General features: G+C 32.6%; 3 protein-coding genes across 5 annotated transcripts; 1 reads left to right on the plus strand and 2 right to left on the minus strand.

Moving 5' to 3' along the window:
- The first annotated feature begins 10720 nt into the window (after positions 1-10720).
- On the plus strand, positions 10721-15623 carry LOC107873548 (CBL-interacting protein kinase 2). Of its 3 annotated transcripts, none has more exons than XM_016720432.2 (2): positions 10721-10860; positions 13151-15623. In XM_016720432.2, exon 2 carries the CDS (start codon positions 13495-13497, stop codon positions 14929-14931), a length of 1437 nt encoding a protein of 478 aa, XP_016575918.2. In that variant the 5' UTR covers positions 10721-10860; positions 13151-13494; the 3' UTR covers positions 14932-15623. The 3 variants fall into 3 exon arrangements, with proteins under 3 accessions (XP_016575918.2, XP_016575919.2, XP_016575920.2); XM_016720433.2 differs by lacking the exon at positions 10721-10860 and adding an exon at positions 10864-12915; XM_016720434.2 differs by lacking the exon at positions 10721-10860 and adding an exon at positions 10864-12598.
- Positions 15624-19176: 3553 nt separating this feature from the next.
- On the minus strand, positions 19177-21962 carry LOC107873549 (CBL-interacting serine/threonine-protein kinase 11). The gene is made up of 2 exons (XM_016720437.2): positions 21108-21962; positions 19177-20165 (listed from the first exon to the last, which is right to left on the minus strand). Exons 1-2 carry the CDS (start codon positions 21690-21692, stop codon positions 19419-19421), a joined length of 1332 nt encoding a protein of 443 aa, XP_016575923.2. The 5' UTR covers positions 21693-21962; the 3' UTR covers positions 19177-19418.
- Positions 21963-35461: 13499 nt separating this feature from the next.
- On the minus strand, positions 35462-40491 carry LOC124899240 (uncharacterized mitochondrial protein AtMg00820-like). The gene is made up of 2 exons (XM_047413481.1): positions 40149-40491; positions 35462-37307 (listed from the first exon to the last, which is right to left on the minus strand). The coding sequence occupies exons 1-2, from the start codon at positions 40246-40248 to the stop codon at positions 37132-37134; spliced, it is 276 nt and encodes a 91-aa protein (XP_047269437.1). The 5' UTR covers positions 40249-40491; the 3' UTR covers positions 35462-37131.
- Between the last annotated feature and the right edge of the window lie 31598 nt (positions 40492-72089).

Genomic DNA, 72089 nt, shown 5'->3' on the forward strand with positions numbered 1-72089 from the left:
AGCCTAGTGGTTCCATACAAGAGTTCAGAATTCTCACCTGGAAATAGGAAGATGTAAACATGGACTTTGTGATGGTTTTTCCTCATACTCATCACCAGCATGATTAAGTTTGGGTCATCATAGACAGGATGACCAAATCAGCTTATTTTCTACCAGTCTATACCTCTTATTCAGCTGAGGATTATGCTAAAATCTATAGTAGAGAGTTGGTCAGATTGCACGGTGTTTCGTTCTCCATTATCTCAGATAGAGGTATCTATTTCACCTCTCATTTCTAGAAGGCATTCTAAAAGGGTCTTGGTACTCGAGTTTACCTCAGTACAGCCTTTCACCCATAAATAGATGGTCAAGTAGAAAAGACCATTCAGACTTTAAAAGATATGATGTGAGCAAGTGTGATAGACTTTAAAGGTAGTTGGGATGACAACTTGCCTTTGATTGAATTGCATATAACAACAGCTATCATTCTAGCATTCATATGGCTCCGTTTGAGGTATTTTATAGGAGGAGGTGTAGATCTCCCATTGGTTGGTTTGAAGTGGGTGAGTCCGTAGTCATAGGGCCTAACTTGGTATTTGATACCTTAGAAAAAGTTTAGTTGATCAGGGAAAGGCTTAAGACAGCTCAGAGCTGATAAAAATCATACGCAGATGTATGCAGAAATTATCTTGAGTTAGAGATTGGTGATTTTATGTCTTTGAAAATCTCTCCTATGAAAGGAGTGAAGAGGTTTTTCAAGAAGGGAGAACTCAGTCCCTGATATGTCAGTCCTTACCAAATTCTCAGTCGTTTCAAAAAGGTAGCTTAAGAGCTTGAGTTACCTTCGGACTTAGCTTCAGTGCATCCAGTGTTCCATGTCTCCTTGCTAAAGAAATGCATAGGTGACCCAGCAGTCACAGTCCCTATAGAGGACATAGATATTCAGAACAACCTCTTTTATAAGGAGATCCTAGTCGAAATCCTTGATTATCAGATTCGCAGACTGAGGAACAAATAAGTCCCCCTAGTCAAAGTTTTTTGGCGAAATCAGTCCATTGAGGGAGCTAGTTGGGAAGCAGAGATAGACATGCGGACCAAGTATCCTCACCTCTTTTCCGTAAATTTAGACTCAGCTCAAAGTAACAGTTTTTCTTTGAATTTACTCAGTCTTATGTTTAGATATATCTACCAACTTGGTATCAATTAACTTTGCATACTCAGCCATGTATTCACGAATCAGTTCAGTCATGTACTCATGCATCAGGCATGCATATTCAGTATATAAACTCATCTTACCAGTAATCCCAATCATGCATTCATGAATTATGTTCAACTATACACTCACGCATTAGATATGCATGTTCAGTATGATAATTCAATATATTAGTAATTTCAGTCATGAAATCATGCTTCAATTGTATATGTCCTGTGTATAAATCCAGTCTATCAGTAATCTCAGTTTCATCAGTCTCATTCGAGGATGAATATTCCCAAGAGGGAGATATTTTAAGACCTCGCAAAATCCTAAGCTCAACTCAGTCTTTTAAGCTTGCTAAGGGATCCCAGGCTAAGAAAATTCTAGCTAAGTATTCAGACTTAATGTTATTTTGGCCTTCGTAAGTTGGCAACTCCATTTCACGACTTTTATGACCTTAAAATGTCAATTTTTAGGTTAATTCATGATCAGAAATGTCAGTAGGTGTTCCCGAATGAGTTTTATATTTTTCGAACCTCAATTGAACCATGTTTGGGAATCTAAATAGTGTATCGACGCGATCTCAACGCGGAGCGACGACCATCGCATCGATCAGTATTTTCCTTAGCTCCTAGTGGCAATTTCTAATAAACCGACGCATTGGCTATCGCATCAATGCCAATGATGCAGCATTTCGGTCTGCGCACCGACAGTTCAATTTTCAATCATTGAAAAGCTACATCCTCAAGGATAATAGGGTCTTTTCCCACGTTTATCGACCCTCAAAACACTATATTAAGCCCCTTTAGAGGCTAAATTCATTCATTTTTCTCAAATTTCTCAAGAAAAGAAACCCTAGCGGGTCAATTTCAAATCAAGAACTCAAGAAACCACCACCAATCTTTCAGAATTCAGCACTAAGGTATGACAAGTGTTCATACAAGGGTTCCTTCCACCCTTGGAGTCCAAGAAACTCTTTTAAACTTTAAGTAGATTGATTTCATGCTTTCCATGATTTGGATTCAAGTGTATTCATGATTATAATGTTGATTGGATTTCTATTTCATGATTAAGTTCAAGATTTATGTAAAAACAACTATTACATATGTAGTATCATGTGAATTCATGTTAGGGCCTTGAAATTGTGATGTTCATGTGTTGATTAGTATTATGTGCATATACAATGCCTTCCAAGTGTTAGATGAGTTGTTCATGAGAATTGAATAATAAAATTATATCATGTTAGCATGTATTTAAGTTCATGTCATGCAAGTGTTTGCTAGAATGTCCCAATGAATGAATGATGATTAAGTAGTTATTTATCATGCTTCAAGATTATGCCATGTCTTATAATTTATTCTATCGAGTCCTGGAGGTATTTAATACCCGACAATTTAGCTGATTACCTAGAGCCATGGTCAATCTTAGATAGTATCAGTCATGTCATGATCAGTAGTACTTTTAGTCAATTACAGAACTCAGGAAAAACTCAGTAGACTCAGTATCAGCCAGTCAAGTTCAGTATTTAGTTTAGAACTTAGTAAATACAGTCATTTAACAGAATTCATTAGTATTCTGTCAGTCAACGGAACTCAGTAAACTCAGTTCAGTTAAGCAGTATAATCAATAATAGTTCAGTCCAGCTTAGAACAGTTTAGAAATTAGTCTAGGGTCTATTTAGTTGGGAGTAGGATTCAGCACTGAGTGAACCCAAGGATGGGGACTCACCTGCCAGTAGAGGGTGTGATCCTTAGAAGCAGTCCTTGTGATCCAGAACTACGTAGCCAGCATTGGTTGAGACATCAACCTTCCAGTTGAGGGTTAATAAGGTGATATACCTTCTAGTTGAGGGTACCACCATTCTCATTCAAAGTACCTGCTAGATGAGGGTAACTCAGCTTGGCTTTACCCATGGCACGGTATGGATACCCTTCCAACTGGGGTTACAGGTTGGACCCTAATTAGTTCATAGAGGGGCATATCGATTAAATAATTACTTTCTACAGTTTTAGCTTTAATTTTAATCTCAGTATAGAACTTTTTTCAATTCTACAGATTCAGGACTATTAGATACAGTCACTCAGCTGAGTACGAACTCAGCACAGTTCCATATTCAGGACTGTCATACACAATCACTCAGTTATCAGTATTCAGTATTAGTAGACTCAATATCAGTTAATTAGTGTTCAGACTCAGTATTTAGTGCTTTCACGATCTCAGTTACAGTTTACGTATTCATACATGTACTCTTATTCAGTTACATTCATGTTATTTAGCCAGTATTGCTCATATATATGAACCCATATATTTCAGTCTACCTCACTTTGCATGCCAGTACGTTCAAAGTATTGATGCATACCTTTCTTTCCACTATAATATTTTATATCATAAATTCTGACATACGGGCTCCCGATCATCCCTAGCAGTTATAGATTTTCAACAGTCAAAGTTAGTGGTGAGTCTTCACAGTTCGAGGACATGATATTTACTTTAGTATTTCAGTTATTTGAGTAGTTCAAAGTTAGTTGGGAACTTGTCCCATCAACTCTATATTTCAGACAGTAGAGGTTTTTTAGACTATAGTATTTTCAGACAGATGTTGTAGTTTTGGTATTGTTATACCGTATTAAGTTTTATTACAGTATTGAATCTTATGGCATGTTGTCTTCCTAATTTCTGCATATTTATAGCATTATTATTCAGTTAGTTCAGCAAATACCAATTATGGGTTAGCTTGTGGTCCTTCGGGATATGAGCACCGTGTAGCGTTTGGGGTACAGACTCAGAGCTTTACATAAAGAGTATGCCATGCAAATTCATCAGTTGTCTTGATATGCTCCGGAGTTAGTAACTAGCATGAGGGCTAAGATAATGAAGTTTGCTTTGGGTTTTCTCGAGACCTGGTACTAGAATGTAAGGGTGCGAAATTGAATAATGGCATTGGCATCTCTACGTTGGTGGTGTATATGAAATAAGTTGAGGATGTGAAGAATAATCAAGCCAAAATAGGGAAAGATGGAGTAAGAAGTTAAAATATTCTGAGCAGGGTAGAGTTCAGCAAAATAGTTAAAGAGATAGAAAGAATTGGGGGAGTTCTGGTTCTTATTCTACGGATAGTGATTCTTATCCTAATTCATCTGGTGATCATCTCTTTCAAATTGACAGTGGTTTTAAGGCACAAGGTACCAATCTCAGGCCAGTAGAGCTCAATCGTCCCCATTCTATCCTCTCTACAGATTTTATGGTTAGGGGCACTGTGGTTTCTATGATGTAGAGAGGAATAAGTATTTTAGATATGGCCAGAGAAACTATCCTTCAGTCAATGTTGCTACTAGAGCTAATAAGGTTTCGATTTCTACTCCTTCAGCTCCTGTGCCAGAGGATGCTACTTCTAGTACTGGCACTGGTCGGAACCATCTAAATGCTCTTGCCACCCATCAAGAATATGAGGCATCTCCTGATGTTGTCACTGGTACGTTATAGTTTTTCTCTCGTGATCTATATTGTCTGTCTGATATGGGTCTACCCTTTCTTATGTGACCCCTTATGTGGATGTTTATTTTGGTTTTGACCTCGAGAGCATTTCCAATTTCTTTTTTATATATATACCCCGATGGGTGATTCTAATATGGCTACAAGGGTCCATAGGAGTTGTGTGCTATCTATCGATGATCGGGAGACATTAGTGGATCTGATAGAGTTGGATATATTGGAGTTTAATGAGATCTTAGGTATGGATTGGCTCCATTCATGCTATGCTTCACTAGATTGTCGAACCCATAAGGCTCGTTTTTTATTCCCAAAGTGCAAAGGGAGTTCTCTAGAACCTAAGAAAAGATTTATTTCTTATCTTAGAGCCCGAAAGCTGATTTATAAAGGGTGTCTATACTATCTAGTTTGGGTTAAAATTTTTAGTTCCGAGGTTCCCTTTTTACAATCTGTCCCTTTGGAACGAATTTCATGAAGTGTTTTGTGATGATCTTCCTAGTATTCCTCCCGATAGGGAAATAGACTTTGGGATTGATCTTCTACCAAATACCCATCCTATCTCTATTCCTCCTTAAAGAATGGCTTTGACTGAATTAAAAGATATTAAGGAGTAGTTAAAGGATATTCTGGATAAGGGTTTCATCTATCCTAGTGTCTTTTCATGGGGTGCTCCTGCGTTTTTCATGCATAAGAATGATGGTTCCCTTTAGATGTGTATAGATTATCACTATTTGAATAAGGTTACAGTGAAGAATAAATATCCTCTTTCCAGGATAAATGATCTCTTTAACCAACTTTAGGGTGCTAGTACTTTTCTAAGACTGATCTTCGTTCGGGTTACTATTAGTTGAAGATTAGGGAGATGGATGTTCCTAAGACTACCTTCTAAACCCGATATTGTCATTATGAGTTTATGGGGAAGTCATTCGAGTTGACTAATTCTCTGTCTGCATTTATGGACTTGATAAATCATGTATTTAGATAGTGCTTGGATTTATTTGTAATCATGCTGATTGATGACATCTTGGTATATTCTAAGACTGTGAAGGACCATGCAGATCACCTCCGAGTAGTGTTGCAGACTCTTAAGGATCAGCGATTGTATGCTATGCTTTCAAAGTGTGACTTTTGATTGAATGTCGTGACCTTTTTGACAGAAAGGTGAGGAGGTTAAGAAGTGATCTAGACCCACGACTCCAACTGATATTCAAAGCTTCTTGGGTTTTGGTAGATATTATAAAGGATAGATTCTTGATACTGGTGCAACCAGCCATATGATTTCTCGTTTAGATATGTTGACTAAATATCCTATATCATAACTTGATGTTTCTAAGGATATATAAATCTTCCAAATATTGATACTACTCAAGTGACACGTGTTGGTTCTTGTTCTTTATCAACTAGGATTATAATTACCAATATCTTTCACATACCTCAATTCAAGTATAACCTGATGTCTGTAAGCAAAGTCAAAAAGAAATTTGGTTTCTCAGTCACCTTCTTTCCTCATTTCTATGTTTTCCAGGAGCTTTACAGTGAAAAGGTGAATGAAATTAGTAAAGAAGGAGGTATGTGTCTACTAATGAAATAGTTGATTTAAATAAATGATGGAGTTTACCTTTGCTATTGAGAAGTTGACTTAAAAGGAATGATGGAGTCAACCTTTGTTTTTGAGAAGGTACATTCAGGCATCAAGGAATCAGATATGGAGTTGTGGCAATGTGTCGCCTGTAGTCCTTACTAGGATATTTGCTATGAATAAGCAAAGTATGTGTAAATAGTCAAACTGTTCATTTGCCCTTATGCTAAACAGACAAGACTAGTATTTCCTTCAAGTAGTATCAGAAAATGTGACTGCTTTTATTTGATTCATGTTGATCTGGGTTCATACAGTACACCTACTTTTGATGGTAACAAGTATTTCATTATAGTAGTTGATGATTACTCCCTAATGACTTAGTTGTTTTTGCTTAAGAATAAATTAGATATTTTTGCGTCTCTTCGTGTATTTCTACGGTATGTTAAGAACCGATTTGGAAAAATTGTTATAATTTTGAGATCTGATAATGGCACAAAATTTGTTAATTTAGTATGTCATGATTTGTGTAAAAAATTAGGGATAGTTCATCAAAGGTCTTATCCTTGTATCTCTCAACAAAATGGTGTTGATGAGAGGAAGCATAGGCATAACTTGAGGTGAGAAGAGCATTGAGATTTCAAGCCAAAATACCTTTGACATATTAGGGTCATTGTGTTGTACATGCAGTATACCTTACAAATAGGTTGGCTTAGTGTGATTAATAATCAAACTTCTTATAAAAGGTTGTATGGTAGCAAACCAATTTTAACTCACTTAAGAACACTTGGTTGAATGTTCTTTGCTAAGAATCTAACTGAACATGAAAAAATGATGACAAGATCAAAGTCAGCAGTTCACATGGGCTACTCAAAGACACAAAATGGTACATATTGTTTGATCTGATCAATAAGACATTTTTTATCAATAGGGATGCAATTTTTAGAGAAGATTTATTTTATTCTGAACAAGAGAATAAATCTGCAAAGCGGAAGGTATTTGTAGATACTCTATAAGAATCAGAAGAGATGTTTTAAGATCTTAATCAGCAATCCCATATGCCTATCATGCGTATACACTATCCATGTGCAGAAGAGACTGATGAACATAATAAGTAGAAGCTCTTCAAGAAGCTCTAGAAAATGTCACAACATCATAAGTTGAGCGTTATGATCAGGAGTAGCTCCTGATGAGAAAGTTATACCTGAGAAGGCCAAGCTCTTCAAGAAAACATTGTACATATTGATACTAGAAGGTCTACTAGACACAAATATGCTCCTACATGGATGAAAGATTTTATGTTAAACAAGAATGTCCAGTATCCAATGTGAAATTATATGTGTTATACTCATTTGTCTCCTGCCTATCAGTGTTATTATTGCTTTCTCAACAATCAAAGAACCTGATACGTACTCAGGGGCTGTTAAGGGCAAAAGATGAATGGATGCTATGTAGGCTAAAATTCAGGCTTTGGAAAGTAATAAGACTTGGGAGATCACTGACTTACAACAAGGGAAGAAATCTATAGGTTGTAGGTGGATATAGAAGATCAAATACAAATCCACAGGAGAAATAGAGAGGTTCAAGGCAATATTGGTTGCCAATAGATACAGCCAGCAAGAAAGAATAGACTATACTTAAGATGGTTACTGTAGGAACCATACTATCTCTTGCAGCTTCAAAGCATTGGCATAAACATCAGATAGAAGTATTTAAACTGATTGAAGCTATACTTAGTCTTAGGTTCAAATGGAGTCAACATGATTACTCTTTATTCATCAGAAAAACAGAAGAAGGAATCACTATTTTTCTGGTGTATGTAAATGATATTTTGATAACTGATAGTAGTTTGAAGTTGATAGAAGAAACAAATGAGGCATTGCAGCAAGCATTAAAGATAAAGGACTTAGGTGAACTAACATACTTTCTAGGTATTGAGCTCACTAGGTCTAAAGCTGGTATACTAATACATCAAAGGAAATATACTCTTGAACTCATATCTGAAGTTGGTATGTCAGTAGTTAAGCCTGCAGTAACACCTATTGACATCAATGTCAAACTAACTCAAAATAGTATGATGAGCATGTGAACAAAGAACAAGAAAACTCTAAAGATTCTTTGGTAGATCAGATAATGTATCAAAAGTTGGTACGAAACCTGATTTACCTCAATATGACAAGACCAGATATATCCTTTAGTACTAAAACATTGACTCAGTTCTTGCATAAACCAAAGAAGTCAAACCTGGATGCTGCAATGGGAGTGGTCAGATATCTAAAGGGCAACCTGGACAAGGCTTATTAATGTCTAGTAGCTCAGATGGTTTGGTTACTGCTTTTTGTAATGATGATTAAGCATCTTGTTCACTTATGAGGACATTTGTCACAGGCTACATGATTAAAGTTGGTAATTCTTTGGTCTCATGAAAAGCAAAGAAGAAAACTACATTTTTAAGTAGTTCAGCTTAAGCTGAATACAGAAGCCTTGCTTGTACTGTGTCAGAGTTAGTATGGTTACTTAGAATACTAAAAGAAGTAGATGCTGAAGTTCAGTTACCAGTTCAAGTTTATAGTGACAACAAGGTTGTTATTCAAATTGCAGTCAATCCAGTGTTATCATGAAAGGAACAAACCATATTGAAATTGATTGTCATTTCACAAGAGAAAAATTGCAACAAGGCATGATCAAAGTTAACTATCATTCTACTCAAGAACAACCAGTTGATGTGTTGACAAAAGGCTTATCTAGACTAAAACACGAACATCTTTTATCCAAGCTAGGAATTTTAAATATTCTTGCACCACCTAACCTGCAGGGGAGTGTTGAGATATGATGATGTGAAGAAATCATCAAGTTGTCAGTTAAGAGTAGCAGGGATAGTGTAGACATTTTATATTAGTTGTTATAACTAATTTATCCATGTTTTAGTTAGGAGGTTAGTTACTATTATCGATGAAGAAGTTGTATATATAACATTACTTCTCTTTGTATGAGTCAGTTTTTCAATTCACAATAATGAAAATACATTCTTCTTAGTTCACTTCCTCTCATCTTTTCAGTTTCTCATTTATGAACAGAGTAGATTATTAATAGGTATTTGCATGTTGTTTAAGTTTTTCCTACCTTTATCATCTTTAGCATGATTCTTTCATTATTATATTTTGGAAAATGCTCTCAAATATATCTTAATATTTATTTGCACTAAATTTTTTTTAAAATTTTTATTTTTAAAATTTTTTCATTGACTTATAAATATCACTAAAATACACTAATAAATAGTTCGGGGGAGGGAGGGTCATAGGACCCCTGCAATCATGTGTGTTACAATAAATGTCACTAAAGTTTTGGTATATATTGAACATTTTTTCCTTATATCTTCTTTCTAAAGTTTGATATATTTTACTGATGTAAAGGTCTATCGAGAACAATCTTTTCAAATTCATATCACAAGGTAGGAATAAGGTGGTGTAGACACCACACACCTCCTTGACTCACCTGCAAGATTTCACTAGGCTTGTTATTATAATTATTATTTTATTTAATAAATATTAAAATCTTTTGACTTTTTGTATATCTTTTTTTATATGTATTTTATTTTATTAATAAAACTTCTGGTTATATAATTGTACCAAGAGCTTTTCTCTCTCTCTCTTCTATTTATGTTTTTCCTGTCCTTTGGTCATGGATTAAGCGTGAAAAGGAGTAAACGTGTAAATAGCAAATGGTAAGTCAAAAAAGAAATCATAACTACACGCTATGAAAGGAAAAAATATCCATACTCCTTTTATGTCACCCTTTCTTGTTTAGGGAATTTCAAATAGAATATCACTTTATATTAGAAAAAGAAAATTGAATTTTTTTATACGTTTAAAAATAACTTAAAATCACAAATTTTTTTAAAATTGTATCAATTAAATAATGCTACATAAAATGCGATGACTGAAATATCATGTCAACTTGTGCCAAATGATTAGAATATCAAATAGAATATCACCTTATATTAAAAATAAATAAATTAAAAAAAAAAACATTCTTCATGCGCACACAAAACAGCTAAAGCTGCCTTAAAATCACAAGTTTTAGAAGAATCTTTTTAAATCCTATTTGTTAAATAATATCATATAAAATAAAACGGACAAAGTCTATATTAACACGTGGCAAATAACTAGCATTTTCTCGTACCTTCTGAGTCACAAAAGTATCGATGAGTTGTTGTGACGTTAACATGGACCCTCTCACCCTGAATATTCCTCCGTTTCGTTTTAGTCAGACACATTTTATTTTATATAATAATTAAAAAATTATAAATTAAATAATAAATGTTATCAAGTTATTTTTTATTCATATTAATAATATTATCGGATATACAAATAGCAATAAATTATAATTATTTATATTTAATGTATGTTATTAATAACAGGGATAAAATAAGAAAAAAAATTAATTAGTACATTAGTATCTCTCTTTTTCCTACCGTATTAACAGCCTCCTAAAACAGACATACAACGTTTGCCACTTGGGTGTTTTCCTCTGTATTGTGAAATATTAGGAAAGTCCAAAAAAAATTATACAACTACAAGGGGCTTCTCTCTCCTTTTTTTTTTTTGAAATCTATTATAAGGTAAAGATTTCAACTTTTTATTTTAATATATATATATTTTTGCATAAAGATTATGAATTTGTATTGTTTTCTAGATTCTTGATCTTGGGTATTTTTTTGTTTTGCTGTTTTTTTTGTTTGATTTGTTGATATAATATGATTCAAGATTGGCCCTTTATGACATTTGATATGATCTCGTAGAACCCTTGTGTTGAATTGTTGATCAACAGAAGTGTTGATCTGTACCCCTTCTGTTGTTAGTAGCTCAAATGGTTGGTTACGTGAATGGTGTATGTTGTTGGTGAGGAGGGTTCAATTCTCCACCTTGTGATTCCCCGACTTATTTCCCCCTCCCTTGCCCAACAACACACAACATACTTAGTATAGTTTCACAAGTGGAGTTTGGGGAGGATAGAGTACTTAGACCTTACCTAAACGGTCTTATCTTGTTGGTAAAGAGGGTTCAATTCTCCACCTTGTAATCCCCCCGCTCATTTCTACCTTCCCCTACCCAACAACAACAACAACATACTTAGTATAGTCTCACAAGTGCAGTCAGTTTGGGGAGGGTAGAGTACGTAGACCTTACCTAAATGGTCTATCTTGTTGGTAAAGATGTTTGAACGTAGACCTTACCTAAACGGTCTATCTTGTTGGTAAAGAGGGTTCGATTCTCTATGTTGTAATCCCCTCGCTCATTTCTCCTTCCCCTACCCCAACAACAACAACAACGTGCTCAGTACAGTCTCACAAGTGCGGTTTCGGGAGGGTAGAGTATGTAAACCTAAACGGTCTGTCTTGTTGGTAAAGAGGGTTTGATTCTCTATGTTGTAGTCCCCTCGCTCATTTCTCCTTCTACCTCAACAACAACAACAACATACTTAGTATAGTCTCACAAATGCGGTCTGGGGAGGGTAGAGTACGTAGGCCTCACCTCTACCTCAGAAGTAAGAGAGGGTTGTTTTTGATAGACGCTCAGCCCAAAGAAAGCAAAATCACAATATTTTATGAATACATAAGCAAATAGCAGGACAGTAATAAAGTAGAGGCGTTCCCTTCCCCTACCCCCAATTTTATTAAAGAAATGTTTTTTTAAATTGATATCTATTGTAGTTTAAATCAACAACAACGACATACTCAGTATAGTCTCATAAGTGCGGTCTGAGGAAGGGTAGAGTACTCTGACCTTAAATGTTGTTTTCAATAGACCCCCAGCTCAATGAAAGCAAAAAACTATTTATGAATATATAAGCAATAGCAGGATGGTAAAAAAGTAGAGGTCCTTCCCCTACCCCCAATTTTTAAAAGAAAATGATTATTTTTTCTTTGTTGCTGTTGATATCTATTGTAGTTTAAGTCAATGCCCCATTGCAGGATTTCTTTTTTGTTTTTGCATGGTGGGATATTGCTGAAGGAACTTTACAGCTATTTTTTCAGACAAAAAAAGGGCTTTACAGCTATTGTTGATGGAAAGATAATTTATTTTAGCGTCAATTTGACTTTTATATTAATTTCAATCAGATTTGAGTGTACTAGATGTGGCTCTTAGTTTGAATAACAGCTAAAATGTCTAATATAACAAACACTAACTATATCTTTGATGGTCTACAATCAGAATATGTTCTTCTTGATGTATCTACCATCTTAGCCAAATTTGAAGTAGGAACTATCACTTGTTTTATGTTTGTCCTTTTCCATACTGCTCGAATATGCGATACTTAAGCCGGTCTTTCAGAAACATTCTCTCTAATTCTACGAGGTAGGGTAAGGTATACGTACACTCCACTTTCCCCAGACCCCACTGATGTAGGATTTCGCTGAATCTGTTGTTGTTGTTGTTGAACAATCACTTGTTTCCTTGGAATTAGTAAGTTCAAGTAAGCGTCATTATGATTCTCGATTCTTCATTGGAATTTGTGCATTTATTAAGTGTCATTATGATTCTCGAGTCTTCTTCGAAATTTGTGTGTATCTAGGTGCACAAAGCATCTCATTGTTGCAGATTGGAGCGGGATTATATTGGGGTTGTTGTATGCAATCTTACTTTACATTTTGCGAGAGGTTGCAAAATGTATGGTATGGCACCTTGCTATATAGGTCTCTTGCAGTAGAATTTCTCAGTTAATAATTGTTTGAATACAAACACATATACTATATTCGTGGTAAATACACTGCTAATATATGATCAATCAATAACTACTTCCAATTTTGCTCAAGATGCATTTCTTTACCTTTCAAATTTTATTTCTATTGTTGGAAGCATAATCTGTCTAGCTACTGAAATCTTTTCCTCTGATTTCACCTTTTCCAGGGGGTCAGTGGAAGTTCATTTAGTTGTTTGACTACACACTTTTTCGGGGAGTCCTAGGAATGCTGAAAGATGTGTTTGTGTGTGTGGAGTTCTAGAAGTGATCGTCTTGAGGCTTTGGGCTTAATAGAGTTGCCAGAGATTGAGCCCAGGTGCTGCGACCATTGCATCATTGTCTGCGCCAAGATGCAAATTGCGCGGAGTAGCCGTACTTTTGCATTAATAAATGATAATTTCTGCTCGGATGGTTGAGCGGTGTTAATTTATAAGATTTTGCATCTAAGTTCTGCTAGAAGGAGAGATATAGCTTTGCTTAGCTAGTAGTACTAGGTTTGGTAGATTTTTTTATGGCCAATAAAGGAGGTATACTGATGGAGCGCTATGAATTGGGCAGATTATTAGGTCAAGGCACATTTGCGAAGGTCTACTATGCTAGGAATATCAAAACTGGGCAAAGTGTTGCCATCAAAGTTGTAGACAAGGAAAAAATTCTCAGGGTCGGGCTCATGGATCAGATCAAAAGAGAAATATCTGTTATGAAGTTAGTCAGACATCCAAATATCGTGCATCTTTACGAGGTCATGGCGACAAAAACCAAGATTTATTTTGTCATGGAATATTGTAAAGGAGGTGAGCTCTTTAACAAGGTGGCTATGGGAAGGCTAAAAGAGGATGTCGCACGGAAGTATTTCCAACAGTTGATAAATGCTGTAGATTTCTGCCATAGCAGGGGGGTCTATCACCGGGATTTGAAACCTGAAAACCTGCTGTTAGACGACAATGAAAACTTAAAAATTTCAGATTTTGGTTTAAGTGCTCTAGTTGAGTCAAAGCGCCAAGATGGACTCCTCCATACGACGTGTGGAACTCCAGCTTATGTTGCTCCAGAGGTGATCAACAGAAAAGGCTATGATGGGGCTAAGGCTGATATTTGGTCGTGTGGGGTTGTCCTATTCGTTTTGTTGGCTGGTTATCTTCCATTTCAAAACTCAAATTTGATGGAGATGTATAGGAAGATCGGCAGAGCTGAATTCAAATGTCCAAGTTGGTTTCCACCGGAAGCCCGGCGGCTACTTTCGAGAATGTTGGATCCTAATCCAATTACAAGAATTTCTCTTGCAAAAATTAGAGGAAGTACCTGGTTCAGGAAGGGAATTTCTACTTCCTCTAAATCTACAGCAGTAGACGAAGTAAGCACGGATCTAGCTTCAACAAATACAGATGACAAGCAAGAGGCGGCTCAGATGCCGAAGTTGAATGCATTTGATATCATTACCCTTTATGCTAAGTTTGATTTATCCAAATTATTTGAGGAACCTTGTTTAAAGAAAGAAGCTAAATTCACATCCCGGAAACCTGCATCAATGATCATATCCAAGCTGGAAAACATTGCTAAACATCTTAAGATGAAAGCTAGCAAAAAGGATGCAGGATTACTGAGATTCGAAGGAACAAAAGAAGGAAAAAAGGGAACTTTGAGCATTGACGTGGAGATCTTTGAGGTTGTTGAAGATTTTCATTTGGTGGAAGTCAAAAAATCAAATGGCGATACATTAGAATATCAGCAGATATTGAATGAATGCCTAAGACCGGGTCTTCAAGACATCGTTTGGACTTGGCAAGATGATCAGCAGCAGCCTCAGCAGTCAGACGACCAGTTTGATGAGCAGCAGCGAAATAATCAACTTCAGCAGGAACAGCATTTAGATAACCAGCAACAACCTCTGGAGCAGCAGCAACTGCTACTCCAAAACCATCTGATTCAGCAAGAGCAGTTACCTTGATTACCCTACACTTCCGTCTTCACATTTTGTCCTATATACAGGGCCTGAGCTAGGTGGATGCCAGGGGTTTCAATGAATCCCCTTCGTCAGAAAAATCATACTGTGCAAATAGGGTAGGCATATTACATACATAAACACCTTAACTTGGCCTCACAACCTCAACTTGTCCCCCGCCATGTCTCCTAAGCACCTGACGCTAACGTGGCACATAAATTTTGGAGGTGTTTAGATCATTTTGTAAGTTCGTAGTGTTCAACTGGCACAATGGAGTGCATCCTCTAAGTTGTTGTATTCAGTTGCCAGTTGTCTCCCAAGTTGAGGCGTATATCTATGCAACTGTTGAATCCTCTTGACATAAGGAGCGAAGTCAGGTTAAAAAGTTGCTTTAACTAGCATGTTCAGATATCAGATGTAGCATTCGGCATTTTTTTTGTTTCGAATTCTGGTGTTAGAATTTCTGGTTTGTTCAATGCCTAGCCTAGACGTACATTTAGTAGTTGAGGCTTCCCAACTCATGGTTTTGTTTGTACAATACACATCTCTCCAAGTGTAAGTGCTTTCTGTTGTCATGGATAGTGCACTCTGTGTCCTCATAAATGTCTCTGAATGCTTGTATCATTGTTGCAATTTTCTTATTCCTTATCTGGTTGCAACAGTTTGATGATTGAATGGCACATCTTGCTTCTGATTTATCTCTAATCTGCTGGTGTTTCATGAGGAGAAAATCTTCTTAAGGAGCGCTTCCATGTTTAATTGAAACTATGCAGCGCAAATCCTTCTGTCCTGAGCCAGGGGTCTATCGGAAACTTCTTGTTGTATGCAGTGCAAATCGTTCTGTCTTGAGTCGGGGGTCTGTCGGAAACAACCTCTCGACTTTATCTAAGGTAGTGGTACACTTTACCCCCTCCTCGGACCTCACTTTGTAGGAATACACTCGGTATGTTATTGTTGTTGCAGTTGTATGTAGTGCAAATCCTTTTTAGTCGAGCAAATGGATTTTGGATATCGGATCCCCGAAAGGGCAAGTCTGGTGTATAAAGCATTCCTGGCTTCATGCATGGTACCCGAAAGGGTTGCATGTCAAGAGGTGTGAAGACAGCTTATCGTGTTAAAATTTATATAGTTTGACTCGAGAGAAGTGAAATGTGATAAGTATTTTTTATACCAACCAGTGCTTTCTCCATTCCCTTTCACTTTTCTTTTTACTTTATAGTTTTTCACTTGTTGTTCGATATTCATGTTGAAGTGCGATTAAATCAAAACCACACATTACATGGCCGATAGTGGGTAATGGGGATAATGTTTTCAACAGGTTTTTCTCAGTTCTCAGAATTTGAAATTCAAAGACCTCTGGTTAAAAATCAAGAAACTCGGACTATTCCACCACAATCCATGTCGGTTCTTTACTTGCTAATTTATATTTTTCAACATATTTAAAAGTGCAAATGATATAAATTTCGACAGTTTAAATTTAATTACAAAAAGTTTTGATATTTTACATAATTACTGAAAGTTTCAATTTTGGATCTGTCGAGATACATAATTAGCTCCTGATACATTCAACATATCGTTCAATTAAGATACATTTTTTCCTTTGTACAGATACAATTAGTGCTCAATACATTTTTTTCGATTTTGGATCTGTTGAGATAAATAATACATCCTACGGAGATATATTGTTTCCTTGTAAAGATACATAATTAGCTCTTGATACATTTTTTTTTTCTATTTTGGATCTATCAAGATACATAATTAGCTCCCGATACATTTTTTTGATTTTGGATCTATCAAGATACATAATTAGCTTCACGATACATCTAACAAAGATACATATTTAGTTGAGATTTTTGTAATGATTTATAAGGATGAAAATTTGTATCAATATGATATGTTAATGTATATATTTATGTTAATTTTTCCTATTTAAAGTAACAAGTGAATCCGTTTTGAGGATAACATTATGAAATTTGCTATAAACAATTCAGGATATCTCAAATGTGGCAATTCGTGTTTCAGTGCAATTATTATTAGTACAAAAATGAAAAGATATGGTTTTAATGATTTGGCAGAATATTTTGTTTTAATTATGCGGAATCATACTTTTAATATTGTACAACATATGTTATGATATTATGCAAGATATGGTGTTAAAATCATGCTTGTAATTATAGATCTCTGTATTAAAGTCTTTAGTTATTAATCGTAAATCAGAAAATACAGAATATGTTGTTCTCAAGAACTACAATTTATTTCTATTTGATTTCTGTCATCGAATTATCTTTTATCTACCTAATAAAGTCATATTCTTATGATTTTTGATCTACTAAATTTGATGAAAAATTCTATTCAATGTGAAAATTTCATTTCCAAATCTTTATTCAAAGGAAAAAACTTGTTTGGAATCTTGGATGAATCATTCTTATATTTAACAAATAATTGAAAGGTAGAGAGAGAGAAAAGAAAAAGAAACTTAAGTATTTTGATTTGAAATAATTGTGAAAATTCATAAATTTAAATTTTAGATTTACCTTCGTCCTAATCATATATGTAAATCGATTTTGGAGTTCATATGTTTAGTTAAACGCGATATTACGACACGTTTATCAAATATTAGATCTTAAATTCCGTAGAAGAATTTATGCATACTTACAAGCTATATTGTGCGGAATCTTTGATTTTATCGTCAAAACTGTCTCGATGCAATGTTGACGCAGATGCAGGTGTTTCTTGCATTTCAAATTCGATCAAACGAATTTGAATATTTTGAACAAAATTAAGAACGTATTTGATAGGAAGAATTGAGATTCAATTTCTTACACTTTTACTTTTTCCAAAATAACATAACTTCTAATAGTTCTCCTAATGAGAAAGTAAAACTAATTGCAAAAGTAGATAAAAAAAAAAAAAAGGTAAAATAACGTAAGAGCTAAACTTAGAATATCTTTAGAACTTCATTTTTATATTATTTTTAAATTTTCTTAGTCGAATTTTCATACCCGTATTCATATTTAGATATGCATTCCCAAATTTTAAAATTCAAATTCTAACGAATTCGATTCTCGAATTTTCATCTGTTTCGAATACTTATATCTAAGTCCGAGCAACTTAATATACAAGCCAAAATATCTAGGTACATAAAATCGATGATAAAATAAAAGATCTTAGATATAACAGAAAATATAAAATAAAAAAGAAAGCGAGAGCAAAGCAAATTTTAGTGGTGAATTGTCTGTGCGGTCCCATTTCATCGAGTGGGCGGCTGATTAATTTAATACTTTATATTAGTATTAAAAATTACATGCCAAAATCATTTATAAAATTTTTAGTGGAACTTTATTGACTATGATAAACTTTATTTTTGGCTGGCTGCCCCTCATCCTAATTTCTTTAATTAATCAATTTGCACAATTGTCTTAACCATCCTAATTCCAAGAGGCAACACGATTATCATTTGATATTTAAAAATTATTATTTGAATCAATTTAAATTTATATCATGTAGGATTTATTGAAAAAAATGTTATTTTTTATCAAAAATTATGCTATTTTTAAATAAAGATGAAGATATCCTATTCAATTCAGCACAATTTCTGATTATAACACTACGTCAATCATTCAACTACGCTCTCCCTTTCTATTTTTTTCAAAGGAAAAAGTATAAATTTAAGTAGATTTAAGTTATATATGCAACATTGTTTAAGAGTTTTTTCATAGTACTAAGTTAATATATGCTAGAGAAACATTATCATTTTTGTCAGGTTGTCAATTAATGTTTATTATAAAGATTTATTTAAAATTATTTTAAATGTGATATGACAATAACAACATACTCAATATATGAAATCTGGATTAAATATGATAATAATGTAAATATTTTAACTGCAAAAGATTACGTTCAAAGAGTGATTAGGTTGTCAATTAGTAGTTGTAAAGACTTATCAGAAATTATCTTAAATGTGACATTATAGAAAAGATTTAAGCTCAAAAATATATATACAACATGAGCTCACTTTACATCGACGATAAAACAATGATTTGAGGGCTCGTTTGGTTGGGAAGAAAACTACACCAGCCTCCAGGATTGAGTATTTCAAAATTAGTTATTTTGAGACTGTTATCACTTGATTTTATCCCAACTAAATATAAAATAGATTCATCGCAAAATTACTCTTGAGATAAGTTAATTGCTTACCCCTCGTACCAAATGAACCGTAAATGTATAAATCTTTGGTACATCTATAGTAAGTAGACTTGAAAAATATGCACACACAATAGTAGTGCAGTTTTATTCCTCAACAAAATTTTCAACCCACATACAAAAAAAATTATTAACAGTATATATGGGTAAGGGAGAATAACTTCCCTTTTATCCATTTTTTTCTATATATATATAATATATACTTTTGATACACTCTCTTTCTCATCTACAAATCACTTATACTTGTGACCAAAAGGCAAATATGCATCTATTGACTCTAGATTATGAATTTATAAATTCACCTCTTTGGAAATTAGTACTTCCATCGACTGTTGGCCAAGAATTACTGGCTTCATATTATTCTTCAATAGTTCTTTGTACATATCGATATCACCAACTTTTCGACGAACCTCAACAACTACTAAATCATCTATCACTTTGTATATTTCTATGTTCATAATCAATTTACCTTTCTTCAACTCCATTCCCGATTCTTTTTTCTTCTTCAACTTTATATTCACCTTCTTTGCCACCTCTTCTATTCTTTCCATTATTATCTCCAATGATCCTTTAACAATTAATCTTTCAAAATCCTCCAATGGGTTAAATCCATCATTCAACATTCCTGAGAGGTCTAAGCCCATTGAGAATGAAATTATATCGAAAGCATTCAAATAAGAATTCTTGTTCTTGTCTTCTATATCGGCGCTAGGGTCATTAGACGCTTTTGATGCATCTGTCGAATCTAAATTCTGAATCGGTTTCTGAGGCTTACCGTCTTCCTCACAGAATTTAACGCGTTTCAACCCCTTCTTAAACCAAGGATCATTCATGATTTCTTCAATGGTTATTCTTGTCATAGGATTTATATCAAGAAGTCTACGTATAAATCTTTTTAACTCACATGACATCCATTTTGGACACTTGAATTCTCCATTGCAAATTTTGTTGTACATTCCCATAAGATTTGAATCATGGAATGGTAAATATCCAGCATTTAACACATATAAGATGATTCCACATGTCCATATGTCTGCCTATTAGAAAATCAAACCATAGAAAGTTAGAAAAAAAAAAAATTCAAGATGTGACAACAAACTTTCTAAAAGAATAAAATTCCAGTAAATTAAATTTGCCCTTTCTCACAAAAAGGATGAATTTATTGAATTGAAAGACGATTACCCAGATCCAATTTAGTATGTAGCCCTTTACAAAATTGTTTTAACCTTATCATTTTTATACATAACGATCTGAAAAGTTCATTTTCATCTATTCAATTAGTAAGAGATCATAAGAAATATTACTTATATACAGACAAATCCTAAAAAATCCTAAATTGACTTTGCCACTTCTCATAAAAAGGATGAATTATCGAATTGAAAGACGATTTTTCAAATCCAAATTAGGTTTTGTAACCCTTTACAAAACTGTTTCTAACCTTATAATTTCTACACAACGATCTGAAAAATTCATTTTCATCTATTCAATCTGTAACATATATAAGAAATATTGCTCATATACACAGAAATCCCTTCACGACACAATAGAATCTTAAATTGGCTATGCCACTTTATTATTCTCGTAAAAAAGATAAAATTATCGAATTGAAAGAAGAGTAATTATCCAACCCTTTATTTACTATTCTTTATCTTGAGCCGGGGGTCTATTCGAAACATCCTCTCTACTTCTTCTGAGGTAGAAGTATGAACTGCGTACATCTTACCCTCCCCAGATTTCACTTTGTGGGAATACACTAAATTTATTGTTGTTGTTGTTGAAAAACGAGTAATTATTCAAATCCAAATTTGATTTTATACCCCTATACAGAATTATTTGTAACTTTGTCATTTTTACACGACCATCTGAAAAAGTTCATTTTCAATCTATTCAATCTTATAACAGATCACAAGACATCATTTCTTCATGACAATTCAACTTTCTACTATATCAAAATTACAAATTACTGAACTTTTACATACCTTAGCTCCATCATATCCTTTTTTTGTTAGAACATCTGGTGCCACGTAGGATGGGGTCCCACAAAGTGTATGTAACAACCCATCTTGTTGTACTTGTTCTGTTAATGCACTTAACCCAAAATCAGACACCTTCAAATCACCATTCTCATCGATAAGTAAATTCTCCGGTTTTAAATCGCGGTGATATACACCACGATAATGGCAGTAACGTACTGCAGAAATTAGTTGTTGGAAAATTTTCCGACTCTGATCTTCAGAAAATTTTCCAGCCTTTGCGATTTTCGCGAATAATTCACCGCCCTTAACAAATTCCATGACAAAGTATATCTTCGTCTTGGTAGCCAACACTTCGTCAAGTTTGACAATGTGTGGATGTCGTAATCGACGCATGATTGATATTTCACGTTTGATATTCGACATCAAAATCACATTATTAATCCTCGATTTGTTGATTATTTTTATCGCCACGCTACGACCATCTCTGATGTCCCTAGCGTGGTACACTTTGCCAAATGCACCACATCCTAGGAGTTTTCCTAGCTCGTACTTATTGAATATCGTGGCTTCTGATGAGGTTGTGGCCATAATAGTCGACGTGTATGCGCCGACTAGAGGCCAATGAAAAACGTTCTATCTTGATAATCAAGATGGAACTAGCTGATGAGAAAGAAGAAAAATTGGTAGAATGATAGAAAATTTTTTGGAGTTGTTGAAAAGGGGCTTATAGAAAATGAATCCCCCCCAATGGCTATTACTTTTTCGCCTTTCTAGACAATATATATATATACTGCAATTTTTTTATTTTTTATTTTTTTTCCACATTAACATACTTAAAAAAAAGTAGTAATATTTTAATTGGTGGGTGTGAAATGTCTATCCCTACACGTCATTATATCATCATTTCTACAACTCCATCCGTCCAAATTTACGTGTTAGCTTTTAGATAAGAGTCCACTAATCTATGTCGAGACACCACATTTTATTTTATTTTTAAAAAAACGTTTCTTCTAATTTATTATATGACAAATAATATAAATTTCAACTGCTTGAAATTAATTAGAGAAAATTATGATATTTCTACATAATTATTGAAAATTTTGATGTTGAATTTGTCGGAATATATAATTAGATCCTGATACATCTAATAAAGATACATTTTTTTATAAAGATATAAAATTAGCACCATGATGTATTTTTTCGATTTTTTGAATCTATCGAGATACATAATATATCTAATGAAGATATATTTTTTCCTTGTAATATAAATAATTAGCTCTCCAGAGTATTTAAGAAATATACATAATTAATTTAGATCTTTGTAATTATTTTACATAAATACATAATTAATTGAAATTTTTATAATTATTTTATAAGGATAAGAATTTGTGTAAATATAATAAGTTAAAAGATGTATATTTAGTTTTTTTTTTTTATCAAAAAACAACAAAGTTGTGTGTTTCAATTTTGTAAGTCAACAAATGGGGACATATTGGACAGTTGGATTTTATTGTTTTTTAGCGTGTCTAGTTCCTACCACTTGGTATGTTTATGTTTATTTTTTTACTTTTTTGTGTCAAAAATCATTTTTAAATTTATTTATTTATTTTGAAGGGATAAGTAATTGTGGATCCAACTAGTAAAGTGGATTTTCAAATAATTAATTATAGTGTTAAAATTCACACCTCCTTCCTTTTGAAATAGTGGTTATTTTATATTTAAAAAAATAATGTTTCACATAAATAAGAAGAAATTAATGATTGCTTTAACTTTGCCTATATTAAATAAAGAAAAAATTTGTAATCAAGAAATTATTAAAGAGCTAAATCCTTTTCAGGATATTTATTAAAGAGCTAAAAAAATTTCAAGATATTTATCAAGGGTAGGTTAATAAAAGTATATCTTTTGATTTTGCTTATATTAAATGAAGAAATTTTTTTATTATCAAAAAATTATTAAAGAGCTATATTATTTATATTATTTTTTTCAAGATATTTATTAAAGATAAGTTAGTAAAAATATATCTTACTTTATGAAAATAAATGATCTTTTTAAGGGATATGTTCAAATAAAAAGCATCATTTATTTAAAAATTAAAAACACTTAAAAAATAATTCAATTTAAACACCCTCTAAAGCTACTTTTATGATTAAACAAAACTTTTTGGTGGGACTAGAACTTCATACAACCTTTTGATTATTGACATAACTCCTACTTTCTCTAGTACTGATATGGCCAATTATCATTTTATCAACTTATTGAAATTAAATTATAATTTGTTCTACTCCCATTAGAGTATAAGTACTCTATTATATCAACAATTTCTTTTGATTCGAATTTATCCAATTAGCTATAAGGTAATTATTACATTAAATCTCTATGAACATTAAAGTAAGGGAAAATTATTCGGATTAGCCATTATTGGATTTTTATTATCACTTAAAGCCTAATTTTTAATTAATTACAATTCATAGTCTCCTTTTGCCTATTAATTATCGTTAATTGCAATTCATAATCTCTCTCACGTATTTTCTTTTTTCTCTATTTTCAATGACTCTCCCTTTTTTGTCCTTTTTCAATTTTTTTCTTCTTTTTTTTTTTTTTTTTTCTTTCTTTTATTCACTTTTTTCTTTTTTGATTTGTATTAAAGCTAAAACTTTCCTTTGTTTATTTAAGAAAATTAACATCGAGTCTTTAACTAAATCGAGACAACAATTTATTTCCTTAATTATTGATATTTCCTTCGTTTTAAAATATTTGCTATAATTTTTTGTAGTGTCAAATAATATGAATTTTGTTTTTGATCAATATATAAAATGTATTTTTCAATCATATATATTAATATAAGAAAAATTGTAACTTATAATACTTTATGAATGCTTTTGAATATCCAAATTCTAATTTTAAAATATCATACTAATTTAATTTAATTTAATTCTAACAGTTACATAAATTGACTATTAAAAAGCAAAACATGATAATTATGTGAAATAGAGTAAGTATTATGTAGTTAAACGTGGGTGTGGGCTAGTCATGATCGATCAAGTTCTATGAACGTAATCACTAATAAGAAATAGCCTGCGGAATCAAGTAGTAGTAACTGGATTTTTTTTAATGGAAAATTATATTATTTATATATGATAAAAAAAAATTATGTATACTCATTCATTGCAATGGTTGGTTATATATTGCATCAGATAAAATACCTAGTGCAACAGATTAACGATTTATTTTTATTATTTCCAATGGTTTACTCATCATTTATAATAGGTCGATTATATGTTGCAACAGATAACATACCTGGTGTAATAGATGTGTGGTCTGTTGGAATTGTTATTTTACCGTTGTACATTTTAGATTTACTGTTATCTTTTTTAATGATGCATTAATCAATTATAATCTATTTTATGTTTCTGTTAATTTAAGATAATATGGATCCTAAAAAAAAATTGAATCAAGTCCAAGTAAAGGAACAAGAGCAGCAGCTCGGCTACATCCACTACTCTATGATCTTGCTTTACAAGCATTATCTCAATCAGGAGCATAAGATAATGAACATGGGGAAGGGGAATGTTTCAAAAGAGATGATCCCAATGCTAATAGCCCTTCCGCTGAAGAGTTGGTCAAAACTTCAGCATTGATCGTTATCCTGTGAGAATGCAGTGCGATGGTGCCACAGAATTAGCGAGTGATTTCGTGGTTAAGTCAGCGATGGAAAAATCTTTCGACGCCTTCAGAAAAATACTTCGAGAATAAAAATTGGATACTTATTTCAGGAAAAGTTGTTTTGGGCAATATCTTGATTTGCCAGAGGACAACAATGTTTGTTTCCAGATGAAAATGGTATACAATCTTCTCAAGCGTAGGTTTATATATGAAAACAAAGATAAGATGGACGAGGTGTGGATAAATTATTGTGGCATGCCTGTTTGTTTTGGTTGGAAGAAGTTTGTCATAGTTACCGGACTAAAATGTTATCCTCTTTTTTCTTCTCAAGTTATACCTACTCTGACCTAAAAAAAAGGCACCCCGCACACCTAAAAAGGGCAAAAGCTAGTTGATTGATCATTAGGACCTGGTGTCCATTGTTAGTCCAAGCTTCAAAAATAAAAATTTAATAGAAGCGTTGAAAGGTTAAGGACTCTCAAAAAAGAACAAGAAATCATTGTGCTTCGTTTGGTTTGTACATAATATTCTTTTGGTAAGAGACGTTAACAACAACATAAGCCTCAGTTTAATAAATCTCTCGAAGGATCTTGAGGCGTTTAACAGCTATCCTTGGAGTTATGAAAGCTTCAAACTGACTGTCAAATAGTTGTTGAATCCGTTAATGCCAAAGTCAGTCAACTTATATGGCTTTTCATGAACCTAATGGTAAATATTTCTTTTATCATGATATAATTTATTTTTTTATTTAATAATTCTTTTGATTTATTGGCATTATGTTATAGGCTTAGGCATTTGAAGCCTTTCCTTATTTGAAACAACAAGTGAACTAATAGGAAGAAGTTTTATGTCTAAGAATTCTGAGTTGGTTGTCGGTCAAAACTGATAAAAATACAAATTTTCTTGATCTTTTCAATCCCCCGAAGGAAGTAGTAAGTCCAATTCTAATCATTTTTTGTTTTAATTAATGATTATTTTAAATGATTTCATCATCATTCTAATATATGTACTAATTTATTTTAGATTGTCTATTCGTGGCTTGTTCCGACCAATCGAGAGTTGAAAATACCATTTTTTCTTACTTTACGGTCTGTGCAAACTTTATCAGACCCTAAGGTCGTTGATGGAATAAAAATGGAATTTTTTGGAGCAACAACCATCACAAGAAAAATAATTTTGAAGGGTGGGCTTGTTGTTGTTGATGATGGTAGTGATAGTGGTAGAGATAGTGGTGCTGCTATTGGGGCTAATGATGCTCCTCTTACAGTTTTTGAAAGAACAAGCCATTATGATTATGATCATACTGGTTGTATAGATTTTTCTCCAGATTTTTCCACATCTAGCGAATGTTCTACATGCAAATATCAAGACAGCAAGGTGAAATATGATGGAGTGATTAATGCTATTAATGCACTAACTATTTCTTTAAAGAAAATGACATCTAAGAGGGGTGTCATTCCATCAAAGAGGATTTCATATCCATACACTCCACTAAAGATCAAGGTGGATAAGAGGAGAAGGAAAAATATTTCCAATGCATCATCAAGCATCGAAAAAAATAAAATTGCAATGCCTCTGTCTTTATCTTACACTGTTGTTCAGTGTGCAAGGGCCACAGGAGAGAAGCATGAGCTGAAGAAGGTGAATGTATATCATCTGTTTCAATAAACATACAGGCACATATCTATTTTAACAGATGATACATCTGCTGAAAATTATCAAAAAGATATATACATCTGTTGCAACTGTTGTCTAACATGTTGTATCAGATACATTATCTATTACAACAGACTAGTCTTATGTTACAACAGATGGGTCATCTGTTCGAAATTATCGTACTACTTTGATTTAGTTGTTCGAATTTATCCCAACAGATGATCCATCTATTGCAACATAAGACTCATCTATTGCACCAGATGGATAATCTATTGTATATCTGTATTAGCATTGACAATTTCTGGATTTCCAGATAGATGTCACAGTAGAAGCTACTGCTGAAGAGCATAATATCACAGTTGATAATCCATCAACTGCTTCTAAAGAAGAAGAAAAAGTGAAGCCTGTCAGTTCGGGATAACAGAAGAATGACCCATTTCAAGGGTTCAATATCTCGAACGAGGCTCCAAAAAAATTAACACAGTTGATCAATGACTATTCTGAATGGATGGCCGATGGGCTATTAAAGCATCATGTCGGCAGGTACATAAATCAATTTTAAAGATATTAGTTTATACAATTCTTATCGTAAGTATATGACATTAACACATATAAATCATCATGTGGAAAATAAAATGATGAACACTACAAAGTGAACAAATTGAGTCTTGGTTTTGATATATTAGACTTTGTTGTTGCACATCCCAAAATGAAGAATTGGTTCTATTTGATGTCACAACCCCAAACTTGCTGGAATGATAAGGTTTAAATGTCATACATATTACTATTAATTAATGCTTTATTTAATTGCATATGCGAATTAATTTTTTTGTCACGTAATCCAAAATATTTGATAATATGTGCAGCACATCGATGTCATTTTTTACTACCTCCAAAAGAGGGCCAAGTTGCAAACACAAGAACAATACAAATACACGACAGGCAATTGTTGGTACAAAGTTACATCAATAATGCTTATGATAGGTATTGTCAACAACAACTGGAAGTTTCCCGAAATGAGAAATGCTTAATCAACATCATCAAAGATTTTAGCATTTCAGCTGGCTTACCTTGGCATTTGGTCGACGAAGAGTACATCCCAATCAATTGTGATGATGAACTCCATTGGGTGTTGGTTGTCATCGTTCTAAAAGAAAGGCGAATCCAAGTTTATGACTTGATGTGGTGAAGGAGACGTTTCGGGCCATCGTTTGAGATACAAAAGCTGGCCAAAATATTGCCTACTTACCTTGATATAAGTGGATTTTTGGACCAAAATATTCGTACTGATTGGTCGATGATTGAAGCATACTGGGATAAAATCGATAATCCATTTGATGTACAATATGTTGAAGGAAATGCTCAACGAACCATTGGTAGCATGTAAGTTTAAGTGTCATGATTTAGTTTCATTTCATAAATTTCACAACCCTTGCATGAACTGCAAGATATGGATTATCTATTTCTTTAAAAGGCAGGGATTGCGGTCTTTTTGTTTCCACGTATGCGTTGTATTTGAGCGATGGATTACAAGTACCAAATGATGGACTTGATGCCGGATTACTCCACAAAAGATATGCTGCTCTTTTATGAAAATACGGAGAAGCGAAAGCTCAGAAGCCGTACACAAGTGACCTTAAAGATCCACGACGACCAAAGCCAAATTTTGCAGCATCGGATGAAGAACAACTTGTCCATATTGGGTAGATCTTTATAGCTTGAATCCGTCAATGTAATAACCTATCCTCCTTGGTTTAACTTGTTGATTTATTTGTAGAGTAGATCATTTGTACCCATAATAATTTTTTTATATTTTATTTATTTGTTGAGTTATTTCATGTAATTTTCGAAGGCTTTAATTTATTTTATGTTGTCTATGAATATAATTTAATCTTTAGTTTTGAACATGTTAATTGAAATGGAATACTAGATTTAAATATCACAACAGATAATACATCTGCTGCAACAGACGACATATCTTATCAAATAGGTTTAAACATATGTTGCAACATGAGATGCAACACGCAGGTTATCTGCTGAAAATTATATAACAGGTCTTTCTATTCTTTATTTTTTCCAACAGATTACCAATCGATTACAACAGATAAATAATATGTTGTAATAGATTGGATATCTATTGCGACAGACAGACTAGGAAATATCTGCATAATGCAATAGATGACCAATCTATTCCAACAGATAATCAATCTGTCACAACAAGTACTATATCCGTTGCAATAGATATACTATTTGTTGCATATAAAAATTCAACTTTCACCAGACATAAAAATTATTGCCACTACATGTAAAGTGAGGTGGCTTGAAATAAAAAATTGTTATCGTGTTCGTCTCCGTCTTTGTACATATGCTTCTTTATACGCGATCTCCAACTATTTAGTTAGTACCTAATAAGCCCATACCCATCGCATCTTTCCCACAATGGTGTAGCAAATACCGCTCATTTCTTTGCCGGTCAGAGAACACTCGATGTATGCAAGCGAGTACGGCCCGCATGCTGCATCGGTTCTATTTCTTTGAAGCAGGATGTTCTTATTTCGACCTTTAAAAGCCCATGATTCCTTCCTCAACACTTCCGCCAGCAAATGATCCATCAACTTACTCTGCGTCAATAACTTGGGAAATAACTTCAAGAGTGGCTGCATGTGGGTTAAAAACGTGTCCTTGATGAATATAGGTAAGTTTCAGTCATATACATTAATCTCTCCCTCATAGAGTAGTATCTCAACAGCAAGAAAATATTTGACTTCCACGTTTATGACTGTAAGGATTTTCTTTGCCTTGGTCCAGCTCTTACTGTGCGGATATAGCCTCTTTCCTCTAACATAGTTAATCACTTTTTCATCCCATTGGAAAGTAGAAACTAACTTATCGAATCCCTAGACACCAGTACCATCTAGCTGAGAGAGATCATCGTACCTATCCTTGAAATTATTATACAAATTGAGGTTAATTATCCTATCAACAGTATCATAAGCATCCGGGTATGCTAATTGTCTAGCCCTCAAGAGGAAGAGAATTTTATCAGCATACTGTGGTATAAGAAGATAATTTTTGAATAGGTTAGTAATTATAAAGAATAAAAACACAGTGGAAAAAAATCTGTTGCAGAGGGTTCTCTGAATCAGTTCACAGATTACTCAGCTAACGCAACTTATCAACAAATGTGTATTATGTTGCAACAGAATACCAAGCTGTTGCAACAGATTACTCATCTGTTGCATAGATTCTTCTTCATGGAGTAAAATAGAAGGCTAGGTTAGCAAATGTAAACTTACATTGTCCTCGTACCACTCACGCATATTTATCATATTCGTGAAGTCTTTGGCAGCATATGAATGCATGGTGTATTCTTTTTTAACCTTTGCCTTGCCATTTGTGATTTCTTCCAATTCCTTCTTCTTCTCCTTGACAAGTGCCGCGAATATGTCCACCTTCTTCAGCGGCCACTGAACTTCAACAACTCTTGGAATGGGAGAAGTTGCAGTTTTTTCTATTTTTAGAATGGAGAGAATTTGTCTAATTTTTCTTCTCTTCCTCCTAACCACCACTGTAGGAGTGCATGGCTCTCTCACCTTGTTGGATGGTATGACACCCCTCCTAGAATTCAACTTCTCGGCAGGTTCAACAATAGCCTCTAACTTTTTAAGGAGTTTACCCTCTCTGTCCTTGCACACTTTACATTTACAATGAGAACATGAGGGTAAAGAGAGGGCAAGAAGGACCACTGTAAGGGTGGGAGCGACCGGTGTAGGGTTGAGAGGGACCTGTGCACGGAGTATTTTCAAACGTATTTATTTTTTGCTGAGCACGAACATGCTCATAATCACGACTGGCAGTAGCAGCAGCATCATGATAGCTACCACCATCATCAACAACTCCACAGCAACACCCCAGAAGAAGCAATCGGATCTGTTACAATTTGAGGTTGGTCGTGATGAGTGTCATCATTAGGCTGACCTTGCCTAACTGCTCTTCTTATGGATGTTGCTCTAGCCAATTCCTTCTTTATTAACTCAATTGTTGGGTCTTCTTTTATATCATCAAGAACTAAAGTAAGAAAAGAAGTCATCCCCAACTCATCAACGGTTGGCACGATCCAAAGATGCACAACCTTAAAAAAGATAGGAGGTATTTAAATCATATAATAATAATTTAAAGTCAGTTGGGTTACATGCTAACACAGCCAACTTATGCAATAGACGGATCTAGTTGTTGTAATAGCTGATCTGTATGTCGTAATAGATTGACAATATATTGCATCAAATTACCTATCTGTTTCATAGTTTACAGTAGATGGGTAATTTGTTGAGACGGGTTTAGAGAACTAGAGCAACATATTGTTAATCTTTTGCAAAATATGGATCATCTGTCGTAACAAATTACCCATCTGTTGCACCAAATGCAGTTGACGGGTAATTTGTTGCAATAGACGATCCATCTGTCGAACAAATAAAACATCTATTTTAATATCTTTCTTTGACGAAAATTATTTTAGTTGAAACAAGACGTCCTGCATCATTCGGGGGGTTAAATAGATTAGCCTCCCACTTCTTAATATTTTTTTTGCTACCCTTTGCAGCCGCCAACCACTAAAGGATCTTTGGATGAGAAACCTTATCTGGGTAATCCTTGAACTACTTTGGAGGGGAGGAATGACTTCACATGCCCAAGCCTAAAAAATGTAAACAAGAAACAAGCTAAAAAAATTCATAATAATTATAACTATATTCAATATAAATTAATGGATGAGTAAAAAGAGTGATCAATTTTACTATAAAAGCCCAAGGAAAGCCATATAATGTGATCATCCTTGTGGATAACTTTGTCAGTAAATATTCGACAGTCAAGTAGTAGCTGTCATATCCCCAAGGATAATCGTTAAATTTGTCAAAGTAACCAGCAAGCTCCAACAAATCATCTTCTATGACTTTTCTGACGTCTCTTTAATTACCAACGATGTCATGTAAGAAATTTACCATAATGTCATCACACGTGGCCTTGCATATTTCCACACGTGTGGACCCTCTATCTTTCATTTTTTTTTATTTATCTTGTTTTTATGTATAAAATTGTTTCAAATATATTATATTTAAGTAAATTGATTAGTAAGATGATAATTTATTTTAAAAATTAATTATTGACACAATTAAATAAATTTGATTCTTTATTTAATTTCATATCAAACATATAGTTTACTTTCTTTCTTATTTGTTACTACAATTTCACCTAATTTAATTTTTTTTCCTAATATATAGAAGAAAAAATTTTGATGTGTCTGTTTATGTTGTCTGTTCGAACTGCTTCAATCGTGAATTTATTATATTTCTCCTAATTAATTATTATAATTCATTTACATACTGAAAAATAATAATATTTAATTTAAAAAAATAGTCATTTATGACATGTCTATTTCAGTTGCTTCAATCGTAATTTGAATTTTTATTATATTATTTTTAATTAATTATTATAAATTATTTATATATTAAAAAATCAATAATATTTAATAAAAAGGTAAAATAGACATTTGTGACATGTCTGCTTCAGCTGCTTTAATCGTAATTTTACTAAATATCACCCCCTAATTAATTATTATAAGTTATCTAAGTATTTAAAACAGCTCTCCGTCGGCCTATTGGCTTTAGCTGTTTTCTTTGTGATTTTACTATATCATTTCTAATTAATTATTATAAATTATTTACATATTAAAAAATTAATAATATCTAATAAAACAATAGAATAGACATTTATGACATATCTGCTTCAGCATCTTTAATCATAATTCTACTAAATATCACCTCTAGTTAATTATTATAAGTTATCTAAGTATTAAATAAATAAATAATATTTAATAGAAAAGATAAAATAGATATAGACCGATAAGTTAACTCTTGATGTTTTAAAATAACTTGACGTTTTATATGAGATTTCACTTACTTTTTTTCACATCTATCTTTTATAGTAATTTTATTGTATCACTTCTAATTAGTTGTTGTGAGTCATTTAAGACATGTCTATTTCATTGGTTCAATCGTGATTTTACTATATCACCTCTAATTGATTATTATGGTCATCTAAGTATCATGTCACTTAAATTGGAGTAGAAAAAGTTTTACACAATAATTAAAAATTTAAATTATTTAAAAAAATATAATTGACTATCAGTGACACAAAACTCTGGACAAGGAGAGTAGTATATATTTTTTGAAAATTACATAAAAATATTATAAATTACAATAATTAAAAACTTGAAATATCTAAAAATAATTTAATCTATTATATATTTTTTAAAAATACTTAGAAAAATACTATAAATCATAATAATTAACAACTTAAAAAATTTAAATGATATAAATATTTGGTTGACTCTCAAAATTATATCAGTGTCACTTAAATTGGAATAGAAGAAAAATATTATAAATTACAATAATTAAAAATTTAAAGTATTTTTAAAATACAATTGATATCAATGCCACAAAAGTTTGGATAGAGAGAGTAACATATATTATTTAAAAATTACACAAAAAATATTATATTTTATAATATTAACAACTTAAAATATCTAAAAACATATTAAAAGTATGATTGATTATCTAAATTCAATTTGTGTTACAAAAATTGAGACAAAAAACATATATTGAGCTTATGCTAGATCCCAAATGATTCTTAGGATGTATAAGCAATCCATCTTTTTTTTTTTTTTAACTTTTGTTTAGATATATCAAAATTGAAAATGCAAGTTCTAATACAGTACATCAAACAAAGTATAAGAAATAATGTTAGCATAAATAATACCAATAATACTAATACAAGCATTATTAATGCAAACATTATTAATACATTCTATCAGCATTATTTTTATACACTCTAACAAACGACTCCACGTTTCAATGGAAGAAATATATACTAAAACAAAGTTCAATAAAATATCTACATAAGTATGTTTTATTGTGTTATCAAAGATAAATAATTTAAATTAATATGAAATATGATAACTTATAGTTTTTTTTATATAATTTTTGAGACACTTAAAATTTGAATTAAAAATATTAATTTAGTTTAACTTCAAAGAACAAGTTGACAAATAAAAAAGGAGAAAATGAAAGCAAATGATGTTTATGGTGGCTTAGTAATAGAATACAATGTGGGTTATTAATTGCAACCCACATATGATGTAATATGCAATGACTAGATAACCATTTATCTTTTTCAAAAATTATTCTCTAGTTTATACAACAAGTGTCAAGTCTTACGTATCAGTTTTAATCTCAAATTTTTTACTTAATGTAACAAATCTCAATCATATGATTAAAGATATAAACTTCTAAATGCATCGAATTTTGTTATTTATATGAGTAAGTTATATATAATTATCTTATAAGACTTAGCTCCTTGAAAAATACTACCAAGTAGTTAACATATTTTCTGTATTCATGTTTTATAATTTATAATTAGAGCTAATATCAATTTAACTTACTGTACATGATAAAAATATCTTAATATTAGACCCGTGCTGATATGGTTCATGCCCCTCTAGTATTGCTAAGAAAATCAAGATTATAGTGCAATGCCAAAGAAGATTGATTTAGGTACGTCATAGATTTATATGTAATTTTATGTGTAACATTGTCATTTTTCTTTTGTAATCTCCTTATTTAAATTTCTAACTTCTTCATTAAAAATAAGGTTCATTATTGAAAACCGATATAAAATGAGCGTAATTCCAATACCATATTGTAATACTTAAAAAAAACGGACATAAACCATCCAAAATCATATAAAAAAATAATTAACATAAGGTAATTAATTATCAAGTGAAGTTGAAGATGAATTTGACTTTTAACAAATAGAAATTAATTTAACATCAATATATTAAAATTTACTTTCCATTTTTACTCTATGATTTATATTAGTGATAAATTTTTTCTTCATACAATAATTACATAATTTTTTAATTTCCCATAAGATAAATATTTACAAGAAAAATAATATACTGTTTTTATAGTACTCTATAAATAATGATATATTCTTTTCTTTTCAATAGTACGAAACATAATATAATAAATCAATATAATAAATTTTATTTATTATCTAGTCTATTTTCTCCCCCATTTCTTCCATACAATCAAACAATATAAAACCAATAAGCATACATGCAAAAAAAATAATCTACTTCTCATTGTTCAACTACAGGACAAGGGAAAGAAGAATGACTACGTTTTCTTTATTTATACATTTAATAAACTATCTTTGTAACTCCAAAATGAATCTATCAAACTAAGGTGTGTCATCTTTTGTGCACGGCGTTACAAAGAAATAGCAATGGCAGGATTAGATTATTGACTCCATCATTATTTGTTTGTCTAGTTTTAACTTTTCAAGAAGTTAAAAAAATAAAAATTACTTTCAACATTAGGTGATTTCTTTTTATTTGTTCTAACTTTGATAAACAGAGTTATTTGGTATATATTGTTGGTGAAAGGTGATAGGTATCCCGTGAAATTAATCTATGTTGGTGTAATATACCACAAATTATAATAATCATTACAGTTGAAAATAAAATGAACAAAAGTGAAGAAAATAAAATAATCTTCTTCTTGGCTGATGTCCGAATATCTCGCTTTGTTTAAGGAGATTCAAGTCCACTGTGGTATAATCTACACCAATCTAGCAATATATCTTGTGATTTTTCCCCTTCGGGATACAATAGCCGATCAACGATGTACAACTCAAACAGCTCCGAATTAGTTGAAGAGTCAAAAGTTCCACCATAGGACACCTTCCTTCAACATATATTTACTCTCTTTGTATAGTGAATATAGTTAAAGATTTAGAATATTTTCTTTGTCTCAACTCTCTCTTTCACTAATATATTTACTCATTTTCGGTATAGTGAATTGTTAAGATTCATCAATGGCAGATTAAGCAGCTAGATAACGATACAGAACTAAGAGGAGATTGAAAGAAAAAGATGTTTTCTTGTGAAAAAAAAAAACTGGAAAACTTACTACAGAAGCTAACCAAGTTATCCTTTTTATAGGAGTTATCAGCTATGCTAACTAACTTATCTTAGCTCACTAATCATCCAACTAATTGTGTAGTACAACCGACTAATATGTGTAGTACAACTATCAGTAACTAACCGACTAATATGTGTAGTACAACTATCAGTAACTAACTTTTTTACTCTGTACTCTACACTAACTTTAGAAATAATGCAGTACACGCATTTACATTGCTTGAATTCTTCAATCCTTCTAACACCCCTCCTCAAACTGGTGGCTGAAATATGTCTTTCACACCAAGATTGGACAAAAGATATGCATGTTGAGTCTTTCCTAAGCTCTTGGTAAGCAAATCTACCAATTGTTCCTTTGTAGATATATGATGAGTTTTAATCATACCTTGTAACAATTTTTCTCTAAAAAAGTGACAATCAATAACAAAGTGCTTTGTTCTCTCATGAAAAATTGGATTGGCTGTGATTTGTATTGCAGCTTTACTGTCACAAAATAGATTTACTGGTTGTTGTACTTCCACTTCTAGCTCTTTGTATAAACCTATGAGCCAAGTAATCTTAGCAGCAGCTGATGCCATACTCCTAAACTCAGCTTGAGCTGAGCTCCTTGCCACAGTCTCTTGATTTTCTTATTTCCAAGATACAAGGGCATTTTCAAACTTTACTAAATAATATGTTACTGACCTTCTAGTCTGTAAACAAGTTCCCCAATCAGAATCACAGAAGACTATTAATGTATTTGTACCTTGAGATGGCATGAACAAACCAAGTCCAGGTGCTGATTTAATGTACTTGACCACTCTCATTGCAGCTTCCATGTGTGACTCCTTGGGTGCATGCATATACTGACTTAAAACTTGCACTACAAATGAGATGTCCGCTCTTGTCATGGTTAAGTATAGTGGTCTTCCTACTAGCCTCTAATATTTTCCAATATCCTTTAGTGGCCTGTCTTCTGATGTTGTTTCTGAACTTTTCACATGAGCATCATACTCAATTGAGGTTAATCTCAGATTAGGATCAAGTGGTGCATATACAGGTTTGGTTCCACTTAGACCTACCTCATATATAAGCTCCAATGCATATTTGTATTGACTCATAACATACCCCTCCTTGGTCCTGGCAAACTCAATACCAAGAAAGAACTTGAGATTGCTTAAATCTTTCATCTTGAACTTGAGTTTCAAATCATTTTTAGTCTGATCAATTTTAGTCATACTACTTATTACTCACATAAACTAACACCACAACAATGTCTGTCGCATCCTTTTTTGTATACAAAGAGTAGTCATAGTAACTTTGAACAAATACCAGATCAAGTAAGGCTGCTGTCAACTTCAAGTTCCACTGTCTTGGGGCTTGTTTAAGCTCATATAAAGACTTTTGGAGTTTGCAGACCTTGTTACTCTCCCCCTTTCTGCAAAAACCAGGAGGTATAACCATGTAGACATCCTCAAGCAAGTCACCATGCAAAAAATAATTGTGAGCATCCATTTGAAACACGGGCCAATTATAAGCAGCAGCCACAGCCACCACAGATCTGACTATGACCATTTTTACCACAGGGGAGAAGGTTTTCGAGTAGTTTAAACCTTCCTTCTAACTAAACCCCTTGGCAAAAAGTCATGTCTTATACCTCTCTACAGCTCCTGAGGCTAAGTACTTCACCTAGAACACCCATTTACATCCTATTGAATCTTTACCAGGTGGAAGATCAACTACGGACCAGGTGTTGCTCTCTTCAAGTGCCAAAATTTCTGACTTCATAGCTTCAATCCATTTAGGATCAAGGGAAGCTTCTTCAAAGGTAGAAGGTTCACATATAGAATAATAAGCAGCCAAAGCTGAACGATGAGATATGGACAAGTTAGCATAACTAATATGCTTAGACATAGGGTATAAGCAAACAAAATTAGATTTGGACTTCCTAGTTTGATAATCCCTCAACCACACCGGTGGTCTAGAGGGCATTATAGATGTTCTTCTATCAGTAGTAGAAGTTATAACTAGCATACTGGTGAAGTCAGTAGGGGAGGGGACATGAGAATTTTGATATGAAGATAAGGAAGAAGGGTTGATATCAGCAGGTATCACCAGTGGTACAATAGACTCATCTGTCATAAGTGTAAACTGAAGTATGGGGAACAAATGAGTGGAGGTAGTCATGTGCTGGAAAGGAAAACATTTTATTTGAATATAAAATCTCTACTGACCATAAACTCTTTAGAGTGTAAGGCATACAACTTGTATCTTTTTTGCATATGAGAATAGCCTATTAATACTGCAGGAATAGCTCTAGAGGCAAACTTATCCACCTGCCTTACCTCAGTAGCAAATGCAAGACAACCAAAACCCTGAGATAATCTAGAGTGGGAAGAGTCTTGTATAAACATTCAAATGGAGTTTTCCTTTTAAGAATAGTAGATGGTAGTCTGTTTATAAGATACACACTAGTGAGAACACATTCACCCCAAAATTTCAAGGGAATATGCGATTGAAACCTCAATGATCTGGTAGTATCCAAGATGTGTCTGTGTTTCCTTTCTACCATCCCATTTTGTTGGGGTGTATACACACAAGAGCTTTGTTGTAACACACCTAAGGATTAAAGTAATGCATTTACTTGTGAATTGAAGAATTCGCACCCATTATCTGATCGTAGGATTTTAACAGCAACACCAAAACATTGTTAATCATCACAAGAAAGTTTTTAATAGCCACTATAACCTCTACCTTGGAGTTAAGTAGCACTACCCAAGTGTATCTGGAATAGTCATCAACTAAAGTAAGAAAGAACCTCTTACCATTATGAGTAGGCACTCTGTAGGGACCCCAGACATCAGCATGTACAATATGAAAATAGGCAGAAGTAGATGTAGTACTCAGAGAGAAAGATTTTCGAGCTTGTTTAGCTAAGGGACATATAGTACAACAATCAATAGCTTTGTCAGATACATTCTTAAAGCAGAGAAGTTTCTTGAGAGTAACAGAGGGCACATGCCCTAGTGTTTTATGCCAAAGACTTATTGAATTCGCAAAATTAGAACGAAGAGCAATAGTACTATCCATAGCTGAATTCACATGCACTTTTGGAGATTGTAGCTTAATTTTTTGTGACTTCAAGGCTCTATCTGCAGTAACTACATAGAGATCATTCTCCAACCTACCAATCCCCCTCACTTTCCCATTATAAATGTCTTGGAATATACAGAATTTAGGGTAGAATAAGGCACAATAATCTAATTCACTTGTCAGCTTTGGAACAGATAAAAGATTGTACTTAAAGTCAGGGACATGTAACACATCAGTGAGTTCAAGACCTCAAAAAATCCTTGTGGATCCTATATGGCTGACCTTAGCTAAGCTACCAGTAGGTAGATGAACTTTTCCATCTTGAGACGAACACAATTTGTGACATTGTGTTAAGAGACTCAACTTACTAACCATGTGCTTAGATGCTCCTGTGTCAACTATCCACTTTTTACCAGCAAAAATAGATTGAAAACATGAACCCATACCTGCTGTAGTCATGGATGAATCACTCTCACACTTGCCTTTATCTTTATCAACTATGTGAAGAAGTTGTTGATACTGCTCGGGAGAGAATTGAGGAGGTTGTGGAGTAGAAAACTGTTGCATGTATGGTGGATAGTAGTATGGAGGTGGTTGCATAAATGGTTGAGGCGGTATATTAGTCATAAAAGCACGAGGTGATCTATAAAAATTACCAACATTGAGATTTTTTGCTGAGGTTTTGAAGAAAACTGCTGGTTATGATTGGATCTCACTTCTTGATTTTGATAGCCATAATCTCTACCATGACCGTTGTTGCCCAAGATGGGACCAGGATTGGATTTTTTCTTTCCTGTCCAGTCAAGTGGATATCCATGAAGTTTATAACATATAGCATTGGTATGACCATCCCAGTTGCAAAAATTACAGTGCAAATTGCTGTTAAAATTCTTCTTGAATTTGGAATGAGACTGAGTTATTGATACATCCTGAGGAGCCTTTCCTTTATCACTAAAAATGCAATGTTATCACTCGTATCCCCAGCACTGACAGAGCTAGACTTACTAACAACATTTGACTTGTCCAGAGTCTCTTCTGCCAGAACTAGAGAGTATGCTTTGTTTATGCTAGGTGGTGGGTCTAACATCATGATCTGACTTCTACATTGATTATACGAATTATTTAATCCTACTAAGAACTGCATAAGTCATTGAAAATCGAAATGAGCTGCGTATGTTTTGGATTCCTCATAATTACATCTAGAACAAGGCATAAGTGAGTCAAATTCCATCCAAAGCTCCTTTAATCTGGAAAAGTAATGTAACACAGACGGAACTCCTTGTGTCAAAGAGGAAATTTCTTTGTGCAAGTAGAAAATCTGAGATTCATCCACCTATCAAATCATTCCTTAAGATCATTCCAAACTTGTTGTGCATTACTAGCATAGACTATATCACTAAGCAATTCACGACTAACAAATATCATAATCTAAGAGAGAACAATAGCATTACGCTTTTCCTAGAGATCATGTAAAGATGAATTAAACTTTTCTTTTGAACTTTGTCCATTCACAAAACCTAACTTTCCTTTACCTAGCAAGCCTATTTTCATTGATCTGCTCCACAAAGTATAATTTTCAGACCCAGATAGTTGAATTGAAACGAGAGAGCTACCTGGAGTATCACATGCATGAAGATGCAGTGGATGATTCGAATCAACAACTGTCTCACCTCCAGTTCCTGAGCTAGTTGTAGTTCCTGTTGGTGGCGCCATTGATGATTACAGAAGCAACACGTAACACCAAATTGGAATCTCTAACTATTTCTCGTTCGATGCAATTATGCCGCAACGAACACTGTCGAGCATCGAAAAAACAGGGGATTTAGATTGAAGCAAACTTAAAAGCTCCGAGCAAAGATCCCGGGCTCTGATACCATGTTAAGATTCATCAATGGCAGATTAAGCAGCTAGATAACTATACAGAACTAAGAGGAGATAGAAAAAAAAAAGATGTTTTCTTATGAAAAAAAAACTGAAAAACTTACTACAGAAGCTAACCAAGCTATCCTTTTTATAGGAGTTATCAGCTATGCTAACTAACTTATCTTAGCTCACTAATCATTCAATTAATTGTGTAGTACAACCAACTAATATGTGTAGTACAACTATCAATAACTAACCAACTAATATGTGTAGTACAACTATCAGTAACTAACTTTTTTACTCTGTACTGTACACTAACTAACTTTAGGAATAATGCAATACACACATTTACATTGCTTGAATTCTTCAATCCTTCTAACATGAATATAGTTAAAGACATAGAATATTTTCTTTGTCTCAACTCTTTGTTTCACTAATATAATTACTCTTGTATAGTAAATATAGATGTAGACTTAAAATATTTTCTTTGTCTCAATCGTCTCTTTCACAACTATACACAATCTTTTTTACACTTATCATATTTCCTTGTACATACTCCATCAATACAAAGGAAGAACCACCACTATTTATAGTTGTAGAATTCTTCCATGTAATGAATATGATGAACGTGGGGTAGTACATATAGGTAGATGAATAGTCTTGACGTTACATAAGTTACATGAAAGTAATGGTCATGAAGTTATAAGAACTAATGACCTTGAGAGTTACAAGAACTAATGGTTATATGAGTTACAAGAACTTATGGTTATCTTTATCACAATTCATGCCCACTAGCTAACACAAAAATATAATGTGATGAGCTACAAGAACAATAATACCACTTTCTTCACTTTATGCCTTTTAATTGTCATGCACTTAATATTTTTATTTTAATAATAAAATGCACCAACAATATATTTATGCACATCTAAAATTGAAGGATATAAATACTAATTGAAGAATCAAGTAAAAGTACACAATCTTTCCTAAAAAATGACAGTTTGATAAATAAATATTTCGTGATAGCAGAGTTTCAGGGAAAGCGGCATTTCAAAAAATGTGATATAAATAATCTAAATCTTAGCATTAGTGGAACTTCCGTGACATTTTACGCAATTATCTATTATCCTTACAAATCAAATTTAACCACACAGTATGGTATAAAATAAAATATTATATGCTGCTAGTGTACAAAATTAACAAAATCTCTTGATCAATCAATGTATATGAACGTAGTTAGGCAGATTCAGATATTTCGTGATTCTCCTTCCTTCCAACCTTCCACATATACGATGGCGAAGTCAGGTAAAGTCAAGAGGTTCATCCATATATTTTTCGATAGAAAATTATATTATTTATATATAGAGAGATGTTGAACTTTTTTTCATACACGGAATCATAATTTTCATTAGCATATACTTAAAATATAATTTTTGTTATAAAACAAGAAAGACTAAAGAAGAAGAGTAGAGAGAATAGAGAGAGTAATTCTTATTTCTCTTGAGAGATGAGAGATCATAAGATTATAAATACAATGAACAAAACCCCTCTATTTATAGGGAAAATTGACTCCTTGTCTGAGTAAAAGACGGATGTTTCAAATCCTAATAGATATCAAAGTAAATCTTGATAGATCTTGATAGACATTCACTATAATGTAAATACATTTATAACACTCCCCCTTGAATGTCTAATTGGTAGATAATGTGCCTCGTTAAAACCTTACTAGAAAAAACCCAGTAAGAAAAAAATCTAGTGAAGAAAAAAGAGTACACATCTCTAATAATACACATTTCGACTGCCTCATTAAAAACCTTACAAGGGAAATCCAGTGGGACAAAACCTCGTAAGGGAAAAAAAGTACAGTGTATATTAACTCCCCCTAATGAGAACATCCTTGATCTTTGCATCTCGATCTTGTGTAGCATCTTCTTAAAAGTTGCAATTGGAGAAGATTTGGTGAATAAATCAGTCACATTGTCAATTGAACGAATCTGTTGCACGTTAATATCATCATTCTTTTGTAGCTCATGTATGTAGAAAAGCTTTGGCAAAATGTGCTTCGTTCTATCTCCATTTATGAATCCTCCCTTAAGATGTGCTATGTATGCTGAATTATCTCTGTATAAAATTGTGGATAGATTGTCATATTTTATATTACATTTTTCTCGAATGAGATGTATCATGGACCTCAACCATACACATTCTCGGCTTGCTTCATGAATAGCTATTATCTCAGCATGATTTGATGAAGTGACTACGATAGACTGCTTTGTATATCTCCAAGATATGACAGTACCACCATATATGAACACATAGCCTATTTGAGATCGAGCTTTATGCGGTGTATCGTGGACCTCAACCACACACATTGTCGGTTTGCTTCATGAATAGCTATAATCTCGCATGGTTCGATGAGATGGCTATCATAGACTGTTTTGTATATATTCAAGATGTGGCAGTATCCCTATATGTGAACACATTGAATGTTTGAGACCGAGATTTATGCGGGTCAGATAAGTACCCAACATCAGCATGACCAGTAAGATCAGGACTGAAATCTTGAGAATAAAATAAGCTCATGTATCTTATCCCATTTCGATGTCTCCTAGTAGGAGTAGAAATATACCTTACTAACATATTAACCGAAAAGGCTATAGGCCTTGTAGTATTTGCAAGGTACATAAGTGCATCAATTGCACTAAGATATAGTACTTCATAACCAATCCAAATCGATATATTTCGAATTTTAGTAAATAATCTATTGCTTTGAAAACTCTCCAAGAGTTCCAATGATTTTCAAGCTATAAGCTTATACAATATAAGGATTATAAATAAGTTTTCCAGAAACTTTTATATGCTTCAAGCATTTTGAATCCTTAAAAGTTTTTCACATAAGTTTTGTCAAGTGACAATATTCAACATTTCATGAGTGACATCTTCAAATATTTGGACTGCAAATCAAATAATTTTTATACTTACTAAGATGCATCCTTTCATGTCACTTGATAAATGTTTCTACGTCAGCATGCTTAAATTAACGTAGAATTAAGATCCTCGTAATCTTTCAAAATATTATGTCAATATTGTGTCAAAGATATTGATGATATATCATTTTGTATCGGTTCACAATGCGACATAACATTTTGAGATCTCATCACTTCATTATTTTCAGGTACATGAACCTCTCATAAGGTTTCATGAAGTATTATGTCGTAGGCTCTTCAAGAGCTCAGTGCCTTCTTATTATGATTATTTTCTCCTTATCCTTTTCAAGGATTATTTTATTTGGAACCGATTGGTCTATCAGGCTTCACACATGTGTAGACTTTATCCTTTAAGGACATAAAATAGGAGCACTTGCAGCTAAATATGAGATACTTTCGGCATTTGTCTTGAATTATCTTTTGAATGAAGATCTGATGATAATTCCTAACATATTTCATAGATACTTATAATCTCCCCCTTATGTTAGGAAAACTAACATCCATCCTCTACTTCTTTGAGAAATCCATCTTTGTGAAACATGGTATATTCATTAATCGTATACCGCACATCAAAACTATTAGATGGAATAGTTGGTTCATGACCTTGAACCAATTAAGGGGAAAGAAATAATTATAATTTATTGGTCTAATGCATACAAGTGTTATTGTATGCAACATATCATATTCCAGACCAATACATGAAGCTCTGTTCTCATTAGCGATGGTTTAGCTATTTATCGAAGGCATTCAATGTCAAACCATCATCATCAAGATAACTTTCTTGATTGCACAATCTGAAAATTATGTTCTTAACTCAATTTTATTAAGCAAGCAACTTTATGAATATCAAACTGCAGATTGACAATGAATGTACATATGATCATCTTATTGATGTATTTTTTCAACATATCACATGATAGGTGAACGGGCCCTTTTTCACCTTTTATACTTTTCAGATTTTAAGGGATCCAATTCCAAAATTAGTTGGTCCAACCAACTTCTCATGAGAACAAGCAACATTAAAGTTCATGAAGAATTTTCGAATTCTCCAATATATGTTCAATAGTTTTGAGATGTCAGAATCGTTCATGTCAATTTATGAACTTTTGCTCTAGTAAACTCCAAGTTTACCATGACATGTGTTTTTCTTTAGTAAATTTCAGATTTACTATTACATGAATAAATTTCAAATTTACTACTTTAGAAGTAGATTTCAAAATAACTCTTCTCAGTTATTCTGCCCCATTCGGAGGTGCATTGTGATACCATCACAATCAAGTGCACATTTGTATTAATAAGCTTCTCATTCTCCAGGAATGGAATATAATCATGCCTTAAGTGTATCAAATTATGATAGCTACTACAAAATCAAATTGAGGCATACATATGATGTAGAGAATTTTTTAAACATATCTTATGATCATAACATGCGTAGGAAAATATCATTACTTTTGATGATCATTATCATATTGTCCCTCCACACGTATATTCGTGCATTTAATCGCTTGTCTTTTTTCAGATATATTATGCATTGCAACCATATACACCTAAAAAATGAAATAAGTTGTCATATTTTAGATTTATCATATGTTGCTACCACATTCACTTCATGGAGTGGAGCATATTCAGTGGGTCGAATTTCATGACTTTTCACCAAACACCCATTATTTTGCCTTAGCCGTCATAATAATATCAATATGGTACATTGAGATTCAAACTCAATGTCTTATCCATATAAAGGCGTCTTAGGCTATAAATCGTTGGGACTTAAACCCAATATTTTAGCATCATGGTGCATCACGACTTTAAGTCGAATTGTAATGAAATTTAAATCCAACATAATACGGAAAAGAAATATTCAAAAGCTAGTCACTAAAAGCAGTTCACAATCTTTATTTTACAAAAGAAAGAATAGATCAAAATATTCTAAAACTAAGATCGAGAATTCTAACTTGATAAATCAAGATGATAACATAGTTTTTTTTTTTAGTAAAACGTGTATACAGTAAGAAATTATCTATAATAGCATTCTTGTCAATTATAACTTCTCCAATATAATATAGTATAATTTTATTACTGTAAGTGAACAAATTATTGGAATGAACATTGATATTTGTGAAAAAGAATGAAACATAAATTGTTACATGCAAACAGTTTCCATTCTAGTTCATGCTATAATCAATTAGTTACAGTTTGACCGATAATCATAGTCATACAAAATTTGTCTACACAACTATTTCGTAGTTTTAATAAGGCAAGAGTTATATTGGAACGTATTACCTGATTTACTAGAGAAAGATTTTCTCCATCTAGTCAATAAGCTAAAGAAGAAGAGTAGAGAGAATAGAGAGAGTAAGACTAAAGAAGAAGAGTAGAGAGAATAGAGAGAGTAATTCTTATTTCTCTTGAAATACAATGAACAAAACTCCTCTATTTATAGGGGAAATTTACTCCTAGTTTGAGTAAAAGACGGATGCTTCAAATCCTAATAGATATCAAAATAGATCTTGATAAACATTCACTATAATGTAAATATATTTATAATAATTTTAATAATATATAAATAGTATAATTTTTCGCTGAAGGAGGTTTGGTGGACCCCTATTATACAGGATGGCTCCGTCTTTGTCTCCTTTGAATTTTTGTGTGTTTATTTTTTGGAAAAGTAACATAAATATACACATTAACTTATCATATTTACACAAATCTCACCTTACAAAATAACTAAAAAAATCTCAACTAATTATATATTTTTCTTGGATGTATCGGGAAGCTAATTATGTATCTCGACAGACTTAACATCAAAAAAATATATCGGGAGCTAATTATATATCTTTACAAGAAAAAAATATATTTTTGTTGGATGTATTATGGGCCCGTTTGGCCTTGACAATTTTTTCTGGAGTTGGAATTGTAGTGTTTGGCCATGAAAATTCAAAAAATAATTTCGAAAAATTTTTCTAAAAAGAAAAAATAGGTTTTTAGTATTTTCACAATCAACTCCAATTCCAACTTTTATTATTATTACATATAACCTCAATCTTTTAAATTTTTACACAAAACTCTCCTTATAACATTACTTTTTCAATATTACGTATATTGCAGTTTTAAATAATAAGATAATTATAATTTCAAACTTAATGCTATCCTAATTAATATATATCTCTTTTTCTCTCTCATCATTATTTTTCTCCCTTATTCAAATTTTCTCTCTTATTTAAAATTTATTTTACTGCTAATGATCCTAATTACTATATAATAATAATAATAATTTTATGTTGTCATACTGACGTTTAAGGAATCATAGTCGTGTAATTAATAATGGATAATTGTTTTCTATATTTATGAAATTAATAAAGTTGTAGCAGATTAGTTTACCACTGCCACAAATTATTCTCATTTTTAATTTGATTATATATATTATATTGTGTACATCTTTATTATATTATTCAAATATAAATAGTTTATACCATATATATGCTAAAAATATAAATCAGTGATATATATTTTTTATAAAAAAATATGTCCAATTTAATAAATTTATACCTTAAACTGTAACTGCTACCTTTATATACCATAATAATTGGTATCTTTATACACAGAGTATTATATTTATACTCATAAATATATAAAGTATTATATTTATAACAGAAATATATAAAGTATGTTATATATAAAGTTTATACCATGTATATACCATATACACACATATATAAATATACAAAGTATTAAGAAACATACTAAGCATATTTATAACATAAATATACAAAGTATGTTATATATGAAGTTTCTACCATGTATATACCATATACACACATATATAAATATACAAAGTATAAAGAAACATACTAAGCATATTTATATATTTATGGTATATGATATAATATACCATAAATATGAAAAGTATGTTTTACATAGAAATAATTTATTCACACGCAGTAAAATCTTTCATATATAAGAAAATTAAAAAAATAAATTAGCAGCATCCTAAAAGTTAATAAAAACTCATCATTTCCTATTTTTTTAGGAACGAAAAATAAAGAAAATAAATTAAATAAATTCCTAAAAAAATAAATTTGTTTGAAAGATAATATTGTTACTTAAAAAATAAGAAGCAGTGATCTGTTAATATAACATCCATATTAAAAAATTCAAATATGAGAAAACGACTATTACTGTAAATATTATATATGTCATAATTGAAATTCATTAAATATGACCATGTATATGTAATTATTTTTATAAAAGTGACTAATTGTGTTTTATTTCCGTTAGTAGGTAAATTTTAGTTGGATGATTTTGATAGTTTGTAAAAGTTGGGGCATAAAATCATATTTAAAAAAGTTTTTTCAAAAGTGAAAAAAAAATTCAAAAAAGACATGGCCAAACACAACTCCAATTTCAACTCCAACTCCAAAAAATTTTAGTTTTCATGGACAAACGGCTATTATATATCTTGAGAGACCTAAAATTAAAAGAAAATGTATCAAGATCTAATTATCTATAATCTATAATATATTAAAAGTGTGAAGACCCTTAGAAAATTGATTTGAACTTTTTGTCCTTCATTAAAAAATCTTTAGACAAAACTGTCTTTTCACTACTTCTTTAACTTATTATTTAATTATTATATTTTGATGTCTCTACGTATTGTTTTATTGCAGTTTACAGGTAGTATATGAATGTCAATCGGCTTGGACAAATTTTTTTGGTAAAGGTTAGGCTTAATTAAATAAATTCTCCAAAAGATGTTGAATTTAATTACTTTATTTATCTTTGCTATTTAGACAAATATCTTATTTAGTGTAACATTTGAACTTAATAAAGTGAGGTACACGCGCGAGGCGCGTACACCTAAACTAGTATATCTTTACAAAGAAAAAAATATATTTTCATTGGCTGTATCGGGGGCTATTATGTTGCTCGACAGATCCATAATTAGAATTTTCAGTAATTATACAAAATCTAAAAAAATTATAATTAAACTCTAAACTATCAAAATTTACGTTGTTTGCCCTTATTTTTTCATATTTTGAATTCTTTAATAAAAATTCTACCTCCGTTACCAGTGGCGGAGCCACCTTTGCTCCAGTGGGTTCGTATGAACCTCTTTCGATGGAAAATTATACTGTTTTTATACTATTTTTATATAGTTAAAAATATTTTCTACGCATATATAATAGATGATGAACCCGCTTCAACTATTTTGTATATATATATATATATATATATATATATATATACTAGTTTAGGTGTACGCGCTTTGTACGTGTATCTCACTTTAATGAATTCAAATGTTACACTAAATAGGATATTTTTTTAAATTGATAAAGATGCGTATAATAATTAAACTCAACATATTTTGAATATGTAAAGATGGAGAATTTATTTAATTAAACCTAACCTTTACAAAAAAAAAAATGTCAAAGCCGATTGACATTCATTTACCACCTGTAAATTATAATAAAATAATATAATAATAGAGATATACAAACAATACAATTAAATAAAGCCTTTACATAAAAATTTTCTCAAATACGACAGACATTTATCTACCACGTGTAAGCTATAATAAAATAACATGATAATAGACATATCAAAACAATACATCTAAACCTAACCTTTACACAAAAAAAAATTTCAAATCGGAGGTATCAAAACAGTACAATTAAACTTAATCTTTACCTAAAAAAAATTTTCAAAGCCAGTCGATATTTATCTACCACCTGAAAAATATAAATAAATAATACGATAAAAAAGATATCATAATAATGCAATTAAACCTAGCCTTTACATACAAAAATTCCTCAAAGCTGATCAACGTTCATCTACGATCTGTATCATTTATGACATGTAAACTATCACAAAATAATATACTAATAGAGATATTAAAACAATACAGTTAAGTCAAACCTTTACCTAAACAAATTCTTCAAAGTCGATCGACATTCATCGACTACCTATAAATTAAAATAAAATAATTTAATAATGATCACAAAACTTCAGTCTCCACTAAAAATAATTTTCGCCTGAGAGGAAATTTTAACCCTAAAGCACGACTTGAATGAAAACAAAATAAGAAACTATAGCAGAAGCAGAAAGGAAAAATGATTTTCCTTTACTAAAAATACTAAAGGAATTTTATACCTAAATAAATTATATTACTATCACATATCCCTATTAAAATAAGGAAAGAAAATTGATTTACCTTAACTAAAAAAAAAGTGCACGTAATTTATACTTTTTCTAAAAATATAAATTATTAGTATTTATGTATAAATACTAAAAATACTAAAGGAATTATATATACCTAAATAAATTATACTACTATCACACATCCCTATTAAAAAAAAATAAAAAAAATACTTTAACTAAAAAGTCATACACGTAGTTTATATTTTTTCCAAAAATATAAATTATTAGTAAATATAACCATCATCAAATTTACCACACTTAAAGTTTGCTTATTTGATCAAAATATTTGGGAAGTTAAAATTTTTATCTTTTAAAATCCATGTAGGAAAATTACTTTTCAAAGAGAAATTCCAAGTAGAGAATTTTTTTTCAACTTTGTGTGGTTTTTCCAAGCATATCCTTTACTTTATGACAGTAATTCTTTGCCAAATATAAGGTAGTACTATAATTAGGACTCTTTTAATAATGGTGATTTTTTATTTTTTCAAAAATATATATTATTAATATTTATGTATAATGTAATTTAGAAAAATAGTAAAAAGATGATTTTCTTTAAAGGAGGGTGTTTTAATGAAGGATAAAAAGTTTAAATCACTTTTCTAAAGGACTTCACACTTTTAATATATTATAGAACTATAGATATAGATATAGTCATATAGATATAGACTATAGATTATAGATATAAATTATATATATATATATATATATATATATATATATATATATATATATATCTTTGAACCCTCGGTGAACATTCTAATTCCATTGCTAGCGATTACTCTATATATAGAGAGAGAGAGTCCATAAGATAATGGAGGACTAGAATATTCGCATAAGGTATTTTCGCCACATTTCTGGGCACACCAACTACTTGCAACTTTGATTTGGTCAAATAATTTTAAGGAGTATGATGAGGCATCTTTTTTGTTCAACCTTTTGATTAAAATTCTAATTAAGTTTGTATTAAAGCTCAAACTTTCCTTGAGAAAATTAACATTGATTAAAACTAAATCGAGAAACAAATTATTTTCTTATTAGTATGGAAAGTTCTAACCCCTCCCACCTGAGAAGATTGATCAATATCTGGAGGAACGACGGCTCAAACATATTAATTCGTGGCGTGAGGGCAGAATCAAATGGAGATCTTTAGTTCTTAAGAAAAATATTTTAATAAACTCTACTTTTAAAATTATATAATCAATTTATTCTATTTATAATATAATCAATGTATTTGACTTTTCTTGAAACATAATATTCTGAATATATTAAACTTCTTCGAATAATTCTTTTTTTATGCATATAATTTTTTCTTAAAAAAAACCTATAATTTGTTATTATTAAAAAATGAGGCTCACCTATTTTTTTTAACGAGGTACTGCCGCCCTTGATCTGAAACATAGAAAATATAACGATGTATAGAAGCTGACTAGCAAGGAGCTCCAAGGGAATTCAAATAAAAATCTTTGTCGAAAGTAGCACTATATAAATTACTTATTAAATTCTCTTAATATAAGAAAAAATATAGTACAATTTGCAAAAAGGTTACAAAAATTATTTTAGGACATCGATTTAGAATTTTAGATGTGACATTATTATATTTCTAAACCCCTTTATTGAATTTTTAGCTTCGCCATTAATATTAAACTCCCCTAATTAGTTAATTTTATCTAAATATCTTCTTCAACAAATTAGGGTAAAGGACTCATAATAGAAAGGTGCGGAGGATGCGGAAGGTTTAATCGGTAGGAGTTCGTCTGTAGTAACAGAGAAGAGTGTTTTATTTGTATTTGTGTTGTCGTTTCTCGTTCGTGATGTTTCAGTGATATTTATGATTTCGAATAGAAAATTTATAGTGCTATCTTGTGGGTGTCATGTTTTCTTTATTATCTAGCAATATGTTTTCTCATTTTATTGTGTGCTTTTATGTTTTTTGTTTTTTATTTTTTGTAATGTTATTTATCGTGAGTTGGAGGTCTATCGAAAACAACCTCTCTACTATATTTGAAATAGTGATATAAATTGCACACACTTTATCCTTCTAGACCTTACTTTATGAGAATATACAAAGTATATTATTGTTGTTGTTGCCATTAAATATGAGGTTCATCATTGAAAAACGCGACAACGAGAAAGTTTGACACTGATATTCTATTTTTCTATATATTAGAAGAGGTGATTTCAACATGTGAGCTTTTTGTCTTTAAATTTAATATTGAGGGTACTAAGGTTTTTAAAATAAGTTCTAAGCTCAATTTAATAATATTTTGTGCTTTGGTTTTTTGGACCTCCTTAAAAGTTTTAATAAAAGTCTATTCTTTTCTCTTTAATTAACAACAATACCATGTAAAAAATTTACAATAATGCATCACATGTCGCCTTGCATATATTTCCACATATGTGGGCCCCTCTATCTTTCATTTATTTTTCATTTTTATTTATCTTTTTTTTATGTATAAAATTATTTCAAATATATTATATTTAAGTAAATTGATTAGTAAGATGATAATTTATTGTAAAAATTAATTATAGATACAATTAAATAAATTTTTTTCTTTATTTAATTTCATATCAAACATATAATTTACTTTCTTTCTTATTTGTTACTACAACTTCACCTAATTTATTTTTTTTTCTAATATATAGAAGAAAAAATTTCGATATGCCTGCTTATGTTGTCTTCTTCAACTACTTCAATCGTGATTTTATTATATTTTTTCTAATTAATTATTATAAGTCATTTATTTATTAAAAGATAATAATATTTAATTTTTAAAAAAATAAACACTCATGACATGTCTATTTCGGTTGTTTCAGTCGTAATTTTACTTTCTATTACATCATTTTTAATGAATTATTATAAATTAATTATATATTAAAAAATTAATAATATTTAATATAAAAATTAAAATGGACATTTATGACATGTCTGCTTCAGCTGCTTTAATTGTAATTTTACTAAATATCATCCCTAATTAATTATTGTAAGTCATCTAAGTATTTAAAGCAGCTCTCTGTCGATCTGTCGACTTCAGCTATTTGTTCCGTAATTTTACTATATCATTCCTAAGTAATTATTATAAATTATTTACATATTAAAAGATTAATAATATCTAATAAAACAATAGAATAGACATTTATGATATGTTAGCATCAGCTGCTTTAATCATAATTTTACTAAATATCACCTCTAATTAATTATTCTAAGCCATCTAAGTATTAAATAAATAAATAAATAAATAATATTTAATTAAAAATATAAAATAGATATAAAATGATAAGTTAACTCTTAATGTTTTAAAATAACTTGACGTCTTAAATGAGATTTCACTTACTTTTTTGTTTCACAATTATCTTTTATAGTAATTTTATTATATCACTTCTAATTAGTTCTTGTGAGTTATTTAAGACATGCTTATTTAGCTGCTTCAATTGTGATTTTACTATATCACCTCTAATTAATTATTATGTTCATCTAAGTATCATGTCACTTAAATTGGAGTAGAAAAAGTTTTACACAATAATTAAAAATATAATTTATTTATAAAATATAATTGACTATCAGTGACACAAAACTCTGGACAAGGAGAGTAGCATATGTTTTTTGAAAATTACATAAAAAATTATTATAAATTACAATAATTAAAAATTTGAAATATCTAAAAATAATTTAGTCTATTATATATTTTTATAAAATACTTAAAAAATACTATAAATCAAAATAATTAACAACTTAAAAAATTTAAATGATATAAATATTTGGTTGACTCTCGAAATTGTATCGGTTTCACTTAAATTAAAATAGAAGAAAAATATTATAAATCACAATAATTAAAATTTAAATTATTTTAAAAATACAATTGACTATCAATGCCACAAAAGTTTGAACTGAGAGAGTAACATATCACATTTAAAAATTACATAAAAAATATTATAGATTACAATATTAACAACTTAAAATATTTAAAAACATATTAAAAGTATGATTGATTATCTAAATTCAATTTGTGCCATAGAAATTGAGACAAAAAAACATATATTAAGCTCATGCTAGATCCCGGATGGCTCTTAGGATGTATATGCAATCCAACCTTTTTTTTTTAGCTTTTGTTTAAATATATCAAAATTGAAAATACAAGTTCTAATACAGTACATCAAACAGTGCATAAGAAATAATGTTAGCATAAATAATATCAATATTACTAATACAAGCATTATTAATGCAAACATTATTAATACATTCTATCGGTATTATTTTTGTACACTCTAACAAAAGACGCACACGTTTCAATGTAAGAAACATATACAAAAGCAAAGTTTAATAAAATATCTACATAAGTATATTTTATCGTGTTTTCAAAGTCAAATAATTTAAATTAATATGAAAGATGGTAACTGTCACACCCTTTTTTAACTCTAAAAGAAGATTCGGATTTCAAGTTCGAAAGGGTTTTTATTATTAAAGTGACAAAAATGAAAATTTGTTTTGAAAAGGACTTTTATATTCAAAACTTAGAGTCGCCACTTGGCATAATAGGGTGTTCCAAGTCACTTTGGAAAATCCTTTTTTCAAAACGTTTTTTGACTCTTCTAAACTGATCCGCGAACAGAAATTCCAACTAAGAAATTCTGTTGATCAGGGGGAAGGTGTTAGGCACCCCTCGAACCCGTGGTTTGACCACGGTCGCTTGGTGGAGTATATCGACTATTTTGGCATTATGAATATATAAACCACACAAAATCATAAAAAACAATCAAACAAACAAACAAACAAAACAAATCAAAAATTATAGTGTTCAGTTCGATTATTACAATCCCGAAATAGAAAAATGCAAAAATATAAACCTACAATATTCTATGCTAATTCTAAACTACACTCCATTGCTTTCTCCACCCGACGTTTTGAGCCTTGATCGTGCGTTGTCTTCAAGTACATGATACTTCGGGGCATTCCCCGGATAAATCAATACAAATCCCTCAGGGCATTCCCCGGCCAAATAAATACAATAGATCCCAATGCATAAATCAAAACCATTCCACACACATTTCATCATTCAACAATCGCAAATCCTAAACTTTGCCTACCCAACCTACGTTTTCCTATTACTTCTGACTTATCAGGCTATTACCAAATTAAACCAAAATCAATGAATCTTAATTCATCCAAATTAACCCTTTTACCGATTTCTCAATTCTGCCTCGAATTCAACAATTTTAATTCTCAAGAAGGATTCATTTCATCACGCAACCCATAATCATCCATAATCAAAAAAATCAAACACCGAATCGCAACAAATAATAAATCACATTAACCCATATCAAGTGACGCACCGAATTCAAAGCATCGAACTTGACAAACAATGAGATAAAGAAGAGAGGGAATAGAATTTGACCTCAATTCAAATTTGAAGATTCCAAGGTTTAGTATTACCTGTGAAGAGATGAAAACCGCGATCGAACCTCGAACAACGAACCTTGACTCGAACCAAATCCAACTCGACATAACAAAATAATAATTGTAATCAACCCAAATCTCTCCGAATTACCACTGACTCCGGTGGTTCTAGCGTTTTCAGGCTAAGACGTCTAGAAATCAATAGAAAATAAAGAAATGTCGACGATTTTGAGACGGATTCGATTGAACTGATGATGGAAGCTGATTCTGGCACTGATGTCACCTAAAACAACTCGAAAAGAGGCTAGTTTTCTCATCGTTTTCCTATTTTTTGACTGAATCTCTATCGAACACCCTCTATTCCCTCGTTTTCTCCTTCGATCCCACCATTTTTCTTACTCTACCCTTGTGCGCGTCATTTTTTCGATGAAGACGGCTCCGGTGGCTGTTTCGTTCGTGTTGCGACCTTGCCTATTCTTTCTCCTTTCTCGCTGATTTGCCCCAATCTACTCCATCCGTTCTCTACTCTCTCTCTGTTCTTAACTCTCTCGATCTCTCTAATGGTGTGTGTGATATCGTGTGTGGTCATTGATCTCTTCCCTTCACTAGTGATGATGAGTGTTTATCTGATGAGGTGCGTATTTGGGTGAGGAAGAGTGATCCGTGGGAATGGTCTCTCCGTAAATTCAATGACTCCCTGGAAGAAGAAACTGTCAGCCCCCTTTGAACCAACCAAAATAGAGTTTGTTATTTTTGTATTTTTGTGGGATATAATCACATGGGTGAAGGTACGTGGTGAGGTGAGCAAAAAATGGATAAAATTGAACTTTGAGGGGGACAAAATTAGGTGTCTACATCATGCCCCCTTTGAATGTAAATACGAAGTATTTTCAGACAAAGAATAGACAACGAGACAGAATTTTATCCCGATCATTATTAAAAAGGAATGAAACAAAAAGAAATAGGGATACCAAATCTTAATTTAGGACATCCTACCTACCCAAGTTATGAGGGAATCAAGTCAAGGGTATCTCAAAGGATTGGAAAGAGAATAACTATACCGAGTTGGAGAGTCGAGCGAGGTTTCATCGATGTTCCGGTCCGCGGCTCTGTCATTATATCAAAATGAAAATTACAAGTTAAAACATAAATGAAATTACAAAATCCTATCTATGCAGCCTTTTTTGGACTCTTAGCTTGAGTTTCATCACCCTATTCTTCTGGCGGGCTCCTGACTTACAATTTTTTCAACTTGTTGCTTGACTTTCAATTTCCTCACCCTGTTCTTCAAGTGGACTCCTGACTTGCTATTTTTCAATTTGTTGACTTTCAATTTCTTTACCTTTTTTCTTGACTTTTAAATTCTTCACCTTGTTTCTTGACTTTTCATTTATTCGCCCTATGCTTAAGGCGGGCTCCTGACTTGCTATTTTTCGACTTTTGATTTCATCATCTTATTGCTTGGCTTTCAACTTCCTCACCCTGTTCTTTAGGCGGGCTCTTGACTTTCAATATTGATCACACTATTTTTCAGGTGGGCTCCTAACATGCAATTTCATCACCCTGTTCTTCAAGCGGGCTCCTGAAATAAACATCAAAACTAGAACGAAAATGTCTTAAACAAAGATTATAATAAAGAAATATTTCATTTTTCTAAAAGTAATGTCTCATTTTTCAGGAGGGTCCTGAACAAAAAGTAAAATCCTATTTTCCAGGAGAGTTCTGAACAGTAAGTAAAATCCCATTTTCCAGGAGGGTCCCGAATAGAAAGTAAAATCCCATTTTCCAGGAGGGTCCCGAACAGAAAGTAAAATCCCATTTTCCAGAAAGGTCCCAAACAGAAAGTAAAAATTCCATTTTCGAGGAGGGTCCTGAACAGAAAATAAAATCCCATTTTCCAGGAGGGTCCTGAACAGAAAGTAAAATCTCATTTTTTAGGAGGGTCTTGAGCAGAAAGTAAAATCTCATTTTTCAGGAGGGTTCTGAGCAAAAAGTAAAATCCCATTTTCCAGAAGGGTCCTGAACAGAAAGTAAATTCTCATTTTCCAAGAGGGTCCTGAACAGAAAGTAAAATCTCATTTTTCAGGATGGTCCTGAACAGAAAGAAAATTCCTATTTTCCAGGAGGGTCCTGCACAAAAAGTAAAATCTCATTTTTCTAGAGGGTCCCAAACAGAAAGTAAAATCCCATTTTCCAAGAGGGTCCTGAACAGAAAGTAAAATCCAATTTTCCAAGTAGGCCCCAAACAAAAAGTAAAATCCCAAACAAAGAAATGCATCTTCTATGAGTTAATTGGAATGATTCGACTAGAAGGTACATCTTATAGGAATCAAAGGGGATGACTCAACTAAAAGGTACGTATTATAGGAATCAAAGGGGATGACTCGACTAAAAGGTACGTCTTATAAGAATCAAAGGAAGTGACTCAACTAAAAGGTACGTATTATAGGGATCAAAGGGGATGACTCGACTAAAAGGTACGTCTTATAGGAATCAAAGGGGATGACTCAACTAAAAGGTACATCTTATAGGAATCAAAGGGGATGACTCAACTAAAAGGTACGTCTTATAGGAATCAAAGGGAATGACTCGACTAAAAGGTACGTCTTATAGGAATCAAAGGGGATGACTCAAATTATAGGAATTAAAGGGGATAACTCGACTAAAAGATACATCTTATAGGAATCAAAAGGGATGACTCGACTAAAAGGTACGTCTTAAAGGTATGTCTTATAGGAATCAAAGGGGATGACTCGACTAAAAGATACGTGTTATAGGAATGAAAGGGGAATAACTCAACTAAAAGGTACATCTTATAGGAATCAAAGGGGATGACTCGACTAAAAGGTATGTTTTATAGGAATCAAAGGGGATGAATCGACTAAAAGGTATGTCTTCTAAGACTCAAGGAGAATGACTCGACTAAAAAGTACGTCTCCTAGGAGTGAAGGTTTAATTTAAGAAGTGTATCACCTAGCAAATGAAAACTGAAATCCCTGGACACATGTGTCTCTGAGATATATAGGATGATAAATTTTTACCATGATTTTACTATCAAACCTGTGTAGCAACATTGCTTCCTGCATTTGTAAAAGTGAGGCATTGCAGCCCTTGATGTTTATGTTCTGAAGTCCTTACTTTGAAGGTAGTATATTTTCTGTTTCATCAAGAAAAACTTATGAGTTTAAAACCTGGTGGATGGTTTGTTGCTTTGGCTTTGCGGCAATCGCTCTTGCCCTCGTCACATTTAACTTTGCATCCAACTATTAGCATATATCATTGACTTGCTGAATTATTGACCCGAACTCAGATTATTAAGAATGACTGAAACAAACACAGTATCTCTGCTTTGCCATGCTTCTCAGATAGACCCTTTGAACCTTGGTATTTCCATGAGTTTCCCGACTTGTCTGTTGACAAAACTTTTTGCACTCCTTTTTTTAGCTCACAATCATGTATTTTTCATGTGCTAGCTTTTGTCTTACTTTGTGCAATTAAAGAAGCTGGTAATCAGTTTTGAAATCTTTTCTCACTTGTTTTAATACGGACTTGACTCAAAGATAAGAAAAGGAAAAAAAAGAATGACAATTTTTATTTGGATAAATGACTCAAGAAAGATAAAACAAAATAAAGAGGAGAAAGAAAAGACAATGAATGTCCCCATTTGAAACAAAGCAACAGAAAATTTATCTAAAAATGATAGTCAACTCTAATGATTATGTCATGCATATCGGATTAAACTGCCTGATCTTTCCATCCAAAACTCTTACAAATTGTTGTAGTGTTAATAACATTGAAATTGATTTGCTTTCTTAGGTCAATTGCATTCGGAGACATCATTCGGCTAGCGGCGCCTTGAAGGTTTTTTGCCAACAAGCCTCTCTCATCTCTTTTTATTAGTTCACCATTGCCTTATGGTGTTTGTGAGGGTTTTTCACCATTAAGACTCTCTTATTTTCATTTTTATCAACTCACAGTCGTCTTATGGTGCCCGTGAGGGTTTTCATCGATAAGACTCTCTCATTTTTATCTCTCTCAACTTACCATCGCCTTATGGTGCTCGTGAGGATTTTCACCAATAAGACTTTCTCCTGTTTATTTCTCTCCTGATTTCTTATGATAAGGAAGACAAGTAGATCCCAAATACATCATCATATCTCTTGCATGCTTAGCCTTAACATCCTCAAAAATTGATCTGATGGTCTTTCTTTGATTGTAACTTGGCTTTTGGATCGAGTTAGAAAAAAAGGATGGCATGAGGCCTAAAAGACACTTGAAGTGGGGTAGAACTTACAACTTTTGGAATCGACTCAAACAATGAGGATCAACTCATGCCCCAGTTTCTTATGACTGGGAAAAACTAAATTGTTTATTTAGTTGGACCGAGCCCAGAGTAGGGCAGCCTACGTATCTCACCCCCGAGAGAGAAGAATCAGGTCACGTATAGTTCTGGCAGTTTGTTCTTTTTCTTGATTTTGATTTCTTTTTCTTTTGTAGACTCTCTTTCTCTTTGGGACTTTATTTTTTCTTGACACTCTTTTTTCTTTTGAAATACTTTTTCTTATTATTTTTTTTTGAAATTTTTCTGATTGTTCTGCTCGACACTTTTCTTTTGAGCTTTGCAAACTCTATCCTGATTCCAAAAGAGGGGTATGAAAGACAATAAGACTAAATCTCAAATGAGGTAAACAAAGGATAAAACGATGTTTGGATAGCAGAATAAAATGCCTTCGTCATATCAATCCTTAAAAATGCAAGTACATATCATGCAATATGAAAGTGAAAGATAAAGATCATTTGACACTTTAACAACACTATCTTTAATTGAGTATGTGTTTTACTTCTTCCTCTACCCTTGTCAAACATACAACTCCACCTTTGTTGTACGTCCCTCACATTGAATGACTCATGCTTTCGTGGAATCGATTTTCTTTCTATTCCTCTTGATAGGATCACCCAGACACTGTTTGACCTAATTGAGACATATCTTTCAATTGATGACCAAGTTATTCTTGTGATTCTCAAAATAATTGCCTTAATTTTCAGAAAAGGCTTCAACTTGTCACCAAATGTCTCAACACTCTACTATTTTCACATATGTTTCTCCTAACTTTAGCCCTCTGATTCAATGTTTCATGGTTAAATTGGATTTTAAGATCTGGCTAAAGACTCCGTAGGAATGTCATATCACTAGAATCAACATAAAGTATGTTGCATAAAGAAAACAAACAAACAATACATATTTAAAATAGAAAGGGAAAGGGAGAATTCATTTAATTGAAATAAACGATAGAAGGGTTTGAACATAAACGACCAAGGGACAAAATAAGATAGATCCCGAACTACAACCTTAAAATAATTCAAAAAATAGAAAATAAGACAAAACAAACTACCAGACCTCTTCCTAGTAGGGAGAGAGGTGACTTCTCAATTGCTCATTCTGACAACTTAGCCACTGGTTTGCATATCAGCATGACCAGAGTTTCCCTCACTATCAATGTTCTTCACCATAATTGATCCATCTTAAATCATATTTTCAATTTTTCTTTTCAAATTTTGACAATCTTCAATACTATGACCCTAAGCATCAGAATGATACGCACATCACACATTAGGATCAAAATTTCTTGAACGTCGATTAAGGGTGTGCCCAAGGGGAGCAGTGATCATGCCCTCCTATACCAATCTCTGAAATAAACTAGCGTATGACACTCCAATTGGTGTGAAGCTATCTCTCGACTTCTGCCTCATTTTATTGTTTGGCTTGGATGTAAAATCTGGCCTAGAAGGGTCTTGGTATGTTTGTGAAGTTAGAGGATGACTCTGGGGTATTGGGGTATACCATTGTGGGTAATATGTGGGTTTAACGTATGGTTGTGCATTATACACTGGATATGGATGTGGAGAAATAGAGTATAATGGATTTTGGGTGTGATTATGTGGAGCTTGGGCATAAACTTGAGCTTGAGCCTGAGACCGACGATGACGTGGTCTTCTTGACATTTACAATAGCAGATGCATCTTCCTCATTCTTTTTCTCCCCAACACTTCCTGAACCCTTTTGAATTGCTTGAGCAGTCGCTTTTAATATTGCAAAACTCACAATGCGACCAGTCTTAATTCCCTCTTCTATCATCTCCCCCATTATAATAAACTCAATGAACGGCTTACCTAATGCAGGTAACAAGTTTTGATAATATGTTTCGTCCTGTGCTTGAATAAATACCTCAACTATCTTACTTTCTTTCATTGGCGGTTTCACCTTAGCAGCTTGTTCACGCCATCTAATCGCATATTCTCTGAAACTTTTAGTGTTCTTCTTTATATTAGTCAGGGGTTTCTCATCAGGAATCAACTCCACATTGTATTGAAATTGTTGCACGAATTCATTAGCTAGGTCATCCTAACTAATCTACTTGTTGATGTCTTGGTCAACAAACCATTCTGAAGCTAGGCCTGAAAGACTTTCCCCAAAATAAGCCATAAGTAGTTCTTCCTTCCCTCCAGCACCCCTTAATTGGTAACAATAACATCTCAAATGTGCCACTGGGTCCCCATGTCCGTAATATTTCTCAAACTTCGGCATTTTAAATCCAGGAGGAAGGTTGACAGCTATAAACATGCATAAATCCTTATATGAGACCCTTTTGTAACCCCCAAGTCCTTGTAAGTTCTTTATAGCCAGTTCTAGACTTCTGAATTTTCTGGTCATTTTTTCTTGTTCTTCTTGCATAATAGGCTTCTCAGTGTTAGGAGGAAATTTAGGCGGGTGAGTGTCACTGAAAAGACCAGTCAACTTGAATGTAGCTCGGTAGTGTAAAGCTGATCACGAGTAATATTCAATGCAGGCTCTCTTGTAGAGTAAGGAGGCCCAACTTGGGGATGAACATCAAAAGTAGGAGCTTCATGTGGGGGTGGCGCCGCAAAAGGATGAATAACAGGTGGAGCCGAGTATGTGGTAGTCTTGGATTGGGGAGTGAGGAAATAAACATTGGAAGTGGTTGGATATTGTTTCCCCAGAGTCAATCCTGATGCATGTTGTAGCATATCAACAAAAATAGAAAATTATGCATATGACACGGGAGGCAAGCTAGAAAGATACTCTAGATTATCAGTGTGAACTGGAGGAGGCGGCAACCCATTAGCCCAAGCACGATGCATTTCTATTATTTGTTGCCTTAATTTCCGAATCTCTTTATTAGCTCCTAAATTCTCATTTTCCGAACTCCCTATCTGATTAGTGACAACAAACTCGATATCCTTGTTGGCCATAACTTTATCGGTGACTTGGTGCAATATGGAGGACCAGCCAAAATGCCATAAACCAACCACCTTAAACTAACTGAATAAGAGATAATCAATGTGTTAGAATTCAACATTTTTTCAAAAACTTCTTTTTTTCTTTTTGAAAAGGTCACCAAACCCGAGAAGGCCGCCTACGTATCTCACCCCCGAGAGAGGAGAATCAGGTATGAGTAGTTCGTGATGTCTTGCCAAAATGGCCAAATTAAACTCTTTTTTTTCTTGAAACTTTAAGAAGAAAAGAAAGTAATAATTTGTCAAAAGAATTGACGAAAATCTTTTTGTATTTTTCAGGTTTAAACACCCCTCTACAAAGTAAAATTCTATGATTACCAAAGAAATCTTTTTGGGTTTTCAGTTTTGAATTTCATGCGAAAATAAAACTCGAACCTATTAAATGAAAAACTTTTTGTGCTTTTCTATTAAGATGTATGTGACACCTACTCTAAATGAAGAGGGAAGAAAAATCTTTTTGGATTTTTTAAGTAAGATCAACCAAAAATAAAACCTACGACTATTAAGGAACTTATTTTTGTAGTTTTCTTTTCAAGGCATATAAGAAACACCTACTCTAAATAAAGAGTAAAGAAAATCTTTTTTGAATTTTTTAAATAAGATCCCCGAACCAACAATAGGTTGCCTACGTATCTCACTCCCAGGAGAGGAGAATCAGGGGTGCGTAGTTCTTCCAGATTGGACAATTAAGGATTAAATGACAAAATAAAGCCTGAATTGAGAGACACAAGTAAAGACAGACGATGAAAATAAAATAGAATCTTTTTTTTCTGAGTTTTTAGTTTGACACGTAAAATAAAAATGACACCAACAAGTATGAAAGGAAAATATTTTTTGTATTTTTGCTTTATGAAATGAATAAAACTTCTACCATTTTTTTGCATTTTCTTTTATAAAAAAAACCACCTATTGTAAAAAAATCTTTTTGGGATCTTCGAATTGTGAATGCTTGCTAAAGGAAACAAAAAGAAAATCTTTTTGATTCTTTTTTATTTTATTTTTGAAAAATGAGTGCAAAAAGTAAAAAATCTTCTTTTTTTTTTGAATTCTTAATTGTGAAAAACAAAAGCCATAAAAAACCCTAAAAACTACGAAACACTTTTTGACTCATTTTTTCTTTTTTTTTTCAAACACACCTTACTTCTAACATATGTTTTTCCCGAATGAATCCGTCAAATGACCACATCACCCTCAAAGATGCAACCTTTAGCATGTAGAGATGCTTTAGAGGTGAGTCTCCTATAAATGACCAAATGGACCCCGCTAGGTCTCAATATGATGCACATAAGTATGACCTAAAGGCTGACCTATGCTGGGGTTTACTAACAAGGCTATATCGGGGAGCGTATAGTCGATAGTGGTTGCAACAGATTTCCACCCACTCCATACGTCTGATGGCTCCCCCTCTTAAAATAAGGGTGACTCAACCAGAGTTCGTGCGCACAACGTGCACTCCGGGACTTGTTGCAGAAAGAATTGACTCGGGTTATGCACATAATGCCAGATATAAAACGGTAACACGCAAGAGAAAAAACTGTAAACACGTAGCACGTAGGCACTCAACAATGATAAAATAAACAACAAAAAATAACACAAAATAATACAAATAATGTCTATACACCCATAATGTCAAACCAAGCCATTACAGCTCCAAAATTAGCTCGAATTCTGAAAAATGCCCAGCAGAGTTGCCAGACCTGTCACACCCCTTTTTAACTCTAAAAAAAGATTCAGATTTTAAGTTTGAAAGAATTTTTATTATTAAAGTGACAAAAATAAAAATTTATTTCGAAAAGGACTTTTATATTCAAAACTTAGAGCCGCCACTTTGTATAATCGGGTGTGCAAAGTTACCTTGGAAAATCCTTTTTTTTCAAAATGGTTTTTGACTCTTCTAAACTGATCCGTGAACAGAGATTCCGACTAAGGAATTCTGTTGACCGAGGGAAACGTGTTCGGCACCCCTCGATCCCATGGTTTGACCACGGTCGCTTGGTGGAGTGTATAGACTATTGTGGCATTATGAATATATAACCACACAAAATCATAAAAAACAATCAAACAAACAAACAAACAAAACAAATCCAAAATTATAGTGACCAGTCCGATTATTACAATCCCGAAATAAAAAAATACGAAAATATAAACCTACTCTATTCTATGCTAATTCTAAACTACACTCCGTTGCTTTCTCCACCCGACGTTTTGGGCCTTGATTGTGCATTGTCTTCAAGTACATGATACTTCGGGGCATTCCCCGGATAAATCAATACAAATCACTCGGGGCATTTTTCGGCCAAATAAATACAATAGATCCCAATGCATAAATCCAAACCATTCCACACACATTTTATCATTCAACAATCGCAAATCTTAAACTTTGCCTACCCAACCTAGTTTTCCTATTACTTCCGACTTATCATGTTATTACCAAATTAAACCAAAATCTATGAATCTTAATTCATCCAAATTAACCCTTTTTCTGATTTCTCCATTCCGTCACGAATTCAACAATTTTAATTCTCAAGAAGGATTCATTTCATCATGCAACCCATAATCAATCCATAATCAAGAAAATCAAACACCAAATCGCAACAAATAATAAATCACATTATCCCATATCAAGTGACGCACCGAATTCAATTCAAAGCATCAAACCTGACAAACAACGAAATAAAGAAGAGAAGGAATAGAATTTGACCTCAATTCGAATTTGAAGATTGCAAAGTTTAGTATTTCCTGTGAAGAGACAAAAACCGCGATCGGACCTCGAACACCGAACCTTGACACGAACCAAATCCAACTCGGTATAACAAAATAATAATTGGAATCAACCCAAATCTCTCCTAATTACCACTGAATTCGGTGGTTCTAGCATTTTCAGGCTAAGACGTCTAGAAATCAAGAGAAAATAAAGGAATGTCGACGATTTTGAGATGGATTCGATCGAAATGACGACGGAAGCTGATTCCGATATTGATGTCACCGAAAACAACTCGAAAAGAGGATGCTTTTGTCGCATTTTCCTATTCTTTCACTGAATCTCTATCGAACATCCTCTATTCCCTCGTTTTCTCCTTCGATCCTACCATTTTTCTTACTCTACCCTTGTGCACGTCATTTTTTTGATGAAGACAACTCCGATGGTTGTGCTGTTTGTGTTGCGACCTCGTCTATTCTTTCTCATTTCTCGCTGATTTATCCTAATCTACTCCCTCCGATCTTACCTCTCTCGAGCTCTCTAATGGTGTGTGTGATGTCGTGTGTGGTCAGTGATCTCTTTCCTTCACTGGTGAGGATGAGTGTTTATCTGATGAGGTGCGTATTTGGGTGAGGAAGAGTAATCCATGGGAATGGTCTCTCCGTAAATTCAATGATTCCTTGGAAGAAGAAACTCCCAGCCCCCTTTGAACCAATGAAAATGAAGTTTGTTATTTTTGTATTTTTGTGGGATATAATCACATGGGTGAAGGTACGTGGTGAGGTGAGCTAAAAATGGATAAAATCGAATTTTGAGGGGGACAAAATTAGGTGTCTACAGTAACTTGTAGTTTTCTTTTCTATATAATTTTTGAAACACTTAAAATTTGAATTTAAAATATTAATTTAGTTTAAATTCAAAGAACAAGGTGACAAATAAAAGAGAACAGAAAAATGAAAGCAAATGATGTTTATGGTTGCTTAGTAAGGGAATATAATGCGGGTTATTAATTGCAATTCATATGTGATGTAATATGTAATGACTAGATAACTCTTATTTTTTTCAACACTTATTCTCAAGTCTTATGTATCATTTTTAATCTCAAATTTTCAACTTTTAAATGCATCAAATTTTATTGTTTATATGAGTAAGTTATATATAATTATCTTGTAAGACTTGACTCCGTAAAAAATACTACCAAATTATTAATATATTTTGTGTATTCATGTTTTATAATTTATAATTCAAATTAATATAAATTTAATTTACTGTATATAATAAAAGTATCTTGACATTGGGCCTGTGCTGACACGGTTCATGCTCCTCTAGTTTTAATAGAATAGTCATAGAACCTACGGTATTAATTGCTTAAAATATTAGCATAGGGTATTTTCGCCACATCTTTGTGGGCACACCAACTACTTGCAACTTATGATTTTGTCCAATAATTTCAACAAATACTAAGGAGTTGTTTGGTTCTCGATTAGTCAATAAATTGTAAAACTAGTTCATTATAACAACTTATTCCCTCAATTAATATAGAATAACACTCTAACCTTTTCTTTATAGCAAAGATTGATAAATATCTGAAGCATAAAAAATATAAGATCGACAGTAAAGCTATATAGGAAGGTAAGATGGTAATAATAAATATTCGGAAGATTATATTATATGTGGAGATAAAGCTATCAATTCATTTATATATAAATTGTTAAATGCCTTTAATATATAAAAAAAATTATGGCCTAACTGGCGGTGACAAACCTCCTTGTTGTGGAACTGGCCGAAGATTGGGTCTCAAAATATTTTATTTGGAAGAAATGCTTTCACAAGTGGTAGAAAGAGACTATGTTCGATACTCACCTAGATAGACAATCAGTCAATCTCGATATCCTTAACGTAACAACGTTCTTTTTTATGCTCATTTTCTTTGCATATAGACTAGATGAAACGAAACTAAAAGCTCCGTAGTTTGCTTGAACAGAAAGATGATTTAAGGCCATAGCTAAATTCTAGTTATCAGACACGTGTGATATCCTGACTAGTACAAAGAAAGTTGATTTAGGTCATCGACTCATAATTATAGGTACGACATTTTTTTTATTTTACTTACTTGAATTTCTGACTCCATCATTAAACATGAGGGTCAATCATTGAAAAACGACATGAATGAATGTAATTCCAATACCATATTGTAATATTAAAAAATGGACATAAAATAATCGGAAATCATATAAGATAACAACAATCAATAAAATAAGGTAATTAATTACCAAGTAAAGTTGAAGATGAAATTTGACTAACAAAATAGAAGACCAATATGTCAAAATTTATTTGGCTTCGACTTTATAATTTATATTTATGATAGAAAATTTATTCTTCTTTCTATATTAATTACATAATATTCAATTTTCCTTTAGATAAATATCTATAAGAAAAATACGTATTTTTTTTAGTTCTCTACAAATAATGATATAGTTTTTTTTCTTTTCAATATTCAATATAAGAAACAATATAATTAATCAATTATTTATTCATTTTCTCATCTATTTTCTCTCCGGTTTCTTCGATTTCATAACATAATATATATATATATATATATAATATTCCCAAGACTGCTTTTCGAACATGATATGGTCACTATGAGTTCCTGGTTATGTCATTTGAATTGACTAATGCTCTAATTGTTTTTATAGATCTCATGAATTGGGTGTTCCTGAAGTTTTTGGACTTCTTTCTGATAGTATTTATTGATGATATTTTGGTGTATTTTAAGAGTAAGGAGGATTATGCCAATCACCTTCGAATTGTATTACAGGCTCTTAAGGATTAACGGTTGTATGCCAAATTTTCTAAGTGTGAGTTTTGGTTGAATGTTGTTACCTTTCTCGAGCATATTATCTCTAGTGAGGGGATCATGGTGGATCCACAGAAAGTTTAGGAGGATAAGAAGTGGCCTAGACCTGCGACTCTAATCGACATTTGGGGCTTCTTGGGTTTAACCGGGTATTATTGGAGATTTGTGGAGAGTTTCTCTTCTATTGACGCTTCATTGACAAGACTAAATCATAAAAAGGTTAAGTTCTTGTGGTTCATTCTTGTGAGGGTAGTATTGAGAAGTTGAAGGATGAGTTGATTTCTACGATAGTTTTAACCCTACCCGAGGGCACGAATGGTTTTATCGTGTATTTTGATGCATCCCGTGTTGGACTGGGGTGGATGTAGATCTAGCATGGTAAGGTTGTGGCTTATAATTCTAGGCAGCTCAAGGTTCATCAGAAGAATTATCCAACACATGAATTGGAATTGTTGTCTTTGGTTTTTGCCTTGAAGATTTGGCATCAATACTTGTATGGGGTTTATGTGGATATCTTTTTAGATCATAAGAGCTTGCAGTATGTGTTCACCCAGAAGAAATTGAATCTCATGCAGAGGCGGTGACTTGAATTGCTCAAGTATTATGATATGAGCCTTCACTACTATCCAAGTAAACCTAATATGGTTATTGATGCTCTTAGTAGGTGGTCTCTGGGGCTTGTACCATGTTGATAAGGAGAATGAAGGATTGGTGAAGGATGTTCACCGGCTGGATAACCTAGGAATTCATCTTCTGGACTCTGATGATGGAGAGGTGATTGTTCAAGAGGTGGTAAAATCATCTCTTGGTGCTGAACTGAAAGAGAGGCAGGTTTTGGATCCCATTCTTATATAGACTAAAGATGGAGTGGGTCAGCAAAAGGTTATGGACTTTAAGATTGGTGGTGATTGTACCTTGAGGTACCAAGACAGATTATGTGTTCCTGATATCATAAGTATATTAAAAACATAAAAAAACAAAACACACACGACAAAATCACAAGAAGTCAACACATATATTTATAAATTAAAAAATATTAGTAATTTAATTTTTGTAATATAATTTTGTAACCAAAGATATCAGTTAATTCTCACTAAACAATATATGGTAGTGGAGCCAATTTTCCTTTAGATAAATATCTATAAGAAAAATACGAATTTTTTTTAGCTCTCTACAAATAAGGATATAGTTTTTTTTTCTTTTCAATATTCAATATAAGAAACAATATAATTAATCAATTATTTATTCGTTTTCTCATCTATTTTCTCGCTGGTTTCTTCGATTTCCTAACACAATATATATATACATAGTAAAAGTGTGAAAACCCTTAGAAAAGTGATTTGAACTTTTTATCCTTCATTAAAAGACTTTTTTTTAGACAAAACTTGTCACACCCCTTTTTTTTACCAAAAAGATATGGTTTTAAAGTTCGAAAAGGCTTTTATTATTAAAGTGACAAAATATTAAAAAATTATTTCGAAAAAGGACTATTTACATTTTTTATTCAAATTCGCCACTTGGCATAATCCGGTGTGCCAAGTCACCTTTGGAAAATCCTTTTTAAAACTGTTTTGACTCTTTTAAAACTGGTTTGCGAACAGAGATTCCGGCTAAGGAATTTTGTTAACTGAGGAAAAGGTGTTAGGCACCCCTCGATCCCATGGTTCGACCACAGTCGCTTGGTGGAGCGTATTGGCCAATTTGACATTATAAAATGTATAAAGCACATAAACACATAAGACAAGCAAACAAACAAATCAAACAAAATTCAAAACCAAAGCAATGTCCAGTCCGAATTAGACAGTCCAAAAGTAGAAAAATAGAAAAATAGAAATCCTATTTAGACAAATCCTAAACTATGCTCCAATGCTTTACCCAGTTCCTCGGTCCTTCATCACGAACCTCCTTTGCATACAAGATACATCGAGGCATTCCCCGGTGAATAGATACAAGTACCTCGGCGCATTCCCCGGCCAAATAAGTACAATTGAATTAAATGCGATAAAATAAAACCATTCCAACACATATTTCGAATATTCAATAATCCACATGTTCTCAATTTGCCTACCCAAACCTACTGTTGCCTACCCGGCTCGACCTACCACATGATATTATCGATTAATCAAAAACACCACAAAATTCGCTTTATCAACTTTCATATACCACCCCAAATAATTGATTTTAATCCTTAGTGAGCTATCATTTCATCACATAATTTATAATCACTGACAACTGAATATTAGGCAAAGACAAAACCATTCACACCATCAAACACACAAAACCAAATTATACGATAGAATTAAGAGCTAATAAGGTAGAATAGGACCTCAATCAGAGCTTAATCATGAAATTTCTTCAACAATTCCACCAACTTATAGAGGAGGAGCCGTGACCGGAACCAAATCCACACTCGAACCAACGAACTCCAATCAAACCCAATTCGACAATTCGAAACAAAATCAAACAGAAGACCGACAATTCAACCGAACTTTAGACTATTTGACAACCAGTTTCACTGTTGGCCGGAGCTTCAGGTAGCTTCACCGACGAATATGGGTGACTCCCGATGGATTTTTGCCGCTTGAATAGTACCAATAGTGACGGAAGTAGTTGGGTTTGGGATTTTGAGCAGTGAGGATCCGGTTTTCGTCTCGCCGGAGCTCCGACGAACTCCAACGAGTTAGGAAAAATAGAGGAAGGATCAAATTTAGATAATGATGGTTTACTAGAATTTTAGCCTCCGTCCTTTTCTCTTCCTCTCTCTCTCAAATCCCTCTCCCTCTCTCGATTTTCTATTCACTATGCGTTTCTATTTGTGCGCTCTAGTGTGTGTATGCGGGTGCCTTTATTGTGTTTTTAATGGGTATGGTGTAATCTGTATATGAAAAAAATGGAAGCTTCTCTATGTGTGTAGTGTATGGCTATCTCAATTACCCTATTTTTGTGTCTTATGGCAGTCTCTATCTTCAAAATAGAAGAAGAGAGTGATGGATATGTGTGTGCCTGATCTATGCTCTTCGATAAGGATAAGTGGAATTCTTCCTTTTGATGTGGGGCCCATGAGTGTATATGTATATTGTGTATTTCTTTGTAACCAAGAAAAGGGGAGGGGTCACGTGGGGTAGGGGTGAGGGTAGATGGGGTAGGGTGAGTTGGTTAGGATAAGATTTGTTAGAAATTTTGTTAAGGGTTCTATTTTTTGTATTCTTATGGGGTATGATTATATGGTTGAGGGTACACAGTAGGATAAGGTAAAAATGGTAAAAATGCTTTCGAGGAGGGATAAAATTAGGTGTCTACAGCATGCCCCCTTTGAATGTAAACACAGAGTGTTTTCATACAAAGAAATAGACAACGAGACAGGATTTTGTCCTGATCACTATTTGAACAAATAAATAGAAGAAAGAAGGGAAACCACATCTTGACTGAGGACACTCCTACCTACCCAAGTTATGAAGGAATCAAGTGATAGGTATCTCAAAGGATTGGAAGGAGATGGACTATACCGAGTTGGAGAGTCGAGTGAGGTCCCATTGAGGTTTCGGTCCGCGACTCTGTTATGACATCAAAAATGAAAATTATAAGTTAAAAACATAAATGAAATTACAAAATCCTATCTACGCAACTTTTGTTGGACTCTTGACTTGAGTTTCATCACCCTATTCTTCACGCGGGCTCCTGATTTGAAATTTCTTTAACTTGTTGCTTGGTTTTCAATTTCATCAAGGGAGATGACTCGACTAAAGGGTACATCTTATAGGAATCAAAGTAATGACTCGACTAAAAGGTGTGTCTTCTAGGGGTCAAGGGAGATGACTCGACTAAAGGGTACATCTTATAGGAATCAAAGGAATAACTCAACTAAAAGGTACATCTTCTAGGGGTCAAGGGAGATGACTCGACTAAAAGGTATGTCTTATAGGAATCAATGGGGATGACTCAACTAAAAGGTATGTTTTCTAGGAGTCAAGGGGAATGACTCGACTAAAAGGTACGTCTTATAAGAATCAAGGGAAATGACTCGATAAAAGGTACGTCTTCTAGGGGTCAAGGGTAATGACTCGACTAAAAGGTACATCTTATAGGAATCAAGGGGATTAAATTTACTAAAAGGTACGTCTTCTAGGAGTGAAGGTTCAATTTAAGAAGTGTATCACCCAACAAATGAAAACTAAAATCCCTGGACAAGAAAGTGTGTCTCCGAGAGATATAAGATGATGAATTTTTACCATGATTTGACTA

This window comes from Capsicum annuum, chromosome 6 (assembly GCF_002878395.1).
Source record: "Capsicum annuum cultivar UCD-10X-F1 chromosome 6, UCD10Xv1.1, whole genome shotgun sequence".
Classification (NCBI taxonomy): Eukaryota; Viridiplantae; Streptophyta; class Magnoliopsida; order Solanales; family Solanaceae; genus Capsicum; species Capsicum annuum.

What these genes read in the sequence shown, in the direction of transcription:
- LOC107873548 (XM_016720432.2), top strand. Translation starts at nt 13,495, where the DNA reads ATGGCCAATAAAGGAGGTATACTGATGGAGCGCTATGAATTGGGCAGA.
- LOC107873549 (XM_016720437.2), bottom strand. Translation starts at nt 21,692, where the DNA reads ATGGCCACAACCTCATCAGAAGCCACGATATTCAATAAGTACGAGCTA. An exon ending in AAGGATATGATGGAGCTAAG is followed by an intron (nt 20,166 to 21,107) that starts GTATGTAAAAGT and finishes ATTTTCTAATAG; the next exon opens with GCAGACATATGGACATGTGG.
- LOC124899240 (XM_047413481.1), bottom strand. Translation starts at nt 40,248, where the DNA reads ATGGCGCCACCAACAGGAACTACAACTAGCTCAGGAACTGGAGGTGAG. An exon ending in TCATGCATGTGATACTCCAG is followed by an intron (nt 37,308 to 40,148) that starts GTAGCTCTCTCG and finishes CTCATCGTTCAG; the next exon opens with CTTTGGCTGCTTATTATTCT.